Source organism: Microtus pennsylvanicus, chromosome 13, assembly GCF_037038515.1.
Source record: "Microtus pennsylvanicus isolate mMicPen1 chromosome 13, mMicPen1.hap1, whole genome shotgun sequence".
Classification (NCBI taxonomy): Eukaryota; Metazoa; Chordata; class Mammalia; order Rodentia; family Cricetidae; genus Microtus; species Microtus pennsylvanicus.
In genome coordinates this window covers 74,847,636-74,919,724 of record NC_134591.1, presented here as the reverse complement: position 1 = coordinate 74,919,724, position 72,089 = coordinate 74,847,636, and the positions used below count along the sequence as shown (strand labels likewise).

General features: G+C 42.7%; 2 protein-coding genes across 2 annotated transcripts; one reads left to right on the top strand and one right to left on the bottom strand.

The window, feature by feature from the left end:
- Nucleotides 1-12,577: 12,577 nt before the first annotated feature.
- LOC142834091 (arylacetamide deacetylase-like 4 family member 1) lies at nucleotides 12,578-22,728 on the top strand. Its single transcript, XM_075946162.1, has 4 exons — nucleotides 12,578-12,742; nucleotides 16,798-17,014; nucleotides 20,314-20,377; nucleotides 21,954-22,728. Exons 1-4 carry the CDS (start codon nucleotides 12,578-12,580, stop codon nucleotides 22,726-22,728), a joined length of 1,221 nt encoding a protein of 406 aa, XP_075802277.1.
- Nucleotides 22,729-35,812: 13,084 nt separating this feature from the next.
- On the bottom strand, nucleotides 35,813-53,429 carry LOC142834030 (arylacetamide deacetylase-like 4 family member 1). Its single transcript, XM_075945993.1, has 5 exons — nucleotides 53,333-53,429; nucleotides 48,261-48,463; nucleotides 45,709-45,925; nucleotides 40,387-40,450; nucleotides 35,813-36,587 (listed from the first exon to the last, which is right to left on the bottom strand). Exons 1-5 carry the CDS (start codon nucleotides 53,346-53,348, stop codon nucleotides 35,813-35,815), a joined length of 1,275 nt encoding a protein of 424 aa, XP_075802108.1. The 5' UTR covers nucleotides 53,349-53,429.
- Between the last annotated feature and the right edge of the window lie 18,660 nt (nucleotides 53,430-72,089).

The following is a 72,089-nucleotide window of genomic DNA, read 5'->3' as shown; positions in this document are numbered from 1 at the left end:
TCAGCTATAGAAATGGATGTCAGAAACATCTCTCTAAACCTATAATCCGTCTGGAAGGGGACGCTAGAGAGGCCCAACAATGTCTTAGCTTCTTAGTAGAAATCCTGAGTAATTGGTGGGTCGTGGATGTTGTCCTGTAGACCTGCGAGGCAAATGTGTCTTCCTTAGTGCAACCTGTTGTTTCTGGGTCAAAACCTCAAAAAATGTAGAGGAAAGTCACTCAAAAATCAAAGAAAGTACGAGACTATTCTTGGGTCTGAATGAAAATTTACTGTAGGTCTTTTGGCTGAGACAGGCCCCAGGTATCTTTTCTGAATGGATTTGGACTCTCTTTATTTTTTTATTTTATTTTTTTTATTTTTCAAGACAGGGTTTCTCCGTAGCTTTTGGTTCCTGTCCTGGAACTAGCTCTTGTAGACCAGGCTGGCCTCGAACTCACAGGGATTTGGACTCTCTTACTTCTTATAGACCTATTCTTGTTTTTAAATCGTCTCTGTGTTTTTGATCCATTCTTACTTAAGCTTCTGGAATGATTGGCATCTAGAATAATGACCTTTGAACTCCAGGTGGTATTATCAGGGATGTCAATCATTGTCATCAACATCAGTAACTATCTCTCACCACTGACGTCCTTTTGACTTCCACTCAATGCCAGTCTGTCCTTCAGCCTATTGCAATACCACTTCCTGACCTCTCCAAAAGCAGGCTAAGCCTCTTATTTCATATGACCCTAGAAGTTGTGACATGTCATCACCAACCATCAGAGCCACCCAGCTTCCCTCTCACCTCTGTCAGAAAAAGAACATCACTCCCTGTCAACGAGCTAACCTTTCTGGCCTGTAGAGACCAAAAGACCAAAATAAAGAAAGAAAGCAAAAAAATATATAATGAATTTTTTTATTTTTTTATTTTATTTATTTATTTTATTTTGGTTTTTCGAGACAGGGTTTCTCTGTGGCTTTGGAGCCTGTCTTGGAACTAGCTCTGTAGACCAGGCTGGTCTAGAACTCACAGAGATCCGCCTGCCTCTGCCTCCCAAGTGCTGGGATTAAAGGCGTGTGCCACCATCGCCCGGCCCTATAATGAATTTTTAAAAAGTGTATGCCCTGGCAAGCTGATTGTATTTCAGCAGAAGGCCACATATCCAGGAGTGTATGGACAACACAAAATGAACTTGATGGGGGCTGCAGAGATGGCTCAGCGGTTAGGAGCATTGCCTGCTCTTCCAAAGGTCCTGAGTTCAATTCCTGGCAACCACATGGTGGCTCACAACCATTTGGAATGAGGTCTGGTGCCCTCTTCTGGCGTGCAGACATACACACAGACAGAATATTGTATACATAATAAATAAATTTTAAAAAATGAACTTGATGGGTTAAAAGGAAGAGGGAGGCATGGAGTTGAGTGAGTAGGGAAGCAGAGTGCATCTCGGAGGAATTGGGGAATGGAAATAAATATGATCAAAATAAAATTCTCAAAGAGATAATAAAAAACATACAAAAATAGAAGCTTAAAAGTAATGTAGGCCTTTTTTTTGCCAGGCATGTTCGGTTCTATGCTAGGTCTCTGGTTTCTGGTCCTCCAGACAGTATAGGGGTGGGATCCCTCTGTGGTATAGACCTCAACCTTGATCAGTTATTGATTTGCCACGCCTGCAGTTCCTGTGCCCCATTTACCCCAGAACGTCGTGCTGACAGGACAAAATGTAGGTCAAAGTTTATATGGCTTGGTTGGTGTTCCTCTACTGGAAGCCTTGCCTGGTTATAGGAGGCAGCTGGTTCAGGCTCCGTCCACCTGAGAGTTATTATTATAGAATCCACGTTGTAGATTAGACAAGGACTCTTTAAATAGAAAAACACAAAGGTCGATTTTTCATTTGTAATTTGATAGACACACCGTGGCCAAAGGTTTGTTTACCACTTTGTTTGATAATTTAGTGTTACAGAGATTTTATATAAGAGAACTACCTCAAATACCACAAAATCAATATATGTGTTAAATTAGAACTATGAATTAAAAGGAATTATAAAGAGGCCTTTCAAATATTATGTTCAGTGGTATAAGATCTGGAAACTTTGCAGCTTGAAGAGTATGATACCGGAAACTTCCACAGACCACTGACTTCCTGAACATTACCATGGAGGCAGCTGGCCTGGGTCTGGAAAAGCCTGGGATAAAACCGGACTCTCTGAACATAGCGGACAATGAGGACTACTGAGAACTCAAGAACAATGGCAATGGGTTTCTGATCCTACTGCACGCACTGGCTTTGGGGGAGCCTAGGCAGTTTGGATGCTCAACTTACTAGACCTGGATGGAGGTGGGGGTTCCTTGGACTTCCCACAGGACAGGGAATCCTAATTGCTTTTCGGGCTGAGGAGGGTGGGGACTTAATTGGGGGAGGGGGAAGGAAATGGGAGGCGGTGGCGGGGAAGAGACAGAAATCTTTAATAAATAAATAAATTAAAAAAAGTGTCTCCTAGTTCTTATTATGTGTATAGCTACTGAGATATCTTCACCGCTTATATATGTATTGACTCCCACTGCCAATCTTCATTGCACAGTCCATGAAGTAGACATGGAGCTTTGGATTGCTAGCTGAGACTACTGGAGAAGCACTAGAGGGATATAGGTGTCTCTTCCCAGTACCGCTGCGCTCTGGTCAGCTCCTGAAATATGTATCTTCTGCAGTGTCTTGTTCCTGCATACAGTGGTTTCCTCCAGGCCTGCCTTACCAATGTCCTTTAGAACAGTTTATATCCCTACCGACCACCCCCAGGCCCTCCATATCTTCCCTGGCAGCTGATTTTATGGAGGACTCACTAGTACTCCAGAGTATTGTACCAACTCAGTACCTCCATGCTTCTGAAATACAGTTAACCATGGAAGCATGCCCTTCACTGAGGCTATGATCCCAGACTTAGGACTGGCAGCCATTCCTTATATCTGCCCTCCCTGTGCTCCTTAGTGGGCTCATTATTTCTTGGCCAAGGATCTTTTTCTCTTGTGCTTTTTTTTTTTTTTAAATATTTATTTATTTTTTTATGTATACAATTTTCTGTCTGTATGCCTGAAGGCCAGAAGAGGGCGCCAGACCTCTTTACAGATGGTTGTGAGCCACCATGTGGTTGCTGGGAATCGAACTCGGGTCCTTTGGAAGAGCAGGCAATGCTCTTAACCACTGAGCCATCTCTCCAGCCCCTCTCTTGTGCTTTGATTTAGTTTAAAAGTTCTTTTTTATTAAGCTGTGTCTGCTCATATTGCAGTGTGATTTCTTCCTCCTGTTTGAACATAACTGATATGGGGCTAGTATCAGCAACGGTATGACAGGTCTCCAGACCTTAGCACATCTGATGCCACGTTTAAGACACCATTCTGACCCAACAACCCAGCTCAGAGACTCCAAAACCTGTCAAAACAAGAACCAAGATCTGATCTACCATAGTCCATAGTTCTAGCAAAGTCCAGAAATGTATTAACCTTGCTTTCTTGGATTCTGTAGCTTCATTCATTGCTAATGGTTCTTGCTAATTGAAGTGTGTCAAACCAGGATGTGTTTTTGCGTATAAAATGCCAAGAATTGCAAGGGTCAGTGTAGCAAGGAGGCCACTAGTTAGTTCCTGGCCACTTAGCCCTGCAATAACCACACAGAAACTCACTAATCCAGTCCCCATGTCAGTGTTATAAGTGGCCCACTTGTTAGTCCCCAGCTGCTCAGCAGCTCAGACCCAAAATAATCACACAGAAACTGTATTAATTATACCACTGCTTGGCCCATTAGCTCTAGTTTCTTATTGGCTAACGCTTACATATTAATCTAACCCATTTCTGTTAATCTGTGTATTGCCACGTATCTGCCGCTACAGTTCCAGCATCTGTCTCTGGGGGGGCTACATGACTTCTCTCTCACTCAGCCTTCTTTCTCCCAGAACTCAGTTTAGTTTCCCCCAGCTACCTCTATTCCCTGCACAGTCCCAAGACAGTTCCTTTATTAACCAATGATATTCACGGCATACAGAAGGGAATCCCTCATCAGTCGGGGTGCGTGGTTTGGGTGAGTTCCTCATACAATTGCTGGTCAGTGAGAGTAAAGACTTTTTATACTTAAAAGCTTTGAGCATACCCATGTGTTTTCTGGAGGAGTTACCCCCAACAATGGGTAAGGGGGAGCCTCTGGATTATAGTAGAAGCTAGGTCCACTGGAGAAAAGGGCCTTGCGCTTTGGTTTAAGTATGCAATTATAATATGATATATTGTATATGCAGTTTTTATTATTTTATTTAATAGGGTGTGTGGCTGTCAGAGGACAACCTACAGCAGTTGCTTTTCTCCTACTATAGAAGTCCTAGGGATGGAACTCAGTCAGACTTGATAGCAAAAAAAGCCTTTACCCATCAAGCAGTCTTTCCAAGCCTTTTAAAAACTTTTTAAAAAATATTTATTTATTTATTTATTTATTATGTATACAATATTCTGTCTGTGTGTATGTCTGCAGACCAGAGGAGGACACCAGACCTCATTCCAGATGGTTGTGAGCCACCATGTGGTTGCCGAGAATTGAACTCAGGACCTCTGGAAGAGCAGGCAATGCTCTTAACCACTGAGCCATCTCTCCAGCCCCTTTTTAAAACTTTTGATGGAAGGGATTAGCAGCCATTTTCCAAATCAGGTAATCCCAGAAGAAAAAGAAATAATTCACCCCCCCCAAAGTTGTTAGAAGCATATTCTGAATTAACACTGGCTTCATAAACTTACAGTTTCACGCACAGATGACAGCTTTCCTCAGATGGCCACACTGGAACACAAATAAATGTGTCTTACATCTCTATGCCAGAGTGATAGACAGCACAGGTACCCTGGGGATCAGGTAGAAACCTCCCACCTGCTCGCTGACCACAGCGTAGGGGTCACTGTTGTAGTGGGTACCATGGGGGAAGTTCTAGCACCTTCCTTACTGTCAATACAATAAAAAGAGTAAGTACTGTACCCCACAGACTGCAACAAGACCTAGGCTTCTGTATTAGACCCAGAAAGGAATTTCACACCCTGCTCTCATTCCCCCATCTAAAAATACTCAGAAGCCAGGTGGACCTTGGGAAACGACTGTCAATGATCCTAAAATTACTCATTCAGCAACTGCAGCTGCTCTCGAGCTGTGGCAGGTGTCTTGAATGGAACAGGTAAACACAGCATTAGGCCACTGACAAGCAGACACTCACCTGCCTTTCTGTCCATCTCAATCAGTAAGGACAGGAATATCTGCCTCTGTGTGGGAGGGTCAATAGCACGCCTTTTCAGTATTGTCTCGGGACTATGTTTGTTCTTTGTACTCCACAATAATAGGCTGACGCTGTAATCCTAAGAGTCCTCTGAACTTCATGGTGGTCCTTTCTAGTCATGGTCTTGGGCTTATTGGATGATACAGCCAGAAGGCTGGAGAGTAGATACTACTTTAGATGCTGTAGTAGGTAGGGACTAAAAAGAAGGCAGTGAGCAAAAAGCACTCATGGATATGAGAAACATTCATACTATTTCTGCATCCAAACTTAATGTTGGAATGGATGACCATAGCTAACTTGAAAGCATGCCAAATGAATGCTAGATATACCATGGGAAGTACCTTGCTGCTGCTTTGATGCAAACCTGGCTGAGTGGTACCAAGAGAAGCAAATGACACCCGAGGATGACATCTGTTGGGTACTTCAGAAGGCAAGCACTGAAGGAACCATTGATAGTGGGGACCTCTGTGTGTCCTCTGACCCCAATTGACCATTGTGCACCAGTGGTCCCAGGATGTAGAGGATCTGGTGAGAAGAGTCTTGTCTAGGGTGTCGGTGAGTATGGCAGGTATGGATGACCAGGGAGACTCTTTTGGAGGACAGTTCATTTATTGAAATAGAGGGGCTTGTGTCAGAGGGGAGGGGAGGAAAGAGGTCAAGGGAGGAAGTGCTGCAGGAGTGTGGGGGATCTCCAAACATATCAGTTGGATTATGCCAGTCATGTGACTTCTGAGAAGCTAGTTTCCTGGAGTGGAGTTAGAACTTGACTGGCTTTATCATGGTGTGACCATTGTCTCTATGGAGTTGAGTAGGCCCAAGATTGATTTGTGTAGCGAGCGGCTCCCCTCCTGCTGTGCCGTCTGTGAGATGTCCAGCAAATGGGCAATGCTCTACCATCCCTCATCTGACTTGGGAACTCACACCTTTGAGTTGGAGAAACTGCATACTGTGAAGCCAGTGCTAGAGAATTATCAACTCAAGGTGTCTGGCAGGAAGAACACTCCAGAGTTAGAAAGAGGATTTCATCTCCAATGTTCTCCTTTTTCCCCTCCATCAAGAAACTTTGTGTTTCAGGTGACACAGGGGAACCATGTCAAGGGTTTGTCAACCACTCTGAAGTGGTTGAAAATTTTAGTCTGCTTGAAAGCTAATGAGTTAGACCATGCCATATTCACAACTACCCTTGGGGTAGAGGAGTCATGACAGCCATTTCAAGCAGGCAGAATGAACTTTGGACTGGTACTCGTCTCCTTGACTCTCAGGTCCCAGTGGGAGGATACAGGAATACTAAGATGGATGAAGCTTGTAAGATGCTTGCATCACAACTGAGAAATCCAGACCTCAGGGAACTGCAATCTTTTGCAAGCAAACACACCTGCATAACCTTTCCCCTGGTGTGTATCATACTAGGCAGTAAATATACTCTAAGAAGCACTATCTGTAGCTTCCGGTGGTGTTTACCATCCTTGCAAAGAGCCTGGCTCAAAAGATATCAGCTCTTCTGTTCCCAAGACACAAACAGAAGAGACCCAGGGAGAAGGATCTCTCTGCACATTCCACCACCTCGCTGCACCATCTTGGTTTCTGTTAAACTCACATCAGTGTGCTTTTCTTCAGCCTCTGTGATTTAACTCATGCCAGAGGTGGGGAAAATCTTCAGCTAATCATCTTTAGCATTTACTTACCAGTCCCGTCTACAAAGCTACAAGTATCCAGGTTGGGGTAACCCCTGGCAGATCTGACCAGTTGCCCAAATACCATAAAATAGAAGGGTTTAGAATAAGAATCTGAGCAGATGTTTTCCTTTTTATCACATTAATTGGCATATATATTAATTTTATAGTCTGATAGATTTACTATAATACTTTGATAGAAGGGTTTAGAATAAGACTCCAGGCAGAGTATTTTTTCCTTTTTATCACCTTTAATTAACATGTATCTTAATTTTATAGTCTGATAGATTCACTATGACACTTTGATATGTCCATATATCATGCCTTGATTACACTTACTTTCCCCTCTACCCCCTCCCACCATACTGCCTTCTCTCCCCACCCCTTCTCTTCCTCTTCTCTGCCCCTTACAGTCCTACTACTACTCTGGGTTATCTTCTCTTGAGAGAAAACAGACAATACTTTGTCTGAATTTTTTCAATATACATGACGATGTCATTTTCCACCCAGTTTCCCTTCTGGGTGTGTAAGTATCCAGTGTGTACAGACACATCGTATTTTCTCTATCTAGTCATCTATTGACAGGCTTCTGGGCTGATTCCATAGTTTAGCTACTGTGAACACTGCCTCAATTGACAAGAATATTCAGATATCTCTTGTTAGTTGCTGAATTCCTTTCCTTTGGGTGTTTACCTAGAATTGATACAAAGAGATCACAGCAGTTTTGATATTTTTGAGGACTCACCATACTGTTTTCTTCAGTGGGTATACTAACTCACTGTGCCATTTGGTCTGCTTGACTGACCTGAGAGATGCCAAGGGCTAGTGAGACATGTTTGGCATATTTGTGGAGGCTTTCTTAAAGAGTAGCCTCCCTGTCCCCTATCTTCCAGCTGTCTAAACATTTATAACATACAGCTTCTTCAAAGTCCCTGCAAATAAATAGGTATCTTGGGAGGACACATAAAATATTCTTACATTGAACAGGTATCCGAACAAAGCTTTCCAGATTAGTCGATGTGAGAGATCAGTAACTCGTACTCTGAGCTTTTGGCTAATGTTCTAAAGAGTTCAGAGTCACTTTACAATCCTTTAAGGATTCATAAGTTTTGTGTTTTCAGAGCAAGAGGACCAGACATAATTGCAAATAGACGGCCCAGATTATCTGGTCTCTCAAAATGCCTCTGTTGTAGTTTCCTCAGAGTTCTATATTTAGAACAGGTGCAAGGCTACTGGCTAAGATGATTCAGCCTCACAGACTATTCTAGCCAGGACTGCACATAAGCCTTGCACTTTACCATTGCAAAGAGACTGGACAACAAATATTATGGCTAGTATTTCCAAGTCTTGACCATTATCTCAATTTTCTCAGGTTCCCTAAAGATTTTGTTAAACATAGAAAGCAGGAAGCAGTCTAGAGAACACAACATCCACATTCCCAAGAGGTGAGGTGGGTGGGTTATGGATGTGTGTCATCATTTAAGGGAATTGGTTACAAATTTTTACTGGTCATGTTCAGGGAGAAAACTAAACATGTTAGATTCAAGGATCTCTTTCTAAAGAAAAAATAGGGGATATTTTTTTTTCTTTAGAAAGAAAAAATTATCAGATAAAAGGGTGGATTATTGAGTCTACTTTTGAACAACTACTAGTCTCAAATATTTTTACATTGGTATGAAATTTTGTATATTGATAAAAATTTATGGTTATTTTTGTTATACTATATATATGTTTCTATTGTTGTTTGAGGTATTGTAACTATGTAGCTCATTTAAAAATGTAATATAAAGTCTTAGCTCTTAAAAACTACTTAGGATAATAAAGAAATACAGGTGAATAGTCACCTATAGCAATCAAACATATAGTCATGTTAGATACGTTTTCAAGGTGATGCAGAGATATATTTTAGAGAGGTGATCTTCAAACACGTAAAGACCTGTAGGATATGGCATTTAAAATGTTTTAATAGCATAAGGTTTTTCATTACAATGAAACCTGTCTAACACTGACAGCACCAATTTATTTAAAAAATGGATGATGGACATCAAAGAAGCTCCATGCGTAGTTTGCTTTCTTTATGGCAAAAACTAGGCATATGAGCATGAAGTTGCCCTTACCTTGACTGCTAACAGTATGCTGTCCAAATTGGACAATCAGGACACAAAAGAAGACAACTGCCAAACTTGGCCAAGACAAGTAGGAGACAGAGTACAGCACTCATAGATTAAAAGGAGTAAAGAAAATCTCACCTCGAAAGATGGAAAATTCACAAAGAGTTTGGATTATGTATATTATTGTGTTATCTTTAATTTTTTGACTACAGAGAGACATTTGATTCTGGGGATTGCTAAACTAAGCCAACATATATATTTCAAAGGTATCTTGAGTCTAAAGATATGTTGTTTTGGAAAAGAAGTTCTTTTGTTTCCACAGAGGATGAGAACCTTTGGATTGCTTCCAGACTAATATGGTTTGATGGACCCCCCCCCCCAAAAAAAGGTTGCTGTGAACACTCCCAAAAAGACAATACTTCTCCCAACAAACAGCAGGAAGCAGTTTGGAGAACCTAGGCCCATATTCCCAAATACAGTTTATAAGTATTTCCTTACACTTAAAGGGGGATATGCTATAGAGATTTGCATTGGTATGGATCTTGGTTTATTGATACATTTAAGGTCAATTTTGTTATACTGTGTATATATATTTCTGCTCTTGATTAAGGTATTGCGATTTGCAGCTCATTTAATAATGTAATGTATAATTAAAATATAGGTAAATTGTCACTAAAATAGTCAAGCTTGTAGTCATGCTAGTTAGATTTTCTAGATGTACAGAGAAGTATTTCAGATGGATAGGGATTCCTCAAATCTTCCAAAGACTACAGAATATGGCATTTAAAGTGTCTTAAGAATTTAGGACTTTTCATGACAGTGAGGCACATGTGCTCCTGGAAGCACCAAGCTACTTCAAGAGGAAGATGGGCATCAAAGAGGCTTCTTATGGAGTTTGCTAGCCATTTGGTCAAGAAACTGCTCTTGCCTAAACTGCATAATTGGACATGCAGGACCACAGAGAAATGACTGCTGAACTTGCCTAAAGGTGAGCTGATCCTTCAGGGTTCCTGCTTCATGAAAGAGTCTGCTAGCATTCTGCAGGATACAGAAAAATGTGACTGACAAACTGCCAATATAGGCGAAATTGTCTTTAAAATTTCCTGCTTCATGGATAAGTCTTTTCAATACTATGGGCCTGCAGGCTGAAGATTGGATGCCCCAATGGTATAGAAGAACTTTGAGTGATTGTCCACGTAGCGAGATGTCTCTGTCAATTCTAGAGTTTTGAAAGTTGCTTCCAATGAACTTATTGTCTACTTAGATATCTGGAGTCTTTGATGGAGTTGAAGAATAGATATAGTTTTCCTTAGTCATGGTAAAAGATAAAAGATATTAAGTATTTTAGCTATAATTCTTATTTGATAAGTTGGTGTCTAGGGTCCTTCTGTCTATGTGTTGCTTTTATTGGTTAATGAATTGGCCTGTTCATAGGGCAGAACTTAGATAGGTGGGAAAAACTAAATGACATGCTGGGAGAAAGGAGGCAGAGTCAGAGAGATGCCATGGAGCCACTGTCAGATTAAGACTTGCCAAAACTTTGCTGGTAAGCCACTGCTATGTGGCAATACACAGATTAATGGAGATGGGTTAAATTAAGATGTAAGAATTAGCCAATAAGAAGCTAGAGCTAAGGGGCCAACCAGCGTTTTAATTAATATAGTTTCTGTGTGGTTGTTTTGGTTCTGGGCAGCCAGGATGAACAAGCGGCCCCTCCTTCTACAATAACTGTTTTGTTATATGTGATTTTACTATGTTAAAATTAAACCTTCCTTTTGATTTAAGCAGAAAAGGGGAGGTGATGTGGTATTCCCACTCTGTATGCTGTGAATACCATTGGTTAATAAAGAAACTGTCTTGGGCCTGTGCAGGGAATAGCAGTAGATGGGGAAAACTAAACTGAATGCTGGGAGAAAGAGGGAGGAGTTAGAAAGAAGCCATGTAGCCCTGCTGGAGACAGATGCTGGGCACTTTACCCGGTAAGCCACAGTCACATGGCACTACACAGATTACTAGAAATGGGTTAAATTAAGGAATAAGTGTTAGCTGATAAGAAGCTAGAACTAATGGGCCAAGTAGTGATTTAATTAATACAGTTTTTGTGTGCTTATTTCAAGTCTGAGCTGCTGGGCAGTAGGAAATGAGCTAGCAGCCTCCTACAACAAAACACCACCTCTCTTTCACCCAGTTTCTCCAGTAATACCTATTCATCCTCTGTTGTTCTCCAGCCCTTAACATTCACTGGGGACTCAGCTAGCAGTAATCAAGTGTTTCTCATAGGGTCATCTATTATAGGCTGATTCCCTTTGTACTGTCACAGATCATACAACCCTTGTCTCATGAAATATTGAGTAGTTATATTATCGTGTGTTTCTGCTTCTCTGGCACAGTGACTGATACCATGAGCTCCCCACTCACAAGGCAGCCTGTGAAGGGTTCTTCTGTTCCGTGTCTGACTCTTCTTCAATTCAAACAGTTTAGCTGGAGACTGTTCTCAATTGTAACACTTTCATGTACTTAGCTGTTATAAAGTCCCAGTCTTCATACTGGATGTCCATATTGTCTTTTTTCCTGTTACAATTCTTCCCTTACATGGGCAAATTCTTTCTGACTAAAATGCCCAGGCTCAGTTGCATGCCTTAGAGCTCACAACAAAGGCCATACAACAGTTGCCACGTCCTGCTTGTGACTCTGTCTCATACCTACAACTTTTGGAGATCTCACTCAATACACTCTCCAGTCTCTCAGTTATTTAGGAGACTTACCATACTTTCTTTACTTTGAGAACCCAATAAAGGAGATGGTGTTTATCTTGCATGTCTTGGTTCATCCAGGTAGATGTGCTCAAGGTGAGGTTATTTTTTTTCTCTAAATTAGCTAATCCCCTGTGACATCAGCTATACCATAGATGTCAGTGTGTGAGACATAAAAACATAAGATGTGGCTAAGACAAGGAGTAATTGTAAAGCTAATTTCTGAGAGCAAGCACATCAGGTTTTCAAGAAAAGAGAATAGTATATGGGTGACTTCCTGAAAGCCCCTCTGTTTTTCTCTCATCAAATGTCATGGGGCCATCTCTCAAATCTCTGGTTTTGCTCTTGAAAGAAGACCTGTAGGGCCCTTGATGTGACTTCTGCAAGTTTCTCCAATCTCCCACACATCTAGTAATGCATTGACACCATACTCCAGTGATGTCTTCCTCACCGGTGTCACCCCTCCCATCAGCTGGTGACTCTCCCCAAGTGGTATGATAAATGTCAACCTGCCCTAGAACAAGGTGCCAGGGCTCCACTTCTGCCAGGCAGGAACTTCTCCAGGTGGAAAGCTGACGTGATCCTTTGAGCATCACAGAAAGACATTTCCCAGAGTGTCATCGCTGCTTACAGTGGGAGGGGGCAGCCCCTGGAGTCACTCTCTGTGTTATAAGGTACCTGGATCTGTGGAGGAGAGAGTTCTATAAGATCTTTCCAAGTGACGGGTCTTCCTTAGTGCATTCTGAAGGGACAAGACCACCATGATCTTGGCAATAATCCTCTTCGTGGCTGCTTGCCTCCTGGTTCTGGGTGTCAGTATACGGGTTCTTACAGAGGAGATCTTCACTGTCCGTATTCCTGTTCCCATCACCCACCGAGTGAGATTTCACATTCTACACTACGTATTCCAGCTGACAATAACATTGGTAAGTTTTGTTTTCAACGACTGTGTTCTGCCTGGTGTAGACAAAATTCCAGCCTTGGGAAAAGATTTGGCAAAGATCCATATAATTTAAGAGCGCCTGATAATATACACTGGTCAATGATGATGACAGACATTGTGATAAGGACTTTGTAAATACTGTGGCCCTATTACAGTGTCCATTCAATTCTCTCAGTTCATATACTACTAGCATGGGGGCAGTTACTTTGGAAGAAATTCATGGAGAAGGTTTCTGATGAGGACTGTAGAGTCTGTGTGATAAAAATTGGAGGAGTAATTATGTGTAGTGGTCCTACCTTGGTAGAGTAGCATAAAGCTGTCTGTTCATCACCAGTTGGGAAAAACAGGCCTACTGTTCTTTTGGTAGAAATAGAGTCTTCAGTTAAGTGTAGAAGGGGTTGACAGGTTGTGATGCCCTGGTCCCCATGGTTCTTGATATATTTTGCATGTTTGAAACCAGAAGTCTTAAACCACAGCACAAGATTTTAGTACCTTCTTGGTATAGGTTGTTCCCATTTAATTTTTAAAATGTTTTTATTATTTGATAATTTCATATAATGTATTTAGATCATATTCACCCTTTTTACCTCTCCTGCTACTTCTACCCTCTCTACTCCCTGCCCACACAACTTTGATTTTTTTAATTAATTCATTTATTTTTATCAAGTCAAGTTTCTGTAATCTTGGGAGTTGAGCCTGCCCTGGAGTCTTGTCCACCACCAGGGGTCACATCATTTAATAAACAGGCTTTTCCTCACACAGATGCTATCGCATGTCAATAGCCCCTCAGCTAGTACTGGAGTTCTGTGTCCACCTTTCTCCCCTCTGTGCTGAAAGCTCAGTCTGGCTTGTGCTTGAGGAGGTCTTGTACAAACTGTGTGAGTTTGTATATGCTACAGTCTTGGTATGTCCAGAGGCCACTGTTTCTTTCAAGTTTTCTGCTTCCTCTAGCTTTTATAATCTTTCTGTACACCTTTCTGTGAAGACCTCTGAGCCTGGGAGAGGAGTTTGATACAGATGTCCCATATAGAACTAAGAATTCCATAGTGTTTTAATTCTCTGCATTACTACTGTTATTATTTTAAAATTTTGGGAAGGGCAAAATAGTATTGTATTTTCCTTCTTAGACTCTGTTCTCGAGCTTTGAAAATTAAAAGAGAGATTAACTGGAGATAGATGGTTTTTGGTATTTATCACTTTATTTGAATATCTAATGAGTATAAACTAAAATGTGGTTAGATCTGAGGGTTTATATTTTATTTTGACACAGAATCATAAAGTCATAGAGAAATGAGAAAGGAAAGGTGCTTACTGAATACAAGATAAATAGAGTGACTAAAAACTGGGTTGGGCATCTGTGCCGTACTAAGCTTGGTGAAAAGTATAAGTTGTGGAAGGACCTGAAGATGAGTGTCAGGAGACAGACCAGTCCTTGCCATCCCACTCTGGGAAACATCTCTTAGAACCTCCCATCCTCAGTGTATTGCAGAAAAGAAGAGACAAAACTCCCTCTTCCTTACTTCCTAGCAAACAAAGAGGCTTATGCACGGAGCCAATGCAGTGCTGTGTTTATCCCTCGTGACACTCTCAGTCTCTGTGTGTGTGCCCAATGGGACTATGCACTGTGGCACACTGGGCCTCGAATCCAGCTGCCAATCAAGGCTTCCAGGACAGAGGTGAATGCCGAAGACAAACATCACTCATAGCTTCCCTTCTAGTAGCAAATGATGCACACTCATGATGAACATGCCCAACCTGCTCTCAGAACAGTACCCTGAGTGGAAGCTGACTCTGGTGAAGAAAAGGCAGGAGGAGACCATGAATTCTGCTAGGGAGAGGCAGAAGAAACCTGCCTTACTGAGAGGTGACACCTGAGCTAGCAGCTTAAAGGTGGTGAGGGAAGAGGCACATGGGTATCTTGTTAGCTAAGATATCCAGGGGCCTGGACTTTGGATGTTCAGTCTGGAGTTCAGTGTAGTGGAACAGGAGAGGAGGGGGAGGGAAGAGGGTGGTATTAGGGGGTGTGGCTGCAGACTGTATAAACTGTTAAAGGTGCCCTAAGATCATTGGTGTTTCCCCAATAAGATGAAAGGCCACGTGGCAAGTAAACTCACAAATGTCTAATCTTCCAGGTGGAATCCACCACCAGGACATGTGTTGGTGTCTGCCAATATGTCTAGGAGTAAAAAGTTGAACTCACTAACCCAGTCCCCATGTCAGTGTTTTAAGTGGCCCACTTGTTGGTCCCCAGCTGCTCAGCAGCTCTGACCCGAAAAAATCACACAGAAACTGTATTAATTAAACCACTGCTTGGCCCACTAGCTTCTTATAGGCTAACTCCTACATATTAATTTAACCCATTTCTATTCATCTGTATATTTGCCACGTGGCTATGGCTTACCAGCTGAAGTTCCCAGTGTCTGTCTCTAGTGGGGCTACATGGCTTCTCTCTTACTCTGCTTCCTTTCTCTCAGCATTCAGTTTAGTTTTGCCTGCCTAACTCTGTTCCCCTATAGCTCTGCTATAGGCCCAAGGCGGTTCTTTTATTAACCAATGGCATTCACAGCATACAGAGGGGAATCCCACATCATGTCAGTCAGTACAGAAGTCATAGTCCAAAGTTGTCCTGTTGTGAGACATTTGTGGTTACCAGGTTCTAGTCTCACCTTTTCCTCCTCAAAAATCTAAAGTACCTGTGGTGGTTTGAAAGAAAATGACCCCCGAAGGGAATGACACTATTAGGAGGTAGGGCTTTGTTGGAGGAAGTGTGTCACTATTGGGGTAGGCTTTGAAGTCTCCTATGCTCAAGATGCTGCCCAAGTGTCTGAGTCTACTTCCTGTTGCCTGCATATCAAGATGTAGCAGCTTTCTCCAGCGCTCTCTGCCTGAACACCACCATGCCACCCCATCCTGCTGATAAGGGACTAACCCTCTAACACTGTCAACTGCCACCTCAATTAAATGTTTCCCTTGATGAGGATTGCCACGGCCATGGTGTCTCTTTATAGCAATAGAAACCCTAACTACGACAGTGGCCTTGAATTTCAGGCTTACCAGTGGATTCTATCCCTGTCATTCACACTTAAAGAACACCACAGAGTTTCTGACAAGCACATAGTTGATGCTCAGACTATCATGGATAAGGTAATCACCATAAGCAAACTTCACCATTTGGTAATTTTCATAACCCATCCACTTTATACCACCCAGAAGTCCTAGAGTACATACGCATTAATCTTGCTTTGTGGATGAGAGAATTATGGAGAATAGTTGTCACTGAGTCACCTAGTTTGGGACACATAGTTTGGAGAAGAAATTGAAGTAGGCATGGGCCTCACAGCTGCAAAGGATGCACCGAGAAACTTCAAGTCTCTGTGATAGACTTTGGGCCAGCACTCAACTTTACTGTGTACTGTGTGTGACAGAGGCTATCATGTGAGTCATAAAATGACCATGGGACTGGAAATAGTGACTCTCCTCATATTTTTGTTTGGATCTTTGTGTTTGTTTTTGATCAATCAAAACAAAACATAAACACTATACATAGCTACAGCTCTGGCTGTCCTGAGATTCACTATGTAGACCAGGCTGGCCTCCAACACATAGAGACCTGCTTGCCTCAGCCTTTTAAATGCTGTGATTAAAGGCATGCACCACCACACTCAGTCTCGTGGTGTATTTTTAAGGAATGGGAAAATCAATGTGAAGAGGCACCAATGTATTTAGGAGGTGAAGTGCCAGGTGAGAGAAATGAGCTGGGAGCTAACATAGGATCAAAACCGTGGGACCACTGTTGCAAAGGCCTCTGGGAAATCCTGACGACAAGGAGGAGGAGTTTCTCTCCTAGTTTGTGTCTCTCATTTCCTAGACCTTCACAACGAGACTCTGATTTACTTACAGGAAACAATTCCATCCAATTAGAAGCTTTGGCCAAGTCCTGAGTTGACCCATACAGTACCTTGGGCCACAGCAGTAGAGAGGAAGGAATGGATGACTGTGGAAGGCAGCCAACTGTCTTTCCCTTCTATCTCTCTGCAGGGGAATTTACTGGAAAAGATGAAAATTTGCTCCATGCCCCACTTTTTCCGCTTCATCCAAGACCTGGTGGTGCCAAAGAATAACTATGGTGTGTCGGTAAAGAACCTGCATTTTGGAACAATCCCTGTGAGGCTATTCCAGCCCAAGACTGCCTCCTCGGGCCTCCGACGAGGCATCATCTTCTACCACGGAGGAGGTTGTGTGTTTGGCGGCCTGGGTAAGAAGTGTCTCTGAGGTATAGGGAAGGAGGGGGTTTCTCACAACTGACATATCTACAACCACATTCCATTGGGAATTCTTGGGAGGGATACAAAGAAAGCAGCGGCAGAAATCCTTCTGAGGAGGCCAGACAGAGCCCAAGGGTTATGCCAGTCAATAAGGTTGTGGTTTCCATGGAAACGCCTTCTATAATAAGCCTTAGTCCAGGAGGGGACACAGTGTCACTAGCAGCCAAGTTTTTGGTGTAATTCCTCCCTTCCATTCCTTCGCAAAGCCACTGGCTCATCTGAGATCCCCAAATCACATATCCTCAGCTCTGACGAACCACTACAGTGTGACAACTCTGTACCCACTGCACCCTTTCAGCTAGGCGTCTCTTCTCCATTTCTTAACTTGTAGGCTGTTCTGTTTTAGGAACCACGGGGTCTTAAAACATGCCTCATAGAACATTTCTGCAATCTAGCCCCTTCTTTGTCCCCTGTGATATCCTCTCCCAGGCAGTGACTTTTTGTCCCCTGCTTCACTTACTCTGCTGTAGCAGCATGTTGTGCTGCTGTGCTGCTGTGCTGAGCTGTGCTGAGCTGTGCTGAGCTGTGCTGAGCTGTGCTGAGCTGTGCTGAGCTGTGCTGAGCTGTGCTGCTGTGCTGTTGTGCTGAGCTGTGCTGAGCTGAGCTGTGCTGAGCTGAGCTGAGCTGTGCTGAGCTGTGCTGAGCTGAGCTGTGCTGAACTGTGCTGAGCTGTGCTGTGCTGAGCTGTGCTGAGCTGTGCTGTGCTGTGCTGAGCTGTGCTGAGCTGTGCTGCTGTGCTGCTGTGCTGAGCTGTGCTGCTGTGCTGAGCTGAGCTGTGCTGAGCTGTGCTGAGCTGTGCTGAGCTGTGCTGAGCTGTGCTGAGCTGTGCTGCTGTGCTGAGCTGTGCTGAGCTGTGCTGAGCTGCGCTTCTGTACTGAGCTGTGCTGAGCTGTGCTGCTGTGCTGAGCTGTGCTGAGCTGTGCTGAGCTGTGCTGAGCTGTGCTGCTGTGCTGAGCTGTGCTGCTGTGCTGAGCTGTGCTGAGCTGTGCTGCTGTGCTGAGCTGTGCTGAGCTGTGCTGAGCTGTGCTGAGCTGTGCTGTGCTGTGCTGAGCTGTGCTGAGCTGTGCTGAGCTGTGCTGTGCTGAGCTGAGCTGTGCTGAGCTGTGCTGAGCTGTGCTGTGCTGAGCTCATCCCTCCTGGTCTTCTGGGCATGCTGTTTTGTTCTCAAAACATGTCCCCCATGGCTGGCTTGGAATGGGTGAATACCCTTTTGATCTTGAATCTTTTCACAAATGGCCTTTCTCAAGTGGCCTCCCCCAATATCTACCTGCAGAATTTTTCTGCCATTCTGAGGTTAAACACCTACCCTCCAGCTCCACCCATGACATCTTACTTGTTAAATGTCTTTATGGCATTTGTTACCACATCAGCTTTCTTTGGTTCCTCAATCCCTGTGTTCCTTTATTTCCTGTCTTTCTGCCCCTAGAAAGAATGGGAATGCTTAGAGAGAGAGACCTGTGTGGTCTGTGTTGCTGGATCCCTAGTGCTTGGCCTTATTGTTTGTAATTTTTTGACTGACTTATAAACATATGGATATAATTATCTATTGATGGTTGAGTGCAAGGGTAAATTTGCAAAGGAACAAATGGTTGAATGAGTGAGAAGCATGGACATAGGTAGACAAGGACAGATGGATGGCCCTCTCCGTTAGTAGAACAGGATGAGATGGGGACTACTTGCTGCCACCTAGTGGCAGAAATATCTGTGGCTCTTCTACACCTGGAAGTGTTGCATATGATGCCCCCAAATTAACTATGATTAGAACCCCGTGGGGGTCCCATCCCTGTCCAGCAGCAGTTTTCAGGCTCAGAAACCCTTGGAAGCATCTCCTAGATTGCCAGGCTCTTCGGTGGTGTAAAACACCCATAGAGATGCTCCTTATATGAGAAGCTGAAGTCCTGCCGTTCCTTTGGTTCAGTGTCCACAGGGATGTGTCCCTATCTCAACCCTGCCCTATGTACTCCAAGCAGAGTGAGTGACAGGTACAAAACTCTAAAACTGGAGCAACTAGGGGCCCTTAGTTGGAGGAAGGATGTGAGTGAGACAGAGCGTAGAGAAGCTGGACTGGTGGAAGGGTCCAGATCATGACTAAAAGGGACTCCAGGCCGGGCGATGGTGGCGCACGCCTTTAATCCCAGCACTCGGGAGGCAGAGGTAGGCGGATCTCTGTGAGTTCAAGACCAGCCTGGTCTACAGAGCTAGTTCCAGGACAGGCTCCAAAGCCACAGAGAAACCCTGTCTCGAAAAACCAAAAAAAAAAAAAAAAAAAAAAAAAAGGGACTCCAGACTGGCTGTCCATTAATGTCACACCCGCTCCCAGTCCCTTCCTACAAGTCAGTTCAGTCCCTGTCAAAGGCAGTCCCAGACATCTGTACTCAAGGGAGCCTGGGTGATGCAAATATATAGCAAGGCGGAAGCACAATTGTTCTGAGCTTTAACGCAGGAGCTGGCCTCCTGCCTCAGCTGACACTCCTTGACGCATTGGCCTCAGCACCTGGTTTCAGTTCTTACCAGATCATTGAAAGACCTTGTTTCCACCTAGCGATTGCCCATCATCACTACATTACTTGGTGAAATGTACAAAATCCTAGTTCTTGGTTCCTACTTCAGAGTTGCTGGTCCAGTGGGTCCTGAGCAGAACACGTGTACACAGGCCATCTAATACCTCTGTATGCCTGCAGCCAGGGCTGGACAGGGCTGAGTTTGGAACACCTCTCGGGTTCTAGGCCTGGAGCTGGACCTTCTGGAAGTTCAGATATACTCCCCATAACTGAACTGTTCCATCCAGCCTTTGTATATTTCCTATTCAATATGAAACATACAAAATTGTTACAAGGCCACTTTTGTCTACAGAGTGAGTTCCAGGATATCTAAGACTACACAGAGAAACCCTGTTTCACAAGAACAACAAAAAAAAATTTATTAAACTCATTCTAAACTCCACAATCTTAGCTTTGTCCATTTCAGACTCCCCAGGCGTTTTAGTCCTCAGTTTCCTCACTATAAAGCTCAATGATACAGAATATGAGCCCCAAATCCCCTTGAGCCCTGAGAATGATAACTGGCTTTCCCTGGAAGATCTGGCTACAGTCACTTCAGAGGTGACAAGAATCAGAAGACAGGAAGGATGTCATCTCCTGACTCATACCAGAAGCTTCTGTCTCAGGGCTGTGGTAGAAAGTTCTAGATCCTCCTCATGGACTACATTGGACCTGCTCTTGTCTTACAGATTGTTACCACAACACATGCAGCTACCTGGCCCGGGAGACGGATTCGGTGTTGCTGTCAGTGGGGTGAGTAACTTACAATAGACACTGACTTCAGCAGGTACCAATGAGCCCTGATAGGGTGAGTACGAGATTAGATGGTCTTGCTCTGCTCTAGACCAGTCTGTGGCCATTTAGTAAACGAGATAGAAAGGTGCACTGTGATGTGAAGGAATCTAGGTAGTGAAAAGTTAAATAAAACAAAACAACGGTTCAAAGACCACTGGTAGCTCAAGTTCCAGGGGAATCCAATGCCCTCTTCTGGTTCCTGTGGGCATTGCACCATGTGCACAAACCCACACAAAGACTCATACACATAATTACAAACTAAACGAAAAATAGTTTTAAAAAAAATTTACCACCGCAAAAGGCAACTTAAAGAAGAGAGAATTTATTTCAGTCTATTGGGAATGATTCCAGGAGGGTAAGAGTCCTTCATGACTAGGAGGCATGGCAGCGTGTGGCAGGCAAGGCCGTAGGAGTAGCAAGCTCAGAGCTCACATGCTCAACAGCAAGCACAGGAAGTGGGACAAGGCTATAAACACCCCAAAATGGCATACACAAGGAGACCATCCCTCTTCTCTTCTCTCTTGCTGCCCTTCACTCTCTTCTCTTCACTGTTATGTCCGGCTGAACCACCTTCATCTTGACTTTAACTTTAGCCTCCCCATGTTTCCAGACAGGCAATAAGACATGTCATTGCCTTGTATTTTTCATGACTTGTTTTCCCACTTTCAACTTGCATAATTCTCTGTGGGATTTGTTGGTCTATATGTATTTGAATGGAGAATCTCTGCCAATCTGTCACTGGGCAGGTTATTCAAAGTCAAATAAAAAACCATGAGGATAGCCCCCAGGCTACTTTTCTTCCCGTCACTGTGAAAATACACCCCGACCAAAGCAGGAGAAAGGTTCATTTTAGCTTGCAACTCTGGGTCACAGATTGTCATTAAGGAATGTCAGGGCAGGGACTTGAAGGCAGCCTGCTTACTAGTCCACAAAGTTCCTCTGACCAAGGAACTTACTTCACGGCCAAGTACAACAGGAAACACGGAGAATGTTTCTTGCTTGTTGGCTTGGAGGCTCATGTTTAACAGCCTAGGATTACCTGCCCAGGGAATGGTGCTGTCCACAGTGGTATTGGCCATCCAGTACCAATTAACAGTCAAGACAATCATCCCACACAGACACACCCACAACCAGATTTATTTATTTATTTATTTATTTATTTTTGTTTTGCTTTGTTTTTGAGATAGGGTTTCTCTGTGTAACAGCCCTAGCTGCTCTGGGACTTGTTTTACAAACCAAGCTGGCCTTGGACTCACAGAGATTTGCCTGCCTTTGTCTTTGAGTATGGTTCAGGCCACAGGTCAATTTGATCTAGGAAGTTCCTTAATTGAGGTTCGCCTCTCAGATAATTATAGGCTCCATCTGATGACAGTTGAAGCTAATCAGGGCATCCTCTTTATTTGTTTGGGTTACTCTTAAGGTTCAGTCAGGCTCTGTCTCCTCTGGGCATAGAGAGTGCTATTTGAATAGCCCCCACGAAACCCTGTAATTGTTAGCATTCTGTATGCTTGTTTGTTTGTTTTTTCCTCCTTAGGTACCGCAAGCTTCCTGACCACCATCACCCTTCTGCTTTCCAGGATTGCCTGAATGCCACCATCCACTTCTTGAAAGACCTGAAAACCTATGGGGTAGACCCTGCTCGGTTGGTGGTTAGTGGAGAAAGCATAGGAGCTGGGGCCGTAGCCATTATCACCCAGGTGTTATTGGGCAGGCAAGATCTCCCTCGGTTTCGGGCTCAGGTTCTGATTTATCCAATCACCCAGGTGGTCAATTTTCAGTTACCATCTTACCAGCAGAATCAAAACACCCCATTCCTACCTAGAAAATTTTTGATGACTTGTGCGTGTAAGTATTTGGCCATTGACCTCTCCTGGATGGATGCTATGTTGAAAGGTATAAATATACCCCCAGACTACTGGAAGAAGTATAAGAAATGGCTCGGCTCTGACAACATCCCCCAAAGATTCAAGAGCCAAGACCTACAACCCAAGTTTCCTGGACCTTTTAATGAGACTGCCTATTTGGAAACCACACGCATTTTTGATTTGGAAGCTTCACCTCTCCTAGCAGATGACAAGACCATTGCTCAGCTTCCCGAAGCATTCCTGGTGAGCTGCGAGTATGATGTTCTCCGCGATGACTGCTTGCTCTACAAGAAACGCTTGGAGGACCAGGGGGTCCCTGTGACCTGGTGCCATGTAGAAGATGGCTTTCACGGATGCATACTTTTATTTGATAAGGGCATTTTCTCTTTTCCTTGTTCACATGAGGTTATGAATTCTACAGTCAGTTACATAAAGGGCATATGAGGTCTTGGGGGTGAAGTCAGTAGTTAAACAATTACTTAGCATGCACAATTAAAACTTTAGCACTGCAAACAAACAACCCTAAAGAAACAAGTAAACAAGCAGAATGAAAAACAAAAACAAAACCCATAAAGGAAAATAGAGAAAAAGAAGTATATGACAGCACACATAAGTAGGATAAGTCAAGGATGACCTCTGACATCAGCAAAGGATTCGATGATTCGCTGCTGGTCAGATCCCCTTGAGTTGGTTCATCTCATTGTCTCCTCAACTGGTTTCAAAGCCAGATTAGTAATTCAAAGACAATTATATCACAAGGACTCTGTCTTATAGAACAGTTTAGTCTCTGATAGATACAAAAGTTGAGGGTGGTTGAACTGTAGAAAAGGAAAGGATGCTGAAGAGGAGAAGTGAGCACTTCTTTATGGTTATAACTCAATTGGCTTCTACCTTTGACAATGAATACCTGGTCACTTTTGCTGCCGTGGCCAAATATCTGACAGGAAGCAACTTAAGGAAAGAAAAGTTTATTTTGTTCATGTTTTTATAGAGGAGTCCACCATGAAAGCCATGGCAACAGAAGCATGAGGTGGTTGGTCATATTGCATTAGACGCCAGAAAGCAGAGAAAAGATAGGGAAGGAGCTGGGCCACAAGACTTCAAGTCCCGACCCAATGGCTTGCTTCCTTCAGTAAGACTCCAGCCCCTAAAAGTTCCCCAACCATCTAAGGCAGTACCACCAGCTAGGAATTAAATATCCAAATGAGCTGAAGGAGGGCATTTCACATTCATGACTTCTGTGTGTTCTTGGGGAATCTTGTAATATAAAACTAATTGATTTCACCTTTGAAAGTTCCCATTAGTCTTTTGTTCAAAAGCCAAAAGTCTCTTTTGATATCAAGACAATTACATAATTTTGAACCTCTGTAAAGAAAAGGAAAAAGAGAAAAAAAACCAAAACAACCAACAACAAAGCAACCTATGCTTCCACTAAACAACAGAACAAACATTTCTATTCTAAAAGTATAAACAAGAAGAAAACAAGTTAAGTAAAGACCAAAATTCAGCAGAGAAAATACCCAATCCTATATCTCGATGCCTGTCATTTTGGCTTTGTGTAACCTTACCTTTCTATGCTGGTAAACTTTAATTTGTAATGTGACACAATCTAGAATCACCTGGGAAGAGTCTCAGGAAGGGATTGTCTACATTGGGTTGGACTATGGTCATGTCTGGGGAGGGGAACATCTCAAGTTTATTGATGTGGGTAAACCTAAACCACCATAGGAGCCACCATTCCCTAGACAAGGGCTCACTCTGTATGAAGGTGGAGAACTCAGTCTGAGCACAAGCAAGCAAGTGAGCACACTTGTATTCGTTTCTGTTCTTTACTGTGGCTGTGATGCGACCAACTGTTTGAAGTTCCTGCCTTGGCTTTCCCAGAATGATAAACTGTAACTTGGAATTGTAAGCTGAAATAAACCTCTCCTCCCCTAAATTGTTTTTTTTTTTGTCAGGATATTTTTATATAGCAAAAGAAATGAAACTAGGGCAGAAATTGATACTTCAAAGTGGGATCATTGATGTAATAAACCTGACCATGTGATTTTGGGCACCTGAAACTATTTTGTCAAAAATAAACCAGGTGAAAATGTTAGGGATGTTGCTGGAAATTCCATTGACTGACAGAAGTAGAGTTTCTAGTGGACCTTTCTAGTGGGGACTTAGAAGAAAATGTTCAGAGTAGCAGAGATAGTGAAGACCCAGATCATGAATGAGGACTTCATTGGAATGAAGATAAGGGCTGTTACTGTGGCATTTTGACCAAGAATATGGGACTCTGGCTTCTTCTTTCTTATGAGAGCCTGAGAACCCAATTCAAGCTGAATTACGAGATGATGAACTAGTCTGTTTGACAGAAGAAATTGCAGACCAGGAGAACATTCAGGCTGATGCTGAGAGAGGAACTGTAACTGATGCAGAGGTACCCACCCTTGAAATGCTGAACTGGGACAATAAAAGGCACATCCTAAGGGCAAGACTTCACCCATCAGAGGCACCATCTTGTGGTGCTCCTAGTTAATTCCAATAGGGAAAGACTAAAGGTAGCAGGTCGCCTGTCTTTGAAAGCAAATGCCCAGGAAAATGTGTTCTTGGGGTTCATACACAGAAGTAGTGATACAAGGGGGCTGGGCTACATCTCAAACTGCCATAAATGTCATCCCTAGGTAGCTGGATTTGAAGGCATGAAAGATACAATATTGGAGAGCATTGTGGAGATCAGCTGAGGCTTAGTATAGTGTGACAGGATCAGAACCCCTGTCAAGAGGCTCTGAGGGGCCACTGGATTAAGCTGTAAAGATGAAGCCTCAATTGCAATCGAGGCCCCATGATACTGGAGATGCCAGGACTGTGAGATGCCCACCAACCATAGCTGCAATTGTGGACTGGAACTGCACTAAGCCTAAGGGAGAAGCAGTATATGGTATAGGAGGCAGAGTAAAAAAAGTGGAGCTCCTGAAGCCCTTTGGAATCAAAATTACATTATGAGCCCCAAAAGCTGGATATTAGAGCTATATGATTTTATATTATTTCTGCTGGAGTTTAGTTTTGCTGTTTTTGCTATAACCTGTTCTGCCTTTTTGGAGTAGAAATGTTACTGAGCTATTGCATGATATAAGAATATAAATTGTTTTTTTTTGGATTCTAATTTTATAGGAACTCACAATTAAGATACTTTGAACTATATTATATATAATGAAAAAAGGCCTTGAGGACAGTGAGTAGATGCCACAGGGTAAAAGTAATGTGTTTGTGTATCGCGTTGTCAAGGAGTGGTAAAGTATGGTAGTTAGCTATAGTTATCAACTTGACCTAATCTAGAATCACCCAGGAGGTCAGAGATTGCCTACATTGGGCTAACCTGTGAGAATGTCTATGGGTGATTATCCTAAATTAACTGTGGGAAGTCTCAGCCTACTGTGGACAACAACATTCCTTAGGTAGGGAGTCTTGAAATTGAGCTGTATACATGTAAACAAGCAAGTACATACTTATTAAACTTCTCCCTGGTCTTTACTATGGATGTGATGTTACTGTTTGAAGTTCATGACTTCCCAAAATCATGAACGGCAATCTTGAATTCTAGCTGAAATAAATGAAATTTTACCTTAAGTTTTTTTTTCCCCGTTGGGATATTTCATCCCAGCAACCGAAATGAAAGTAGAACAGTTTACCTCTGTTGCCTACAACTCTTGGGCTAGCATCACTCCACATCTGCATCTTTTCTCGGCAGATACCTCATGAACTGGCACCACCAACATCCTGAAGTCTTCTTCAATAGACTAAGAGTCAATGGAGTATTATTGTCATCACAGTTCACTTCATTTTGAGATGGTTGTCTAATTAACCTCAGATTCCATTATTCTTTTTTCCTTGAAGTTTCTAACCATCCAGTCAGACCATTAGAAACTCTACTATAGACCGGTGCCACCTCATTCTGACCATTGTCTGCTACACATGAAATGGAAAATTTAATGTCCCACTGAGATTCTGACCATCAACAATTCTTCAGGGTCCAGATCTGGGTTGTAAGAATCTTCCCAGGGATGAAGTGGGGAGAAGGGATCAGTGCTGTGCACCGTCACCTTTCTTTCTTCTCCAACAGTCACTTCATGATGGGAAACTTGGGCTCTGCAAAATTCTGGGGTTCATAGTTCAGGGTGTTAGCCATACAGTCCTCATGGGCTCCTACAGATACTGCTATCTTGCTCTTCGGCTTGCTAGGCTCCAAAACATACAGAAAGGCATTCATAAATGCACTTTCTTTATAAAGTATATATTTTAGTCTATATGGCAAGACAAAAAAGGAAGGGAGGAAGAAAGAAGGGAAGGAAGAAGAAAAGAAAGATGAGAAAACCCTCACACGTGCTGAGGTGCTCAGTTTCGGCCAAAATCAGTGGCTATTTCCAAGTCATTTTTTAAAGGGAGAGTATTTACTCTGTGGAGTCTCCAGGTCATTTACTCTTAAACTCTGGGGTCTGCCTTGTAATTCTTTGGGTGTCTCTGTATCTGCTAGATCATAAGTGGGACAGGAGCTTCCACGATAGCTCAGATGACCCTCAGCGCTTTCTCTTGCTTTAACATGGTAGCTTTTTATCCAACCCTGGAGTTGGGTTCAAATACCTGGAATGTAAGGATTCATCCTCAAGATCTGTGAAATCCATGTTCGAAAATTCTCCTCCTCATGAAAATTTAATTGAAATCTCAAAATTAACACTTGCGAGGCCAGGGAGATGAGTCAGACACAAGCCTAGTGGATCTGTATAAAAAGCCAGATGTGGTGCACATCTATAATCTCAGGACACTTAAAGCAAGATAGGAGGCAGAGACGGGAGAACTGGTTGGAATTCTTTGAGTAAGCTAGTCTAGAGCATTCAGCACAGTGACAAAGGTGGCAAGAGAGACCCACCTCTAAAACAACATGGAAGGAAGCTGGGCATGGTGGTGTATGCCTTTAATCCCAGTGTTGGAGCCCACAAGAGTCTACGTGAATGCACAGCTGACAGACCAATAGGCAGACCCACAGGAAGTGTATACGTACACATCCACATGGACTAATCTGTTTTGCAGAGCTGTGGAAACACTTGCCTTTTGGGAAAGTCATGCTCATATCTGTAAAAATCTTGTGAGGCCATGATTCACCCTTCGAAGTAGAATTCATTCCCCAAAGACCTCAGCAGTGTAATTTGTCCTGCATGGGCAACAGAATCCATTCCCCCACACCATGAGGCTTTAGAGTGACAACATTTATTCTTCGTTCTAACAGCCAAATTTACATAGAGTCAACCTCACAAAATTACCTGCTAATAGACCACATAGAAATTTATGTAGAAGACAAACATTGAGCAAAAAAAAAAAAAAAGCAGTGTGCCCCACTTTTACTAACAAACAAATCTTGGTGTTACCAAAGCTGGTTACTACAAAAGAAATTGGATGAGGAGAATGAGTGAATCCAGGGTTCAGGGCTGTTTAGTAACTTATCTCATGGTTTGGAAGGTCAGGTATTTCCCCTTGGATGCTGGCTCTTTCCTGGGTCATGTCACCAGTCTGGAGTGATGCTTTGTCAGGTTTTACCTGCTCTTTTTGTGATTTTGATATGCATATTATCGTTCTCCCTGCTTATGGAATTTTCCAGCTATGTCTTTAAAAAGTAGAAACCTCATGGAGATCACCCCTTCTTTTCCTTCTTCTCTGCGCCCCTTCACTTCACTTTGTCCTTTCTCCTGAAAAATAAAGGACGTGCAGAGGTAATGTCCTGAGTCAATCTTTTTACCCTCAGATCTTCACCTACCATAGCATCCTATTCTGAGTCCTGAGGGGTACTGAGGCGGCTACTCAAAGCCCTCGATATCCCAGAATCCAAGAGGCAGAGGCAAACAGATCTCTGTAAGTTTGATGTCAGTTTGGTCTACAAAGTGAGTCCCAGAACAGCCAGGACTGTTTTACAGAGAAACCTGTCTTGACTCTCCCCCCCAAAAAACCCTACAATGTGAAATAAAAAAGAAACCTTAAAAATGTGTCCTCTTAAACACCTGAGTGCACACACACACACACACTTTTAATGGTTGTGATGTTTCAGAAATAAGTCCAGATGTGAATATGCTAAGCAGAATACATTTGGAAGAATTACTTTACAAAGTTCTAGAGATTCATATGGAAGGAACATGAACCATGAATCCTAAATATTGAGGTTTTCATAAGCCAAATGCAAATGGAAATTGAAACTATTCTCCTGACAAACTTGATTCATTTATTCCCAGGAGACAGGAGTCTTGTAATGTTGCAGAACCCAGCAGAATTGTTGCTTGTGGGAAGTGGTGACCAGAACAGTCTGTCGACTCTAGTAACAGCAAGAGATGTAAAATAGCAAATTTGAAAAAAATATGGAAGGACTTAGAATTATATAATATTAATCAAGGATCGTTTTGCTGACCTTCCCTGTCACCTGGATACCCTGTCCCTTTAAGAGACAAGATCCACCCATTCCCAATCTCCCCTCCCAACCTCCCACCAAGACAAGCTGATCTCTGCGCCTTCTCTCCACTCTCTCTGTGTCCTTCCCTCTTCCGAAGAGGTAACTACTGCCTCTCTCCCTTCTCCTCTTCCGCCTTTTCTTTCTTCTCTCTTTCCTGTCTCGTTCCTCTTTCTCTGTCTCCCCTTTTTTCGCTTCCCTTCTCCTCTCCCCTCCATAACTACTTACTTTTATACCAGTCCCAATACTCACTAAATAAACTCTATACCCAAGCTCTCTCTGCATGGCGTATTTGTCTGTCTCCTATCCAATGCAGTCTCCCATCCACCAGGGGACCTGCCAGGGTCCCGGTGCAGAATATCTTTCACATGCAACCCCATATTCTTTCTCATATGTAGACTCTAGCTTATCATACGTGTGTGATATATATACATATATGTGTATATATACATATATGTGCATATATTTAGACCAATGAACATGGTAAATATTGGGTGATGAGGAAGAACTGCAGTCCTTAAGGACATGTGAGTTGTTAAAAAGAATATAAAGCTAATTGCTTTATTCAATTCAACTCCGTCATGAACTTCTGGGGGGTCGATAGTAGGTAAATACATAAAAATATATTTGATGGTGAAAGTGTAAAATCGAATGTGAAGCCCCACAACTTCAAAATGACTGTTTTAGTTGTCTAGAAGTTGGTTGAAATGTATAGACTTCTGATCTGGTTAATTTTGTTGTATGATTTTGCAAATTCTAGTAGTTTTACTTTTTTTTTTTTTAAAAAAAAGAGGCCTTGGACAGTTTGTTACCTTGAAAGATATAATAAAAGCCATGCTCTTTCATAAAGGACTCAAGATAAAGCAAGGGCAGAAATCATGGGATCCCAGGTGATAGCCTATTTGGTAAGTTGCCCCAGAGATTAGAGATAAATCGCTATTTTTTTTTTATCATACCTGATAGTAAAGTTAAGACATGGAAGTCATCCAGTTGCAAAACCAAAGGATAAGTGGGTCATTGTTGAAAGGATATTCTATAATCTGTGATGTTTCTTGCCCCAGCCAGTGTTTGGAAAATTCTGAATTATGAGATTCTCTTCCCATGCCAGCCTGAGGGTGGATGTCTCAGTTACTTTTCTATTGCTGTTATAAGACAGCATTCTATAAGGCAACTTATAGAAGAAAGACTTTGTTTAGAATTTAGAGTTTCAGAGGGTGGGTCCATGAGCATCACGTCAAGGAACATGGCAGCAGGCAACATGGTGCCAGAGCAGTATCTGAGAATTACATCTTGAAATATCATGTATTATTACAGGAATTTGGAGAAATCCTTTTGTGGTCATCAGATAATACAAGAGAAGTTGGGTCCCCTTCTTGGGGTCCCTAGTCTTATTAATAAAAATTTAAAGCTGGGTGTAGTAGTGCACACCTTTAATCTCAGCACTTGGGAGGCAGAGGCAGGTGGAACTCTGTGAGTTTGAGGCCAGTCTGGTCTACAGAGTGAGTTCTAGGACAGTCAGAGCTACATAGTGAGACCCTGTCTTGGAAAAAAAAAGCTAAATAACTAAATAAATTTAGTAATGGACTTACACAAATGCTCAAAGACAATTTTTCTCTTTGGGCCATATTATTTTTATTAATAATTTTGGGATTTCATATCATGCATACCATCACACTCACTTCACAGTCCTCCCAGGTTTTCCATCACCCTTGTGACCCTCCTGACCACCACCAAAAAAGGAGAAGAAAGAAAGAAAATCCCACAAGTCCAATTTGTGTTACCCATATACTTTCTAGGGCATGGTCAAACTCTCAGTAGATAGCCCCTTAAAGAAAACTGAGTCCTTCCCTGCTTGCGTCCCCTGCCAGAAGCCCTCCATTGTAGAGAATTATACATCTGCATCCTTATCACAGTGTTTTTCCAAGACAGATTTACTTTCTGTGTAGCCCCGTTTCTCCTGGAACTAGTTCTGTAGACCATGCTGGCCTTGAAGTGACGTAGATCTGCTTACCTCTGCCTCCTGAGTGTGAAACTAATGTGTGAGCCACCATACCTGGCCACGTTTTTCTTTTGTGCAACGAGATGTTTAATGTTTTGATGTTTTTCTTTCCCCCTTCCTACCATTCTTGTTCTTTCTTATATTTCTTTGTCTTTCCTGCATTTTGCTTCTTTGTACTTTTTCTTCTAACCTTGTCCTGTTTCCTCTTTCTCTGCCCCTTTCCTTTATTCCATTCATTTATTATTTTTGTCACAATTAAATTTTTTTTGTCCCTCAGTTGACAGTATCCTATTTGCACATCTTTAGTCATAGGTGTTATAGTAGTTCACTTTAGTCAATTTTAAGTCTATTTCTTCACCTCATTTGGTGGTGGAGTTATTACACTGAGTTCTTTTCTGTACTCTGACTGGTTGATTGGGAGCAGAGCTCTCAAGAGAATGTGGCTGATCAGGTCAAACCAGAAGATGCAGCCACTCCAACATTGGGGAAAAAATGCAAAAGTATCAAGATGATTGCTCAAATCACCCAATGAGCAATTTCAAAGGTACATAAGTGGTTGAAGTGCCAGAGAAGTAATCAAAAACCCAACTGCAAGAAATGTTGATGGCAGTACAGAGGTAGCACAACCCTTAAATTCAGCACTTTGGAGGCAGAGACAGGCGGATCTCTGTAAATTCAAGCCCAGCCTACTCTACAAGGGAGTTCCAGGACAGCCAGGGCTACACAGAGAAACTCTATCGAAGAAAAAAAGAAAGAAAGAAAGAAAGAAAGAAAGAAAGAAAGAAAGAAAGAAAGAAAGAAGAAGAAAGGAAGGTTAACATCAATGATGAAATAAACAAGCAAATAGAATGAGGAAGCGAATTGAATTGAAGATAAAGAAGTCAACACTATCTCTGAGAATTTCAGCCTTGTATCTGAGAACTTCAGCACGGAATTTGAGATTTTGGGGAAAATGTATGTTGGGAATGAAAAACTCAGTAAATAAAACTACAGTGATAAGTGTTATCAAGATACCAGATCAAGCAGAGAGGAGAAAAGCAAGTATGGAAGGAAAGGCCAATATGACATCTATCTAGAATTATTTTTTAAAAAAAGAACAACCACAAGCTTCAAGAACCCTGGGAAATGATCTAGAGATCAAACCTAACAATTTATGGGTAGAAGGAGCTGAGGTAAAAATTAAAGACATGCGGGTGGTAGTGGCACAAGCCTTTAGTTTCATCACTTGGGAGGTAGAGGCAGATGGTTCTCTAAGTTACAGGCCAGTTTGGTCTTCAGAATGAGTTCCAGGACAGCCAGGACTACCCAGGGCTATACCACCCACCCTGTCTCAAAAACAAAAGAAAACACAAAGCAAAAATTAAAGCATAAAAATCTATCTAATGAAAATAAAACAGAAACAATGACAAATCTCGGGAAAAAAATCATAGTTATCCAAGTACCAGAGGCATTTAAAATCCCAAGGAGACATGATCTAGACATAAAATATCCATTACAGAAACTGCATTGTGGCTGAGAGAAAAATCACCACCTCAATTATTAAAGGAGAACCATCAGGACAACAGAGGATTTCTCAACAGAAGCCCTAAAAGCCAGCAAATCCTGGCATGATACATTTCAAATTCAAGTGAAAACAAACCCCAACAGTCAACCACAAAGCACTGTCTCCAGAAAAGTTACATTAGCACCAGTTGAAGCAGCAAGGAAGACAGATACAAGTCAAGCACACCTCAGTACTAAAACACCTAAAGGAATATCACACACAAAGAAATGGAAAGGGGGTTCTTAATCAGAAGAGCACAAGAGAGAACACATTTCATAAAAGAAAGAAAGGGTCTTAGAAAAATAAGAATGATCCAAACCCCAAAACAGCTAGATGGAAAGAAGAAATAAAAATAAAATCCTGGTAGATAATAATGAGTTGTCCTCATCAACCTAAACCATGAAACCCAATATAGACAAGTTCAACAGAACTGCCATATACGGGCAGCCCATGTATGTTTCAGCATTGCCAGGGCATAAATAAATAATAATAATAAAGGTAATAATGAGCTGAAGATAAAGAACATGACAAAGAATCAATGAAAGAAACTTTTTTCCCCCAAAACAAGATCAACAAAAACTTAGTCTAACTAATAAATATAAATAATTCAAGAAAACCAAACATGGAAAAAGAGGCGTTAAACAGATGACAGTGAAATCCAGAGGGTTATTAGGAAGGTCTTTGAAATCTTGGAAAATCTAGAAGCAGTGGGCAACTTTCTAAGACACATATCAACTACCAAAATTCAATCAAGATGGTATGAACAATTTCCACAGATCTGTAAATGAACAATGAGATTGAAATGTCGCAATGAACAACTGATGCAGCAATCAATTAGTAAAAGAGATGTGATGTGTGTGTGGGGGTCTTCTATCTATCTGTTGCTTTCATTGGTTAATTAATAAAGAAAACTGCTTGGCCTGATAGGTCAGAACATAGGTAGGCAGGGAAGACAGAACAGAATGCTGGGAGGAAGAAGGCAGTGAGGCAGACACCATGAAGCCAGACATGCTGAATCTTCACTGGTAAGCCACCAACTCGTGGTGCTACACAGATTATTAGAAATGGGTTAATCAAGATGTGAGAGTTAGCCAATAAGAGGCTAGAAATAATAGGCCAGGCAGTGTTTAAATGAATACAGTTTGTGTGTTGTTATTTCAGGTGTAAAGCTAGCCATGCGGGAGCTGGGCAGGACGAAAAGCAGGCCTGCTTGCCTCCTCACTACAGAGATGTTTTCAAGAAGACCTGAGACCAATGTTCCACAAAGTGCTTCATAAACTAGAAAAGGAAGGAACAGTGTCCATCAATTCTACAAATTATTATCCTCATGCCTACATCAGATAAGCATGCAACAAAAACAAAATACCATAAAAAATTTCCCCAATAAACATGTCTGCCAAACTTCTCAAAATATTTGCTAATTGAGTTAACAAATCAAAAAGTACTATGATGATCAAATTTGTTTCATCCCAGGAGCACAAAGATGGTTAAATACATGTCAATTAATAAAAGCAACACAGCACATAAACAGATAAGGGATCCTAGCACATTATGAAAAAATATTTCAGAAATACATTATAAAATAGAGTTAGGACAGAAATCACAGTCTACCGTTGATTCATGATGAAATCCCTAAAGAAATTATAAATACAAAGAATATACTTCAATATAACAATATCCATACGACAGAACTACAGCCAGAATTACACTGCAGGGGGAAAGATGGAATGCTTTTCTTTTTAAATCAGGAATGATAGGAGTGAGCCCACCTCCTCCTCCATTCTGTTCAGTGTGCTGCTTGAAGTCTTAGAGAGAGCACTAAGCAAGAGGGAAAAAAAGATAAGCTGGAAAGATATTAAATCATCCCTACTTAAAAAACCAAGCTGAGTGTAGAGTTGCAGGCCTGTAATTTCAGTGCTGGAGAGCTGAGGCAGGAGAGCTGCTGTGAGTTTGAGGTCAATCTTGACTACATTGTAAGTAACAGTCTGGCAAGGGCTACATAGCAAGGCCTTGTCTGAAGAAATCAAGCAAGCAAACAAAGAAAAACCACAAGAGAGAACCCCAAAATCAACTTACCTGACTTTCCACACAGCCACCTCAGTGAATGGAAGTGCAGAAATTGGGTAGTCACATGTATAAGAAGGAAATTGCGTCCCCACGACGCCCAAACAATTACCACTTCAGTTTGGGTCAAAGACTTAAAGATCTGCAACATGAAAACTGCTTGAGCAAACATAGAGATAACACAAGATACAGACACAGTGAAAGCCTTTGAGGACTCCAGTACCCTGGGGGAACAACAGAAACATTGTCAAACGGGATTGCACAAAGTTGCCAAGTTTCACACAGCACAAGAAGAAATCAACAGTCATGAGGCAGTGTGCATAATTAGAGACAATCTTTATCCACTATCTATTCATCAGGGGATTAAAATAAAGAATGCAAGACCAAGCCCCTACCCCCTTACATTAAGGCTGAGCATGGTATCCCACCATAGGGAATGGGTGCCAATAAGCTAGCCAGATAGATCCTGGTCCTACTGCCAGGTTCCTCACAGATAGCCCAAGTTTCACCACTGTCTCCCATATATGGAGGGCCTAGTTCGGTTTCATGCAGGCTCCACAGCTGTAGGTCTAGAGTTCCTGAGTTCCTTCCAGCTTGGTTCAGCTGTCTCTGCCCCAATTGAATGTAACAGACTTTGTTGACTTCCCATGAGAGCCCTGCTGGGAGGAGTGGATGGTGGGTGGGTTGGCAGAGGGGGGTAGGGGGCAGGAGGAGGTGGGTGGAGAACTGTAGATAGAATGTAAAATAAAAATTTAAAAAATCAAAGGGAAAAAAGAAACAAATAAAGCATACATACAAAATTCAAAAGATTAATTGCCAAAATTCAAATCATTCAATCAATAAATGGGAAGGTGAATTGGACAATTTTTTTTTTTTTTAGAAAAAGTAGTGTCCAATAAGTATTTCAAAACAAATCAACATTTTTGGTCACCAGGAAAGTACAAATCAAAACTACATTGAGATTGTGTCCCACCCTAGTCAGAACCATTAGGACATGAATGACGTGCTGGGCATCGTGGTACACACCCGAAGGCAGAGACAGGCAGAACTCTGCAAGTTTGAGGTCAGCCCAGTCTATACAACAAATTCCAGGTCAGTCAGGGCTCCATAGTAAGAAAACATACACACACACACACACACACACACACACACACACACACACACACACCAAAAAGAAGGCAAAGTTTTGAATGCGCATGTGTGAGATGTAAAAACGTTCTCTATTTTATTCATTAAAAGAATAAAAGAAAGTGTTACCAAACTCAAGACTCAGCCCTAGCATCAGCTGTGGCAGAATCCTCTTTGGCCATTCTCATCCAAGGTACAAGGGATGATGTCTCATTTCTTTTATTCCTTTATTTGATTTTCCCGCCTTTCTTCCCTGTTGTGGGTTAGAGTGGGATCTTGCGCATGCTAGGCAACTGTTCTCTCACCACGCTGCAGTCATTCATAAGCCTTTTATATAACTGGCTACAGCATTTAAAAGGTTCAAGGAACAGGGGAAAAAGAAAAACTTCCTTTCAAAAAAAGGAGCACAACCATGAAAACCATCTGCTATATGGTACCAGGTCACAGGTACCCCCTGGTCTTCCAAGCGCTTCTTGTAGAGCAAGCCATCGTCCCGGACAATGTCCCACTGAAGGGTCACCACAAATGCCTCAGGAACCTGAGCAATAATTTTGTCATCTGCTATGAGGGGACAAAGATCTTCCCTCATAATATGTTTGATTTCTAGATAGGCAGCCTCATTAAAAGGTGCAGGTGACTCTGGTTGCTGGTATTTGCTCCGGAACATTTTAGGGATGTTCTCAGGGCCTAGCCATTTCTCATACTTCTTCCAGACACATGGGGGCATCCAGGCACCTGTCAACATGGCATCTTTCCAGGAGGCATCAATGGCCAGATATCTAGTAACACAGGTCATCATGAAATCTTTGGTGAGAAATGGAACATTTGCGTTCTGCAGATGTGATGGAGACTGGAGGAAGAGTGTCTGGAGGATTGGATATATCAGGACCTGAGCCCGGATCTTGGGAAGATCTTCTCTGCCCACCAAGGCCTGTGTGACAAATGCTACAGCCCCAGCTCCAATGCTGTCTCCACAGAACACAACCCGGGAGGGGTCCACCCCATAGGCATGCAGAGACTTCAGGAAGTGAATGGAGGCATTCAGGCAATCATATGCAGAAGAAGGATGATGGTAGTAAGGAAGCTTTCGGTACCTACAGAAGGAAGACGGGGGACAGCACATCAGTGTGTGCAGGAAACTCTGAAGACTCTTTGAATTACATCCTCTACTCACCCAAGAGTCTAATTGATTTAATCTTCTACATGACCCCAGCAATGGAAGAGTGTCGTCCCTATTTTCCCCTGTGTGAGTTTGAAGAAGCTGCCAAAAGTCAGTTACTTGAATTCTCTATTCAAACCCATGTCTTGATTAGATATAGTTGACACATCATGCAAGTTGGAACCTGTTGGCTTTGAAGATAGAATGAGGGCTAGAGAGATGGCCTAATATTTAAATGCTAGGTTCACAGCTAAAACTGTGACAAAGACAGAAAAGAGGTAACTGAAGATTTAGTTGGTCCTGCTGTGCCTGTAAGCCTAGGTAGAAAGAAGAAAGATGGAATCAAGGTATGGCTGTGGCTGTTTTCAACTATGGAAGTGAATGAAAGGAGGAGAAGGGACAGGAAGGAATGAGAGGGGAAGGGGATCAAGAAAAAGAGAGGGGAGGAAAGGAGAAGAGAGTGAAGAGGAAGAGAAAAGGAATAGAGAGTAGAAGAGAGGAGGGGAGAGGAAAGAATGGAGGGTGAGAGGGAGGGGAGGAGAGAAAGCTCTTCACAAGTCTGGCTCAGGCAACCCTATCAGGCACTGTCCACTGAAGGTCCTTGACAGTGCAAAGTCTCTGGTAGTGGCTGGTAATATAAATCTAGCTAAGGATGAGCGGTGAGCAAGCCAAAAGCTTCTATATGGCTTCTACCTCAAGTTTTTGCTGGAGTTCCTGCCTTGCTTCTTTCGGTGATGGATGGTGACCCGAAGGTGAAAGCCACATAAATCCTTTCTCCTCTAAGTTGCTTTTGGTCAGAGCATTCCATCACAGAGACAGAAAGCAAACCAGGACAGCAGTTACTTAACGATGCAGCAGGCGCCTGCAGACGATCATCCAGCAATGACAGGGGCCTTCAATGGGATTTCCAACCACACTTACCCCTCTCCCATCATCTTCCAGGCCTTCCCTGGGAGAAGGCTCTCATGGGTGTGTCACAGTGTGTCCTCTTTATTTTACGTCATTGAGTCTGTTTATTCCAAAGACATTTGTTTGCTTTTACTTCATTTTTAATTGTGTGCACATGTGCATGCATATGTACATAAGTGACTCCAGGGCCTGAGGGAATGAGGTGAGGGCATTGGATCCTCTAGAGCTGGAGTACAGGGGAGTACTAGACACTTAACTGGGGTCTTCTGCAAGAGGAGTACATGTTCTTAACCACGGAGTCATCTCTTCAGCCCCTAGAATACATTCTCTTGATTTTAATTATTTTGACTCCGCAGGAAAGTTACTAAACTGTTAGCTTTTGAATATATTTTCCTTAATTTTATCCTGCTAGGATTCCTTTATCTTGGCATACCCTCGTGGTTCTAAATAGTTATGTGACGTTCTCTAATATCACATGGTTCAGACGCTTACTTAAAAGACTTCTTTGTTGAATAGCAGCGCCATCTCTGCGGGCAGCCTACATCTACATTAAGAAAGAAATTTGTCCCTGAAGCATTTTGTAAAGCAGAACTGTGGGCAGCCCTTTTCCCTCGTCCATCCTGGGACAGCTTATAGGAGCTTGCAGCTGACTAAAATTGGGAATATTGTACTCAGTAGGGTAAAAAACAAATCAAGAATATAATAAAACCGCATATTGTCAAACTAAAAAAAAAAAGACTTCTTTGTTCATATCTTAGTGCCCAGGTGGTTGATTCTATCATTGAGACATTATCATACCATGAAACTTCTAGCATTATTAAAGGCTCAATTACTGGTGGATTTGTAATTTTCATAATTTGGTTTCATCTTTCAGTAGTTACCATAACTGGTACTATTTTGGAAGTACTGTCACCTACTGGGGCATCTTACTAGCCCACTTAGCCTATGAGAACTAAGAGCACAAAACAGAACAGAAAGAAAATGTATAGTGTGGTAGAAAAGTTGTTGACACAGAGGATGAGGCTGCAAAAGAGTTTAACATATTTAAAAACAAATTGAGGGGATATAGAGCTATCTTAGTGGGTAAGAGTGCTTGCTGTTCGATCACAATGAGCAGAGTTCAGATCCCAGCACCAACAGTTGGGTGTCCTGCAAATACCTATAACCTCAAGGGATCTGATGGTCTCTCCTGGCCTCTTTATACACCCACAACAACATATATACACACATACTAAAACCTTAAAATAAATAAATAAAACAACCAAATCAAATACTTTGTACTGGGGCAGAGGGAAAGAGTCCTCCAGAGCTTCTTAGATATTAAACTGATTTCACTCATGACAAACTCCAGGATAAAATTATAAACTCATTTGAAAGACTTTTGCCTGAGATATAAGTACTGCCACGGTGCCCAGCTTGCACTGGTCCACCTAGAAAATTGTCCTCCCGGAACACATTTCCTACTGACAGTTGCCTAGGCATTCAAAGTTCATTGTGGCTATGTTCTAAGGGAGCCCAGCGAATGCTGCAACTAGTGGCGACCTGGGCATCATCTACACAATGCTGTATGTGCAAGCAGGTGAAATATAGTCACTGGGTTGTGGAGACAGAGACCAAGTAAAGTATGAGACAGCTGGTTTCCCTGCACCATACCTATGAGAAGGAATATGCAGGCTAAGCTCCAATGAAGACCTGAGGAAATAGGAGATCCAGGAAATTGAATAATCTGCTGAAGAACACCACAAAGAGCGGACAGAGGTCACATAGACTTCTGCCAACAGGACTATAGAAGTACGAGTGCCCGAAATTCTGGGTATGAAACCATATCACCATGTATCAGATAAGAGCATAGAGCTCTAAGACTTCATGTTTGCTCTGCTGTCTATTAGCTTTTCTTGGCCCTGGCTTTTGCCACTATGACACCATTTCTTCCTTTTGTGAATGAGAATGTGTGTCCCGTGCCACTGTATGTTGGAAGAATGTAATTTGCTGTTTGAATTGTATGACCAATTCACAGCTAAGAATGGGACCAAAGTTCAAAAGACTTTAGACTTGAACCTTGTAACAGGGCTGAAACTATTAAACTTTGGGGACTCTAATACTAGATGCATTTTACATGATGAGTTGACCATGACCCCTGGATGTTCAGGGGTGGGATATTATTGTGTGTGTGTATATATATATATATATATATATATATATATATATATATATATATAGTATCCCTCAAAAAGTTTATGTTGTCATCTTATTCCCTAGATATGGATCAAATCATTGATATATAACTAGATTATGGAACACTGGCATCATTGATGGTATATTAATTCATGGATTTATAATTTGATGGAATTATTAGACTGTGAATCTAATTGTAAGCTATAGCTTAGGTTCCGTCTTTGAATGTTACCTTGTCTCTGGCCCCTTCTCTCTTTGCTTTCTGGTTACCACAATAAGAACACATTTGATGTATTATGCTCTCTTGCTTTGATAATATTCTGCCTTACGGAACAGCAGTGGAACAAGCTGGCTATAGACTGAATTAAGGTTATAGAACTTAGGGTCAAAATAAATTCTTCCCCCTTTAAGTTATTTCTTTGGTATTTGCAATAGCATGGGGAAAAAAGTGCACTATAAGAGTAATTAATTTTCACCACGGCTATCTCACTCAGTTCCTAATGATGAATGGCTTTCCAGGGTTTTTCTCATTTGTATGATTCTATGCTCATATGTGAGAGGGTCTGTTGGGACAAAGACATGTAGGAATGCCCCTCCTTGTATTTTCCCCTGCTTTGTGAAGAAGCCGCCCACCATCTGAGACTACTCACCCCACTGACAGCAACACTGAGTCTGTCTCTCGGGCCAGGAACGTACACAGGTTGTGGTAAAAGTCTGCAAGAGAATACCAGGCATGGTGCACTGTATGAAGAGAACCCCAAAACTCCCCGCCACAGCCCCATGGAACCAACTGATATGGGGACCATGGGATGGTCCCTCTATTCCTAGTATTGTTCTTCTGAAGTGACTCAAGTCACCATGCCAGGGCAAAGTAGGACATCTGCCATAATTTCTTTTTCTTTTTCTTTTTCTTTTTTTTGATTTTTCGAGACAGGGTTTCTCTGTAGCTTTGGAGCCTGTCCTGGAACTAGCTCTTGTAGACCAGGCTGGCCTTGAACTCACAGAAATCTGCCTGCCTCTGCCTCCCGAGTGCTGGGATTAAAGGCGTGCGCCACCACCGCCCGGCTGCCATAATTTCTTGAGTGTTGGGGGCATAAGTGAACTTTGGAACACATCTTCTGCACGGTTTAATTTTAAAGTGGGGGAAACTGAAGACCAGGAAGTTTTGAGGTTCTAACTGAACAAAGCCAATGTTTGGAGGATTAGCCTGTGGATATTAAGAAATTCAGATATTGAACTGAATGTGGCAGCACATGCTTGTGACCCCAGCTCTTGGGATATAACATCAAGGTGATCAGGAGTTCAAGTCATTCTCAACTACATAACAAATTGGAAACCAGCCTGGGCTACAAGAGAAGATTCACATATTTATTTGATTAGGAAACAAATGATGAGTAGGTGGACAATTTGGATTAGTATGGTGGTATATTTGAAACTCTAGGAGGCAGGTCCACTGGCATTAGTGGGTAGAAAGTCTTTGCCCGGGTTCAGGAACAGAAAGAACTCTCTTTGATTTAGCCCATTCCCTTGATATACAAGGACCATTATCAGTCTTGTGTTCATCTTATGTCCAGGCTGCTGCAACTCATTGGATAACGACCTTTGAACTGTGCCAAGCAGGCAGTATGAATCTCTAAATGACAACAGATAATTCTAGTATTTATGGAGGCTTACTCTGTGGGTGCACACCAGTTACATTGGTAGGCAGAGGATGCAAGTCGACTTGGAGGGAAACATGACTGGGGAGGTTCTGATCTGCGCTGTCCAGTCAGCGTCTGTCAATGACCCTACCCCCATAGGTTCTGAACACTGCGCAGTAACTTTATTTAAAGACTTTTCAAGTAGGGTGGATCTACCTAGGGGAGGAACTGAATCAAGGTATAGAGAGTGTCTGTGATGTGTGTACCCTTAAAAGTCTCAAGAGAGCCGGGCGGTGGTGGCGCACGCCTTTAATCCCAGCACTCGGGAGGCAGAGGCAGGTGGATCTCTGTGAGTTCAAGACCAGCCTGGTCTACAAGAGCTAGTTCCAGGACAGGCTCCAAAGCTACAGAGAAACCCTGTCTCGAAAAAAAAGCAAAAAGTCTCAAGAGGAGTTTGCATAGACAATATGGTATCTCTAATAACTGTCCTGAACCCTAGGACCTGCGTAGACATTGTTGTCTTCCAGTCTTTCAAGTAATTCCTGTTTCAGAGTTTTGAACGTGTTACTTGCCCCCTTTTTCAACTTATTAGGACAAGAGTGAGACAAATGGGAGACCACAATGGGTGCTAAATCATGGGGCCAGGTAAACAACATTTGATGCAGTATCTTCCAAAATCAAAATTAGTGCCAATGTATGTCATGAAGCGCACACTTCCAGGACTGCGTTTTGTTGCACCAGGTGGTTCTAGTGAGAGAAGTGGAAAGGGCTTACATCTTCCCCTCCTCCGCTTGCTCATGCCTCATTTACCGCACATAGAGAAAAAATAGAGAAACTCTTTAAAATACCTGCACAAACAAGGACTTTTGGAGAAGGGCCTGAGTTCTCAGGAAATAATGCACAGGGACACAGACAAGTATAGAGATGGTCTACAGAATAGGAGGCCATCTTTCCTAACTGTGCATCTACTGGAGAATTACTATTTAGAATATACAAAGAATTCAAAAAACTGAGCAAGAAATCAAACAATCCAGTCAACACAAGGGCTAAGGAAACAGACAGTTCATAAGATGAAATAGAAATGGCCAATAAACATGAAAAAAGAACTCCAACCTCACTAGACATCAGAGAAGAGCAAAGTTAGACTTCATTGAAATTCCTTCCTGCCTCAGTTAGAATGTCCATCATTAAAATAATAAGCCTTCAGAGAAATGCAAATCCAAACAATGCTGAGATTCCATCTTACACTTGTAAGAATAGCCAAAATCAAAAACACTGATGACAACTTATGCTGGAGAGGATGTGGGGTCAAGGGAACATTCTTCCATTGCTGGTGGGAGTGTAAACTGGTACAACCCCTTTGGATATCAGTATGGAAATTTCTCAGAAAATTAGGAAACAACCTACCTCAAGATCCAGCAATACCACTTTTGGGTATATATCCAAAGAATGCTCAATTGTACCGCAAGGACATGTGCTCAACTGTGTTCATAGCAGCATTATTTGTCATAGTCAGAACCTAGAAACAACCTAAATGCCCCTTGACTAAAGAATAGACAGGAAAATGTGGTACATTTACACAATGGAGTACTACACAGGAGAAAAAAATGACATCTTGAAATTTGCGGACAAATGGATGGATCTAGAAAACATCATAGTGAGTGAGGTAACCCAGACCCAGAAAGGCAAATATAATATGTTCTCATTCACAAGTGACTTTTAGACATAAAGCAAAGAAAAACCAGCCTACAATTCACAATCCCAGAGAACCTAGACAACGAAGAGGACCCTAGGAGAGACATACATGGATCTAAGCTACATGGAAAGCAGTAAAAGACCAGATCTGCTGAGTAAATTGGGAGCATCGGGAGCATGAGAGAGGGCAGAAAGGGAGGGGAGGAGAGGAGAGGAGAGTGGAAAAATATATAACTCAATAAAAACAATTCAAAAATAATAATAAAATAGAAATTAAAGAAAACATCAAATAGGTATGGTGGTGCATGCCTTTAAACCCAGTACTCAGCTGAGGCAGAGGCAGTTGGACCTCTATGAGTTCAAAGCCAGCTTGGTCTACAGAATAAGGTCCAGGAAAGGCAGGACTACATAGTGAGACCCTGTCTCAAAAAATTAAGAAGAAAGGAGCGCAGGCAGGAAGGAAGAGCAGGGGACAATGACAACAAATGCCAGAGAGGGGTGCATGCAGAGAAGGGACACTCACACTGTTGGTGGGAATGTAAACTAATCTGGCTACTACGGAAATGCCTCAAAAATTAAAAGTAGATCTTCTCTATGGGCCACCCGTACCACTCCTGGATATTTAGCAGAGATACTTGCACACCAGTGTTGACTGTAGCATTGTGTACAATACCTAAGCTATGAGACCAACCTGGGTGTCCTACAACAGAGGAATGAAAAAGAAAAATGAACTACGGATACACGGTGGGATTTGAAGTTACGTTGATTGCAGGAAAATGGGTACAACTGGAGATAATTGTATTAAGTGAATGAAGTCTGTCTCAGAAAAGCAGATGTCGCCCCTTTTCTTTCATTTGTGAGTGCCAGGTTTTAGGTGTGTATATATATGAAATTAGAAATTAAATTAGAATTAAGATTGTCTAGGGAGCAAATGAGATTAATAAGGGGGGAGAAGGCAGAAGATAGTGGTTTATGGAGAGGGTATACTCAAGGAATATTATATAGGTATATGAAAATAGCCTTATGCAATCCAGTATAATTAAATATAAACTAAAAATATTTAGAGTAAGCTCCTACTCTGTGTTCGTATAAGGAACTCAGCCCTGTTAATTCCCGTTTTCATATGAATTCTTTGTTCTTCATGGCAATTTTCCCCTGAGTCTTTTCTAATGGGCTTGCTTTTGAATTATGTGTGTGTGTGAACATGAGGAGTGTGGAGGTCAGAAGAAGGCGTTACAGGAGCTGGAGTTCCAGGTCCTTGTGAGCAGCCCTGTGCACTCACAGGGAACTGAACCTGGGTCCCCTGCAAGATCCCTCCTCACCTCTGAGCATCTTTCTCTTAATGCTGTTTTGAAATGTGATATCGTTTGTCTTAGTGTCTGACTTTCTAGAGTCCTTTGTTTTGTAGTCTAGAGCCCTGGCCTCACTCAGCTGATCCAGATCTCCAGTTATGTAGCACTGGCTCCTCCCATTCCTTGATCCTGGCCTCCAATCTCACTTTATTGGAGAGACTGCTTACTCAGAAGCAATGAGGTGCTGGGACTCCGAGTCAGTTCCTATTCTGGGCCTCCACGGTCCAATCTAAAGCCCCTCACCCTCTCATTTGTGTTCTGCAAGGTCCAGCCTCTTACTTTGACTGACAGGCCAATGAGAGCAGGGACTGAGCCTTGTTCTCTAGTCTCTGAGAATCCAGTGATAGCTACAACACAAGTTTCCACTCCCAGGGTTTCCATTCCAGGTGAGAGGAGACAGAAACTAAGCAAGGAAACCTACTGGGGTCCAAAATAAACATGGACAAAGTAAGCTCTGTGACAAGTAACAGGGAGACCCTCTAGATAAAATGTTCCCTTTTCTCCTCTCAACATTCCCCAAGCAACTCCTTCTTGCTCTTTAAAATATGTGACCTCTTTTCCCATGAACTGTTGTTATGCACATCATGTATATACATATATATTCCTAAATATTCATACAGCCTTCTCAGTCTGTATAATGCTACTTGCATGTATGCTTTCAGGGCTGCCTGTTTGTTCTTGGATGACAACAAGAGACATGTTAACCTAGACCGAGGAGAGCCCACAAGGCCTCAACCCTACACAAAACACAGCAGGCAACTAAAGAATACTGAGACAAGAGAAATAGCCTTCTCTAGGGAAGAAAATAACAATTGGTTATCCAATGCCAAATGGTCAGCCCTGAATTGTACTTTTAAAGATTCTTTTTGTGTGGAGAAAGAACCAGCCAGACCATTAACAATGGAGCATCGGGGTCACTATTTGAAGCAGGGCTTAAGGGGGTGAGTCATTGAAGGTGGATTTGGACCAAGGCGACCCAGAAGATTTGAGAGCAATGAGTGGATTTGTAGAACAAAGGGGATTGGAAGTTGACCTCACACCTAATTTTCTGAAAGTCCTACTAGGCAATCACTGCCTCCACCTCAACAGAGATATCAAATTATAGAAAACATTGTCATGGAGGCAACAATCCCATTTACTAACATGGTCTTCAGTCTTAATCTACCTGTCCCAAAAGGAGCTCCTATGACTACTTGCTTTGACTCCCGCCAAAGAGATAGAGCCTCATGGGAAAGTGGGTGGGGTTGTGGAAGTTATACTTTCTTACTACAGGGATCTTCCTTACCTAGGCTGCCCAGAAAGATACCTCCTCCATGTATGAAGAGGATTCCTCGCCGGGGCTTGGAGGAGGCTGCCTTGGGTTGAAAGAGCCTCACAGGGATTGTGCCAAAACGCAGGTCCTTCACAAACACACCAAGGTTCTTCTTCCACACAGAGCTGTCTTGTACAAAGCGGAAAAAGTGGGGTGTGGAGCAAATGTTCATCTTCTCAAGTATATTCCCCTGTAAAAAAGAGAGAGCAGTTGGATGTTTTCATAGCTCCCCTGTCCTTTCCATCCTGTGGGCTGCCCAAGCTGCTGTCTGTCTCAGTCATGGACTTTCCCAAAAGCTCCCACTTGAATGTGGTTAAACTAGTTTCTCCCAGGATGCATGAATCTCCAAAGTTGTTCATGAAGATCTAGAACATGGGGGATGTGAGCAGTAAGGAAAGAAAAGCCATGCCTCCTTGCAGACAGAATTGCCTGGTGGTCTTTCTAGAAAAGACCCGTGGCCCAATAGCTTGGTTCTATGTCAGTCTCAGCTCAATCCCACCATGTTGTATCTGATTTCCATGGAACAGCGAGCCTTTGTTTATAGTTTTGCCCATTCCTTCACAGAGTATGAGGAAAGCCACTCTTCCTGGTCCTTGTTGCACTTGACTCTTATTAGTCCCGTCTTCAGAGTCCACAGCAAAGCCCAGGCTTGCTCTAGAGTCTGTCACAGTCTTTGTAGAGATAGGGCCTGTCTTCAGCCCTCACTGCTTCCCAAAACTTTGCACTTCAGGGAAATTCACTATACCCTTCTTTATAGTTCCCTCACTTACAAAGCAGAAAGCAATTATCATCTGCTTCAGACTTGTATAAATGGAATAAAGGGAGGAAGTATTAGAAATCAGCACAGAATTGAATTGGCAAAAGCTGGCTGCCATTTGGCTGATTTCTTGAGCATCAATAATGCCCTTGGCAGTGACAATACGATATTCTCCAAATGTGAAGAAGGCTGTCGAATGGGGATGAGACCACCAATAAGCCTGAGGTCATGACCTCTGTAATTCCCAAGAGGACAAAAAGTGGGACTGGAACCTAAAAGCTATGTATGTCTGTCCATAATAAGTAGATCAGCTCTGTGGCCACTGTAGGGCTGAGGTTGTGACTGAATTAGTGAGCTAGCTGTCACTTCTTACCACATTCATGGACATCAAAACAAGGCATAACAGTAGACTTTCTTTGTCATAATTTGATCCACATTGTACTCTCATGTTCTCTCTTTCTCCATAGGAGAAACACTGAGAACTTTAGAAGATGGTTGGGGCCTTAGATAGTCCCTACACAAAGCCTCCAAGATCTCTTCTGGAAAGAGGGCATTTGTTATATTTTCCTGGATGTTCTGAGGGTAGCCGAGTTCCTGAGCCTTGTCCTCTGGGAAGTTATTACAACCTATGCCTCTACCAAGAGCACAATGACCTAGATTTACATCAGTCCACACTGGCAGGGAGCTGCATGAACAAACCCTTCTAGGGTTCCCCCTAATAAACTATTGGAGTTTCTGCCACACCCAAATCCTAAACTCCTTTGCCTTTTTAATTCAACTCTCTTTGTTTACATGTCCTTTTAGGTAACAAAAAAATATTTTATGTGAATAAGTGTTTTACCTACATGTATGTATATGTACCATGTGCATGCTTGGTTCCCTCAGAGACCAGAAGAGGGAATCAGGTTCCCTGGAACTGAAATTAAAGATGGTTGTGAGCCACTATGTGGGTGCTGGACACTGAATCCTGGTCCTCTTCAAGAGCAGCATGTGCTTCTAACCATTGAGCCTCCTCTCCAGTCTGGTTTAAAGGTTTTCTAAGCCCTCGGGTTAATTAGTTCTTAATAGTTTGTGAAGTAGAAAGACCTCGCTCCTTGCTTCAGGTCACATAATGCTATTAATATATCAAATTATTTTTAAGTTACACTTTCTTTTGATGATTTCATTTCCTGTAACCCATGACTGAACTTAAGACATGATAAGACTTTACTTCTGCCCTCCACAAATCTATAATAAACTAATTTTTACTAGCAGCAACCATTGCCTGGGAGATATTAAAAACCCAGGACTCTAGCTTCTGAGAGCTGTCTCTACTTATTCCAAGCTGAACAACAGCCATAGACTCTTACACATCTCATGAGGCTAGGCTCACATATCCCTCACTGAAGGGTCTTGTTTTACTGATGAGGAATCAGAAGTATTTTAACCAACCAGATAAGGACTTACTGACACACGCTATTCAATCCCGACAGAGTCACCAAGGGCTCCAACTTCCCAATCCAGTATCTGACATTTGTAAGGGCTTCAGACTTTCTATCAGCTTCCCACTTTCCCCCTTGCTGATCATTCTTCGTGGAAGTAAAGGAAAAGCGAGCACACATCCAGTCCACTCAATAGCCTTCCTTAACAGGCCCTCAGCACTACACCTTGCAAATCACTGACTAATACACACTGGCTGTTAGACTATGTGATTCTTGGTAAAACGCTTTCCCCAGGCTGCAGTTCTGCCTACGCTGGCAAGAAATGATTATTAAGAAACAAATCTTACCCATGTCATCGTGAGATGAAAGCAGTAGTGCAGAATCCGAAACTTCAGGGGGTGCGTGAGGGCAGGAGGCACATCAATAGTGAGGAGGTGATCTATGAGAACCCACACATTGACTCCCATGACCAGGAGGAACATGGTAGCAAGGAGAAGTTCCACCAAAGAAAGCATGATGCTCTTGTTCCTTCGGAGTGAGCTGAGGAAACCTGTGCCCTAGAAAGACTTTATAAATCTTACCCACAAACTCAGACACCTTATAACCTTCAGAGAGGCACCATGGCCTAAAGTCACCTCTTTTCAAACCCTCCAGCTATTGGAAGCATGCCCGTGTGAACTGATTGCAACAGGTCGTAACCCAGAGAGGTTCCCTGCTCAGCATCAGTGGAGCCCTTATACCCTGTACGCAGGTCAGAGTCATCTTTCATCACGCCACCCAGGAAGACACCAATCTGCTTAGGAGATGGCTACTGCTGGAGAAGTGGTAGAAAGGGATGCCAAGTGGCAATCAAGTCCCTCAGAGGTTGAGGATACTTGCTGAAGTCATATAAAGTACTCTGTGGCTCTCTTCTCGGGCGTGAAATCAGAGATTAGAGAGGTGGTGTGTACCAAAGTAAACCACAATGAGGAAGGACAGAACGAGGTCCCAACCCACCATGTCCTATCCTCACCTCTCCTCTCTACTCCCTAGCCTCATTTTCTTAAAACCATAAATGCGTTTCACAATTGCTCCTTGTATAAGCCCTGACCTTATGTCCTGCAGTCACGCATTTTGAGGTCTAAGGTCATGCTGTTCTAAACATGTCACTCTAATCTGGAAATATTAAATTCTGAGAGATATTAAACAACTTTCCTCTGAGCACATTTTTGTGTGTCTACACATGCACACATGTGTATGCATTCTCTCATGTGTGTGTGTGTGTGTGTGTAGCAGTGGAAATCAGGTGTTTTCCTCAGTTGATCTCCACTTTATTTATTAAGGCATGGTCTCTTCCTGAATCCAGAGCTCACCAATTATAGTCAGCTTGACCAGGGGATCCACCATGTCTACTTTCTTACCATCATATCTGCCCAGACATTAAGTGGCCCAAGCTCCCAATTCTCACATTATGTCTTATGAACTGAGACATCTTTCCAGCACTGAGCACACTTTTTAAAAGATAAAATGAGAAGTCCAGTCCCTGAATCTGCAGCCACTGCCTTTAATGGATTTTCCATGACCACCTTCCACCTGCCATGCCCTGGCATGGGTTTTCTACTCTCTTTGTGGCTTTTTTTTTCACTGCAGAAATTTTCTAGTCTATGTGGGCTCATGTAGGTTAAAATATTCATTAATATGCTACATTTAAAAGTACTCAAGAGATAAGTGTCTTCGTAAGGTATATAATAACATGCCAGAGACCATGATTTATCTTCATTATCAAAATCCCCCAGTGGGTGCTCATCAGCAATTGAAGGTGTAAGTCACAAAACAATCTCACACCAGTGGAATTATGGAATTCTATAATTCCATAATCATGGAATTATGATTAATAAAAGGGTTATCTATTTAATGGGGAAAACTTAGAGATCACTGTCCTAGACAACAGCCCTCAGTGCAACCAGGAACAGAGTCTAGCAGCTGGAAGCAGAGCCAGAAGCAAGAGAGCAAGAGCAGGGCTACCACTACTTTTGAAAGCAAAAGAGACCATGCCCAAGTGGGCTGGTATCTTAAGGGCTATTGGCTGAAGGAGCGGAAGGAACTCCCACAGCACCTCCCCTCTTTGTTTAAGTAAGAGAGTTCCAAATCCAATACAAAACAATATACACTAAGAACAGATATAAAGTATAAGATTAGAATTACAATCAGCATAAACAATATTATTCAAGGAACATATGCTAAATGTTTTAATAAACAATCTATCCTGAGAAGTCTAAATCTTATATTGGAAATGGCTTGGCTAGATCATAAGAGGATGGTAACTATGACTATCTAATCTTCAACCCTATCGAAGGCCTGAGAAGGGAGATAATATTACTTGAGCAGGCAGGGAATGCAATCAAGTAGTTTCCAAAGCAAGCAATATATGATGGAGACAACTAGCTATCTGAACAATCACTCAAAGTCTCATTTTGCAGCGCTGAAGCAACCAACTTTGGCTATGGCCTAACATAATTTACAGACCATTTTCAGAGGCAGGAAATTTTTCAAAATCGTCTTATCCTATCTTGGCAAGATTTGACAGTCCTGCTTATCCATTTCTGGATATCATGTAACTTGTCAGTGGTTGAGGCATTGTCAGTTCCTTGTCCAAAGACCAGTTTTGCCAAGAAGAAAACAAGCTCCAAGTGGAGTGTCTTTGGTGTTCAACATTCTCTCGGGAACAGATTGGTGCTGTCAGAAGCAATCATGTCTCTTGTCAACAAAACCCTAAGTTATTTAAATGTCATGTTCTACAGATCCTTGAAGTAGTTGAAGATTCCTTATCTAGACAGAATACAGTCTCTATATATCTAAAGAACCTAATTGATCTGACTGTATATACAACAAACACGCACAACTATTGACCTATAATAATTAATACCTTATTATATAACTTAAAGAGTAAAACTTCATGTCAGAATATTAAACATTCTATAAATAAATGTGCAACAAATGAGGACAGTGACCTCAAAATATAAACAATCTATAAGTATTTTGATCAGAGGTAGGAGTAATATATAATGTAATATGAAAATATATCCTAAAAGTTGTATCAATATACAAAATGTCCTAAACCGAGGTAGAAACATGAATATATACAATCTGAAAAAATAACTTTGCATTGGTGTACAAATGTAAACAAAAGTAACAGATATAATTTGAACTTGTATCAATATACAAAAGCTATACCAATGTAAATTATTCATTTATAATAACTAACAAGTATTTACTCTACCCAACCCTCTATCTAGTACAAGCAATAATCATCAACCCCTAAACAGTGTTCCCAACCCTATGGACAAACTTTTTTGGGATAGGGGACACCATCTTCTAGAATTGCTTCCTGCTTTCATGGGGGCAATGTTCTCTTAATGGGATCCTGCAAAAATTAAGTGGTGGTTAAGTTCCAAAATTACTGTCTAGCAATTTCTGGGCAGTCAATAGGATTTTTTGTTTTGTTTTGTTTTTCAAAGTTCTCATTTGGAGTTCTGGCCAGAACATGAGAAGGTGCACCATTTCAGCAGCTGGTACCCAAAACAAGCAGTCTTATAGTAGTTCTGTCTGCATCATGATGTCATCTCAGCTAGGTGGAGTTATTGTTGTAGGTTCCTATCTTCCTGGAAACTTCAGAGATTACTGCAGGAAAAGGATCTGTAGGAAAATCTATGTTCATCATGAAAAACTTAAACATCATTCATATAAACATACATTCAATGAAGAATATGATATAGACAAAAAAGGCATGAAGAAAGTAAAATTTTTTTCCTAAAGTCTTTATTCTGTCCCATACCAGATGGCTCCTGATATGAGACAGAAACTCTGAATGTTCCTTTTAACAACAAGCTTGGATTTAGAGAGGTACAGAGCCATTGTCCAACTCCAAAACCAGCTATGTTTGTGTGTGTGTGTGTGTGTGTGTGTGTGTGTGTGTGTGTGTGTGTGTAAATGTAAGTACCTGGATTTATAAACCATATTCTGTTTTCTAGATGCTCCTTAGAGGATAGTTATTTTTTCTTCTGTCAGCATTCAAACATCCAAGGTCTCTTGATTTTTTTTTTTTTTTTTTTTTTTTTTTGGTTTTTCGAGACAGGGTTTCTCTGTGGCTTTGGAGCCTGTCCTGGAACTAGCTCTTGTAGACCAGGCTGGTCTCGAACTCACAGAGATCCGCCAGCCTCCGCCTCCCGAGTGCTGGGATTAAAGGCGTGATTTTTTTTAATGATGTGTATTTTCCTGCAAAGATAAGAGCAGAACCCTGCCCTAACCCTTATGAGCTTTATTTACCACCTGTATGATTGTCACTGTTGTGGATGTGGTATCATTTCCCTTTTTCAAGAGGTTTCTCCTTTTCAAAACGAATCTTTATTAATTTTGATGGTATCCATAATTTTTCTTCTCCTGTGGAAATAAGAGCAAAACCCTTTCCCCAACATAGAACATCTCCTGGTTTCCATTGTGTGGTCAACACATCCTTGAAATATACCGGTTGATTCAATTCAGAAGTTTTTTTTTGTTATCCAATGTCCCTCTGCTGCTGTTGTTTCTTTCTCATTAGCATTAAGAAAATTCAAGGTTAATAAAGCATTATACAATCTATTTCTTGGGGTATTTTCCATCCCTTTCTGTTTGTTCAGCATATCCTTTACAGTACAATTTGGCCTTTATATAACTGCCTGACCTGTAAAATTATTTGGTATACCTGTAATGTGCTTTATATTATAATAAGCAAAAAATCATTTCATTTCTTAGATACATATGCTGGACCATTGTCTGTCTTTAGTAAAATGATAGTTGAGATGGTTGGAGTCTCTCCCAAACCACAGGTGTGTCTGCAACACAGGGCAGTGGAGGGAATTTAATAAAGTAGCCTCAGGGTGAGACAAGGTCACCAGTTCAGAGATGTCACTGAGGGGCCTAGAAGAGGCTGAAGATCAGCAAGGACAGGTTTCACGCTATATCTTTAAAGAGCCCTCTGATTCAGCACAAAGTGGGGTGATGAGACCATTATTCGGATGCAGAATGGAAGGGTCAGGCATTGTGGCCCCAGCAGAATTAAATAAAATCCATGGGACTGGGATCCTGGTGGGACAGACTGGATAAGATGGTAGCTGTAAGGATGGAGGGATGGGAAGGGAGGGGGTAGGGAGGAGAGACGAGGGAGGGCAATATAGGGAAATGAATTATTCATACTCATTATCCTGGAAGCTTTGATATCGCTGCTCACTGTTAAACTGAGACTACAGCATAGATGTGACTCTCAACTTCAACCTACTCACTACGGAAGGATCCTCAATGATTGTATGCTTTGACTCCATCCCGAAAGGACCTTGCAGGAGTGTATTGAAGTTATGCAGGTCTTGAGGTACCTCTTTCCCCACGCCCCAGGGTTGCTTCTTACCCAGGCTGCCAAACATGGCACCCTCTCCGTGGTAGAAGATGATGCCTCTCCTGGGACTGGAGGAAGTTGCCTTGGGCTGGAACAGCCTCGAGGGACATCCTCAAAACACAGATCCATCAGAGCCACTTTATGGTTCCTCTTCATAGCCACTGCATCTTGCAGAAACTGAAAAAATGTGGGCACGGAGCAAATTCTCAGCTTCTCCAATATAGTCCCCTGGTGAGGAGGAGGAAAGACATAGAAAATTAAGGAGGCATGAAAAAGGAAAAGATTTTGAGAAGGGAGGAGACCTCTTTACCCCAAGTCTGATTGATGGCTGCTTTCACCTCTTTATGTAACAGGCAAGATGAGAACTATTGACTTTTTTTATAAGATTTATTTATTTTTGCTTTATGTGTACGGATGTTTTGTCTTCATGAATGTCTATGCATCACATGCATGCCTAGTACCCATGGACCAGAGGAGGGGGTCAGATCTCCAAGAACTGGAGTTGCAGGATGGTTGTGAATCAAGATGTGGGTGCTCAGAACTGAACCTCAATGCTCTGCAAGAGCAACAGGTACTCCAGGCCCCTGCTTTTCAGCCAATAGCTTTTGGGGTGCCAGCCCTATGGGCATGGTCTGAGGTGCTACGTGTGTGCTGATAAGCAGAGAGGAGAAGCGTGCTCGCTCTCTTGGGAGCTCGGAGCAGAAGCAAGCTCGTGGGCTTGTTCACATCTCCTCCAGGCATAGTGGTGGGAGTCTGCAGTTTCTACCTTGTGCCGTGTTCGGTAAGTCTATGTTTTCCTTTGTATTCCCATAATAAACATAGTTTGAGACTCTTTCAGTACCTCTCACATTAGCCTCCAAATGTTTGCTTGTTTGTTTGTTTTGGAAACACATGGCCAGAAATTCACTATGTAGATCAGGCTGGCCTCAAACTAACAGAGAGTCTCCTGCCTCTGCCTTCCCGAGTGCTGGGATTACACATGTGTACTGCCATGCCTTGCCTTGCTTAATGTTTGTTGGTTTTTAACTTATCAGTACTATGCTCACAAGTAAACCGCACAATTCACCCCAACAATCAGCTTACAGTCATCAAAGATAAAACTCCCTCTCCTCCACCTCGCCAGCTTTGCGCTCCCACCTTCCCACCCCTACCCTTACCTCTCTACCTCCCCATCCCCATCCCCACGTAGGTATGTGAACTTCGTTTTCTTTTTTACTTTTTATCGATTCTTTGTGGGTTTCACATCATGCACGGCTGGCCCATTCATCTCCCCGTCCCTTCAGATTTCCCCTCTTTCCTTGTCATCTCCGCCCACAAGATAAAATAAACCTTAAAAGAAAAGGAAAAAAAGAAATCTAAAGAAAAATCTCCTCGTGGAAGCTGCAGTGTGAGCCAGTGAGTCACACAGGGCACCCTTTAGTCCACACATCTTTACTTGCAAGTGCTCATTGCAATGAGTCGTTGGCCTGGTTGGAAACTTCTGATTTCTGTTGTTGTCGTCGTTTTTATTCTTTACTCTTTGGGGGCTCGCCACCCAGCTCCCAAATAAATCATACATGGAGTCTTATTCTTTCTTATAAATGCCCCCAGCATTTGCTTGACTTATCTCTAGCCAGCTTTTCTTAAATTGTCTCATCTATCTTTTGCCTTTGGGCTTTTGCCTTTCTCTTCTTTCTATCTTGCTCGGTGTCTGGCTGTGTGGCTAGGTGGCTGACCCCTAGCATCCTCCTCTGCTTGTTTTCTCTTGTTCCTCTTCCCTCAGATTTCTTCTCCTATTTATTCTGGCTGCCTGCCAGCCCCGCCTATCCTTGCTTCTACCTCCTATTGGCCATTCAGGTCTTTATTAGACCATCAGGTGTTTTAGACAGGCAAAGAATCACAGCCTCACAGAGTAAAACAAATGTAGTATAAACAAAAGCAGCACATCTTTACATTAAGAAATGTAAAAAAAATGCAAAACGTTAAACAAATGTTCCACAGCATAAACAAAAGTAACACACCTTAAAATAATATTCTATAACAGGTTTCTGCTATATTATGGATACTAGGCCTTCAGTGGGTTTCCTCTTTGGTATCCTGTTGCTATCCTGTGTCATGGAGATTCTTTACTTTTGGATCTGCAGGATCAGCCCCTTTGTATGCTCCAGCAGACATAGGTGGGATGGATATTGGGATGGGCCAACTCACAGTCCTGGTTGTGGGCCTGGGTGGTTGTTGGGTTGGTCAGCCCATCAATTCTCCCTCATCCTCACCACCAGGGTGAGCTCTCCAGCACTGTCTCAGCTAGTCAGCCCTCTGCAGCAAGGAGCAAGTGGCTGGCAGGTTCTCCCGCTCTCACGCCCTCAGGGTTAGCTCACACACTCCACCACCAGGGCCAGTTTTACTGTACTGCCCAGGCAGGGTCCTGCAGCTGGTGAGGGGCAAGATCAGCTTTCCTTCCAATCATAGGCGGCGAGGGGTGAGGGAGATGGGCATCTTTCTCCTGCCCTTGCCACCGCATGATGGACGAAGGCTTAGGACCATCTCTCCCACTCTCACAACCCCAGGCCAGGCTCACCTGAGCCCCCACCACAGGGTCAACTCTGCTGTGCTGCCTAGGCAAGATGCAGGGCCTGTTCTCCTGAGTGTTGAAGCTGGTGAGGTGCGGAGCCAGCTCTCCTGTTCTCATGATCTCTCCCACCTGCCACAGGCAGTGAGGGGGCAGAAGTTGGGGGGAAGGGATTTAACTTGGTTCTTGCCACTTTCAAAAGAATCCAGCATGTATTATTCCTGTGAAGCACTGATTATGAATGTTTTGCCTGTTTTCTTTTGTAATTACTCTGGGAGTTAGTGCAGTCGGGACTAGAAATGACTAATAGAGTGACTGAATATGTTGGTTGAATCTACCCATTAGGGGGGAAATTATTTTAAAAATGTGTTGCAGGGGGCGATTCTGTAATTTGAAAATTTTCTTTTTCTTCTGTTTAGAACCATAGGAATGGCTAAAGAGACGTCTCGGTGTCTAAAGGATTAACCTACTACTTGTGTAGAGGACCCAGATTTGGTTCCCAGCAACCACATCAGGCAACTCCAACTTCAGTTCCAGGGGCTTAAATTTGTAAAAAGAAAAGGAGAGAGGAAAAAAAATCCACACCAGATCCCTCTATTATGTTGTCGGTATGTAATCACATTGCTGTACATAAAATAAAATATGATTTTATAAATAATAAAATAAAAAAGGAAGCATAACAGCATAGTTTACTAATCCTTAGGTATAGACCACGCCTTTGAACACTCACAGCTACATTAGGATACTGAAGTGTGTCTCTTTTTCTTAATGCCCACACTCAATTCCAACTGTATACCTGTTGTTTAATAAACTCCATGTTCCAAACTGACTTGTCCTGGAGTTTGTTTCTATAATGCGAGTTAAGAGCACACGTCAGTGGAATCTCTGACAAGAACTCCTTAGGCTGCATAGATGCCAACCGCCAGCTTTATTTTACACTACCCTTGACATTCTTCTGGGGGGAGGGCTTCACCTGAGATCGTCTAAACACTGCATCCCCCCCTCCGACCACCACTGTCCCTAAAGCATTGTCTACACTGCATTCTTAGGTCAAATGGAACCATCATGGCTCTTGGAGGAAACATCACTGTAAGCAATGATGTACCAATGCTGTAAGTCCCTCTGCTGCTAGCAGGCGAGCTACCCAAGAGCTTGTAGAGGTGATGAGTCAATCACGGATTGAACGGCTCAGAGAAGTTAACGCCTTTGAGTCACACATGCTGGATTCTGAGCACATTTAGAGGGCCGGAGGTTTCGTTCATCTAAAAGTTGCCGAAGTCCATGTCTTCTCCTTATGGTAGCTAGGTATTCACTACCCTTCCTCCCCATCCTCACACACTAACTGCCTCTTCAAATCTCAGAGTCCCTGCAAAAAGGAGTCTTCCCAGCGCTGTGTCTCGAAACCACATGGTAGAGTTACACTTGCGGCCCCAGCGTTTCTCTTAACCTCTGACTTTTACTATCATTTTGCATTCATATTCAAATGACTGTTCGGTTAACTCCCTTCCATTTTCATTCCTTTCTTTAATACCTGTTATAACTATATCCCAGGAAGAAAATTCCCTATGTGATTAGAGTAACTTTCGTTTTAAAAAACAGTGTTAAGCTGTGTGTGGTGGTGCACACCTTTAATGCCAGCATTTGGGCGGCAGAAGCAGGTAAATCTCTGTATTTTTGAGACCAGCTTGGTCTACATAGTGAGTTCCAGGCCACTCAAGTCTATGTAGTAAGATCCTGTCTCAAAAAAAAAAGTTTTAGATAAGGGGGTTGGAGAGATGGCTCAGCAAGTAAGAGCATTTGCTGCTCTTACAGAGGATCTAAGTGGGGTTTCCAGCACCTACACGGTAGTTCACAACCATCTATAACTCTAGTACAAGCCTAAATGAAATTGCACCATACGGGGTGATAATGTTTTACCCAAGAGTCATGCATTATCTAACACAAACCCCAGAACCAGGCATGAGAAATCTCCCTTTAAGTTGTAGGTCAGGGGAATCCAAAGGACTTTCCAAACAATATAAGCTATTGCCAATATAACTATACACAATAGACCAGTATTGCCCATGTCTTTGGTTGTCTGCCAGAATTGACGGTAAGACCCTATTGTTGAGGACACCACAGATTTTGGAAGAATCGATTTGGAAGTGACAGAGGAGCTTCCTCCCTGAGAATTAGCTCTCACAGTATCAGAGCATGTTATGTAAACTGACGAAGGGAAAAAGCAATCAGTACTCTACACAACTGCAAAGCCCGTAAGTCACGGCCATGACTGGCCTGCCAAAATACCTCCAATGGCGCAGTAGTGGTTCTTCTACCTTGTGGATAACCAACAGCTGTCCAATTGGACTTAAGGCCTACTCAGTACGAAGAACTTCATGTGTGGTGTCAACCTAGCTAACTCTCCATGGTTGGAGAGGTCATAGACCCTAGAGGAGAACCTATTGCTGCTGTTTTCCTAAAACAATGTAATTTCTCACTGGGTTCTGAATACTTATCCTTAGACCTACTGTTAAGTGCAGCTCTCATCCCTCATTAAAGAAACTTCTTGCAACACACAGAGACCATCACAGGAAGCCACAACTGGTCAAAATGCAGAGAATTGGTGGCCGTTGAGTGTCCAGCCCAGGTGGATACATCTACAACACAACCCCTAAACCTAAGGTGCAGCAGAAATGCGGAAGGGGTGGTAGTGGGAAGACTGTAAGAGACAGAGGACCAGGATGTGTGCTGCTAGATACGGTCTTCTCGACTGACAGGGAAGCCGTTCCCATGGACTCTCAACAAAACGATTGCCTCGATAAGATCTGCATAGTGACAACAGCAATTGACATGCCAATGTGGATAGGGTGGATCTCACAGGGCCCCGCCTAGATGAAGAGGTACAGGCAACCAATGACTGCTGAGAGAGAGAATCAGTTTTCCCCAGGGATGAGACCCTTGAGAGTTATCCAATCCCAAGCGATCAGCTTTAAACACATGTGAGCAACTCCAAACGAACTCACACACGCTTGCACACACACGCGCACACATGCACGCTGCGAATTTTTGAGGGTGTGAGGGTCATGAGAGGAGCTAGAGCCAGGGAGGCATAGGGATAGAAATGATGTAAACACACCACCAGGATTCATGTGTGAAACTCTCAAAAACAAAACTAAAATAATAAATCTCTAGAAATTGCATAGTATATATTAATTATAAACAAAATTACTTTCATTATGACATTTAGTGGACATATAAATGTTCTTATTCTGTTCTATTCCCATTGCCTCCTCCCACTGGCCACCTTCTTCCAACTTCTAGTTTCTGTCTTTTTCATTTTTTTGTGACCAATGAATTTCATTAGATATACTTACAGAGATGTGGGTGAGTAGTTACTTGCAGGTATGTCACTAAAAATGTGCCCTTCCCCATCCCATCAACAATAACAACCTCAGTAAGGGCTGGGGGCTTGTGAGACCCTCTCCCATCCATACTGATGGATCCCATCTTGTCGACCTTCTCACAGCTGCTGTGTGTTTAAGAGCTTTTCCTCCACTTCTGGCTCTTACATTCTTCCCAACCTTTCTTCCACAACAGTCTCTAAATTTTGGATAGGGTGATAAAGATACCTCATTTATGGCTAACATTCAATAGCCATCTATTCTCAGTATTCTGACCAGTTATGACTCTCTATAGGCATCGTTGGCCACTGCTTCTCTGATCAAAGATATGCTCATGGGTGAACACAAACAGAGTTCTAGAAGTAATTTGATGGACATACATATGTACTTATGAAAACAAGATGATAGTTTACTCAGTAGGGTTTCTGACCTCCTCAGTCACTGGCATTTGGCCAGGTTTTATAGTACCAGATATGAACTATCTCCTGTGGAATGTGCATCTAATGCAATCAGGAAGTGATTGGTTGCTTCCCATTATTGCCATGCCACTATAGCTCTTGTGGGTACATCTTGCCTGGCAGGTTGATAAAGAGACACACAGGATCCATAGTTGAGAAATGCCATTAACAATTCTCCCTCCTCAACCTTCAAAGAATCTTCCAGCATTCCAAATTACTGGCAGTATTTACGACGTGAGAAAATTTATCCTCTTTCTGACTGGTTCCATCTTTTTAAAGGTACGTTATTCTCTGTGCATTCCAAGAGTAAAAAGGCAGGGGCTCCTCTTTCTTTGTCATGGCACCAAAAATGAAGGCCTCAAGAAAAGATACACTCTCTAACATCCCTGCTTATGATACAAGCAGGATATACCCACAATAGTTTCTGTGACAGTCTCCTCAAAAGTCCTACAAACAGTAGGATCTCAGTCAGACTGAGATACGAAATAGACTCCACAGGTCTTCATTTCACAAAAGATTCAAATGCAGCCACTGTGTGGCGCTAACCCTCACTTTAAGACTATTCTCAAGCGACTCCCTGAGGCTCAAGTGCTCACTAGAACTCCAGGGACACCTGAGGGAAAATAAGCACCTCAGACAAATGTCCAGTAGATGGCAGTATTGGGGTGGGCAATCACATTTAGTCCCGGAAATCATTGAATTCTTTAGGAATATTTCCTTTAACGTCTCTCTTTTAAACACACAAGCAAACACAGGGGCAACATTAAGGTAACTGTGGGTCTTCTACTCATGAGAACTCATCTTTAGTCTTCATTTTATGTAACTGGGTATCTTTAAAGCCTCGAGAAAGAATAATGCTGTTCTACAGTGTAAGTCAATGAGGTAAAGAAGAAAGTAGGGAAAAGTAGCTTCAAAATGGGACTGTAAATTGCAGCACAATTTTTCTCTTAGATTTGTTCTGTAAAATGGAAGGTAAACGGTCTGACTTTTTTTTTTAATAGAAATAAACTCCTGAGCATAGTTTATGTCTAAACCCCACCTAGGTAACTCTCCTATGATGTTCCCTCAATTTTGATTGTATAATGCTGCATAAAGAAAGATATTTTCAACTGACCTCTGTGGGCCTTCAGTAGCCAAGATTTACATCTCAGATCAAGCTGATGTCAGACTATGCATCATAATCATTTTAATTATTTTTCAGGAACATGCTTCTCAGACACCTAACAGTGGTAGTTAATCTTTCTATTTTTGCTTTAAGCCAGGATTAGTTATGACTAAAACTGATCTGCTGTGTACTTTACTGATGATGTGACATGATGTCTCGAGTGATAATATCAGCTGCTCTTGCTCTTCCTGTCTGTCTTAGCAGATGATTTTACATGAAGCTCCCGTTTGGACGTGATGAAGAAGGGTCACTTACTAGGAAGCTAAGCACTTTCTAATTGTAGTAAAAGAAACAATTTATGGTGATGAACACATAATGAGATTTGCAATGACTGGTTGCTTTTTTTTTGTGGTTTCTTGAGCATCTACCACGTGTTTGGGAGGGATGGTACGAAATTCTACAAGTACCATAAATGCGCTTCACAGGAGTCAAGGCTGTCAGTGTTACCGAGGTCATGGCAACTTGATTTCTAAGAGGTAAAACATGTGGCTGGAACACAGTAGGCTCTAAAATCTCATAATAATAATAATTGTGTGAACTCTATAGCCACCCTACCAGCTGGGGATGGGGTTACAGAAGTGAGTAGAGCTAGCTGTCACTCAACAGGTCCACGCACATGTAGGTAAGAAAAGGGAGAAGACACTACCAGACAAATCAGAGAGGTGTAACCTGCTCCCTGGAAATTTCATCTCATTGGGTCTAACACTGATAATCTTAGATTATCCCCAGGGCCTTACGTGGTCCCTGTTCACAGCCACCACCCCCCACCAAAGTTAAGTCCATTTTGTCCTCTACTTACTCTTACAAACATATTGGACTTTCTCTTCCCAAACACTTAAGCCCCTAAACCACAGTTAACTGTACTCCAATTTTGACCCCCCCTTATTTCTATACAAATTTATTAGTCTTTGATAAATGACATATAAACCCTCTTGTCTAACCCTTGCTTTAAGGTTCTCATTATTCATAAGTTTCATAAAGCTATTAATAGAACCAAAATTGCTCTCCGGTTATTCCGTCCTTTGTCTGAGAGTTTCAGAAAAGGCAAACAGCAGAAGACATTTTTTCATCTTCTTCAGACTCTATAATAGACCAAATTTTTATTGGCTACTTCCAACTCTCCCCTGGGAAATAATAAAACCGAGTTTTGTGGTTTGCGATTGCTGGTTCCAACCATCCAAAGAACTAAAAAAACATCGACTCTTAGACTGGTCAGTTTGTTGGACCCCAGAACACCAACAGAAGGCTCTTTTCTTACTAAAGAGCAAAAGGATGTATTTAACCAACTCAGTAGGGACTGAAAGATTCATGCTACCCTAAGAAAGGTCATTATGAACTACCCATTTGTCAATTCAAAGTATATAAGACTCCCAGATTATTTCTTATAAGAAAAATCCTCTTTTGCACTGGGGGCCTTGTGCCTTTAATCCCAGCTCTCAGGAGGCAGGGGTAGGTGGATCTCTGTGAGTTCAATGCCAGTCTGATCTACAGAGCTAGTTCCAGGACAACTAGGACTAGTACACAGAGACACTCTGTCTCTAAAAACCAAAAAGAAAAAAAAATCTCCCTTGCTAACACAACTCCTGCATGGCAAGTGGAAAGGTGCGACACTCAGCTCACTGACTAGGCAGAATGCTGGCCATTGTCTAGAACACACAGTGTCTGGCATCACACACTGCTCAATGCTGGTAGACTATGTTGATTTTTGCAGCACACTCTCCCAAGGCCTGAGCTCTGTCTACTCTCATAGGACACAGTTATTAAGAAATAAAATTTACCCATGTCACCGCCAGATGAAAAACATAGCGGAGAATCCTAAACTTCATGGGATGTGAGCTGGAAGGAGGCACATAGTTCTGAGGAGGTGGTCTAAGGGAACTCATGGGGTGACCCCCCCCCAGGACCAGGAGACACATGGCAGCAAGGAAGAGTTCATTGGGATCCAAGGGAAGCATGTTACTCTTGCTTGTTCAGAGTAAGATGAAGAAAACCTGTTCCTTAAGAAGACTTCATTGAAGTTCTCATCTACAAACTCAGGCCCTTATAACCCGCAGAGAAGCACCATGGCCTGACTCCAGCTCCTTTAAGCTTGTTCCCGATACTGAAAGCACCCTCTTGTGAACTGACTGCATCAGATTGCAGCGTAGCCATGCTCCTACCCAGTGGAACTCTGGCATTTTGTCCACTTTGCCCCAAGGCGGGTCAGGCTTTCATCGTACCACCCCGGCATGAACTATCCTTGGTAGCAAATGGACTTCCAGTGGAGAAAAGACTGTCTGCAAGGTGAAACCAAACCACACCCAGATCTTGGGAAGGCTGGGAAAACTCACTGAAGTTGTGTAAGGTGCTCTGTGACTCTCCTCTCGGGTGTGAAATTGGAGATTAGAGCAGCGGGGTGTGTGCCCAAGTCAACCAGAAAGAGGAAGAGCACAGTCGAGGGAGAGAACAACCCTACTACACGCTCCTTCCTTACCTATCTGTTCCCTACGCCCTAGCCTCATCTGCTCAATGTCAAAATGCATATTTTCTTCACTGACCTCATTCTGTCTTTTCTCCATGTGGATACAACCCTGTAGTATCCAGGAATAACTTGTTTCATTCCCTACTGCAACTCCAATATCAAGGTAGACTCCAGGATCAAAGCATTGAGTCCTTTGAAGTTGCACACTGTTGTACCTTCCTCTGCTGAAGTGAGCGCTGGAGACCTCAGAGATGACCAGTAAATTCTGGGGGCTTCCAAAGTTGCTCCTCTCTTAGATCAGCCTTGAAATAACAAGAGTTCTGGCTGGTTCTTGATTGGGGTTGAGAAGACCCTGAGTCAAAGGCAACAGTGAGGCTCTGTCCTCTCAAGAGAACCAGAACGACACTGATTTTTTTGTTGTTTGCAGCTGCAAGCACTGAAGGTAATATTGTGGAGAAGAAAGAAGTAGAGCGCATCGTGAATTCCCAGAGAGGAATGCTGCCATCACAAGAATCTAGAGGTGCGCTTGGCAGACTTGACCTTATATTCAGTTAGCAGCCTCTGTCCCATGAAGCTGACACACGAAAATGACCTCAGCAGAATTTCTGAAGGTGCACTGATGGAGGAAGGTCATTGGTTAATTATAATAAAGAAACTGCTTGGCCTCATACGTTAAAACATAGGTGGGTGGAGTAAACAGAACAGAATGCTGGGAGGAAGAGGAAGTGAGCTCAGACTCCACAGCTCTGCTCTCTGGAGAGACGCCATGCTCCCCTCTCCCAGGCAGACGCGATAGCTCTGCTCTCTGAGGCAGATGCAATGAACTCCAACCCAGCATGGACGTAGGCTAGAATTTTCCCGGTAAGACTGATGCTACACAGATTATTAGAGATGGGTTGATTGGGATATGAGAAATAGCCTGTAAGGGCTAGAGTTAATGGGCCAAGCAGTGTTTAAAAGAATACAGTTTCCGTGTAATTATTTCGGGTAAAGCTAGCCGTGTGGGCAGCCGGGTGTCAGGGATGCAGCCCACCACTCCTATTACTACAGTGCACAAAACGATTAGACTGCACTTCAGACTTCCAGTCTCTAAGACCAGCCATATGATTACATACATCAGAATGTTCCCTTTAAACAAAGGGAGATTCATTATATTATAGAGGTGGGAGGACATTTATGGCTTTAAAACATGTTCCTCTATTTCTTCTACTTACAAGGTGCATGAATATACATGGAGGCAAAACACCCATACACAGAAAGTCAAATAAAAAGAGAAAACTGATGTGAAATTTAGTGACGTTATGTAAATGCACAAAATGAAGCAGTGGTCTCTCACAGAGTCCCCAAATCTAAGTTAATTTGCAGATATGAGTCTTTGAATCGAAGTGGGGGTCAGCTTTCCTTGAGAATGAACTGTGACTCTTTGAACCAACTAAGTAATTAGTTTATGTGTACTTTATTCCTTAAGCCGTGGTCCTCTTCTTTTGCCCTGGATAGCAACAAACTGCCCATTTTCCTGCTTCAGTCTTACCTGCTTTAAATCTTCTACCATATGGTTCCCAGCCCACCAGGGATCTATGACCATTTGTCAGGTGGACCTACACAGTAAAGAGAAAATGCCATCCTACAAGGGACCACTGGACATCTGGTCTAAGTGGGTCCTATAACATTAGTCAAGCCCGTATACTCATTGGATGCTTTTCCAACCTTCTTCCTTTCCTTTCCCTGTGCATTCCTAGGTTTGGATGTGGTGACTCCGTAATCTGACAATATCTCTTACAATCCACCAGACTGGAACCTTTACTGGACATCACAGTAGGAGGTAATAACACATTTTGTAGTTGCTGTTTAGCTTGCCTTCAACGGAACAATGTAACAGCCAACCTCACTTGCCTTGGATTTCCCATGTGGCCATCTTTTATAACCTAAGCATAACTATAATCTCAAGTTATATACTCTTCCATGCCCCTGAGTCAGGTAATGTGTGTGTATTGTTTGCTAAAAGCGGAAAATACAGAAGTTGAAAGCAACTTCCCAAAATCTACCCATAAAGGTTGAAGCAACAGTTTATGGATACTGGTTGATAAGCAATAATGTTTGTTATCTGAGTCAGTTTGGGATCAGTTGGATCCAGTGACTTAATCCCTAATAAAATACTAAAGGTTTCTGTAAAGAGTCCCATTTCTTCCTTGTGTAATTCGTTCTGTGTTGCTCAATAAATCCATAATGAAGACTTTTGTGAAGGACAGGCAGTCACGCTGCCCACATACAGACACCATACACACACATTCACATAGGCAGTCCATACAACAGCCAGCCATAGGGATAGATACACAGATGTGCCACCATGACCATCTAGGTAAGTTTTTATACATACCAAGTATTTAAAGTTGACCAGTGTGTGCAACGGCTAACAACCGTGGCTTCCTCCTCCTGATGTTTACAGCCCGAGACTTCCCACCCTCAGACACCTCCTATGGAGACTAACTCACCCGTTCCCCTTGCTGCACCTAATAAACACGCTGAGATTTCAGTTCCCTAAGTATCAGTGGTGTTAGCAGAATCCCATCGGATCCCAGCTTTGCTGTACACAGTCTGTATGTCTGTCTTTTCTTCACTCCCTCTCTGGCCCTTGCCTGGGTTCTGTGACCCAAGCCATTCAGGTCTTATCAGTTCTGCTACAAGTTAAAAAAAAAATGCTTTGAATATGATCCTGGTGCCTATGTATTCTCAATGAATCTCTGAAACAATTTGTATTCTAATTTGGTAGCTTGTAAATCAGATAAAAACTTCAAACTCATTTGGAGGTTCTATGTCATTGCCTTGAAATGGTTCTCCCTTGACACCGAGAACATTGTTGAGTTTCTTCAGGGGAGGAAGCTAAAGGGATAATGGGAAGGATGGGACAGTCTTTCCGATGCTGGTGTGCTGAACCCCAAGGCATCTGTAACATTTGCTTCTCTAGCATTGGGCCCCTGCCACATTTAGCCTCTCCACATGTGCATCCTACAGAATTAGCTCGACCTACTGTCTAGCTTTTGAAGCTTGCAGCAGACAAGGCAACAAGGGTGAACAGCCTCCCTTGTGTGACAGTGAGTGCTAATTGTCAACTTGGCAGGCTCCAGAAGCACCTAGAAGATGGGCTTCTGGACATGCCCATCAGGGGGATTATTTTAATTATATGAATTGATGTGGGAAGATTGTCTTAACTGTCATGACCATTCCCCAGGGAGGGGATCCTGGACCATGTGAAGTAGAGGAAAGTTGAGTTCTGGCATTCTTGCCTCTTTTGATTCACTGTGACCAGTTGCCTCAAGGTCCCATTGCTCTTATTTCCCCCACCATGATGGGTTGGACCTTGAACTGTAAAATAAAGCAAACTCTTTCTCCTTTGGCTTGCTTCTATTAGAGTATTTTTATCACAATAGGGAGGGAAAGTGAAATGCTTGAGAGCCACTCAGCCAGGCTTCCTGCAAAGCTAAGCTACTTCCCCAAGACACACCTAACACCTGATGCCATGATGCTGACTTATTTTAATGGTCATGATCCAAGATAAGCTCGATTTCTTTCCCAAGAGCAGTCTCTGGGCCTTGTATCTAAGAATCATTGTCTCCACGTGTCTTCTGACTGGGGCCTAATTACTCCACTCTCTAAAATACTCCCTACTTTCTGTTTGTACGGTGGGACCTACAGGTCTTCAGTGCAGCGAGTGGTATGGGGTTTGGAAAATGGTTTCTACGCAGAGTGTCAGGGCTCAAAGCCGAACAGACTGTGTCTACCTTGGTGATGCAAGACTGCAAAGGTGTGCTTCTGGCCCAGCCACAGAAAGGCAGATAGTTTTGCTCTTACTAACCGCTATGGAGAAAAAGGCACAGGACAGGTGACCTGGTACTTTTCCAAGTGCCTGGCACTTTGTTTACCTAATTTAGTGGAGACATGACAGCTGGGGGGACAGCTATAGCTGCAGTCACCACGTGAGTAACAGGAGCATCATCCACACTCATTCCCCAACGTCTGTCTGACTCATGAGCATTTCAGTTAGAGCAAGGGGTGATGGGTACTTTTGTGAAGTCTTTTGTGGTGATCCTGAGGTCTGCAGTGCTTTGTGCAATACAGCGCGGGCTTCCTTTATTTTTTTTTTTTTTTTTTCTTTTTTTCTTCCTTTATTATTTTTGCAGAGAGGGTGAGCTTCCCACGACTTCCCACAGTGACTCCCAGTCTGTGGCTGGAAAGTTAGCGTGCCGTTCTTTGAGTTTCCCAGTATGCCTATTGCATGAGCCATACAGCCAGCAGGCAGGCACAACAACAACAAAAAGTATGTCTGTGTGTCGAGGAGCACAGCTGAGGCTAGAGGCTGTTTACCAATCCCAGTGAGCCTTGGGAGCCTCGGCAGCCCTGTTAATCCGCTGGTGAGTATTCATTCAGAACAGACGCCTAGTGATTCCTGGAAAGTGTACTGTTTTCTTTTCTCCTGCATAGAGTCAGCCTCTCAATTTTGCAGCGTGTTCAGTATGGAATTTGGGGGAAGACATCAAGCAGAGGTAGAGCCGGCTGGTCAAGGCAGTCCCTGTGTATAATATTGGCTCCTCAGGAAGCAAAATCAAGAGATTCCCCAAGTTCAAGTCTGGGCTTACCACCATAGTTAAGACCTTTCTAATTAAGCATATGGCTATTACAAAGATTCAGGGCCCTTCTTTGTGAGTACAGAGTCAGTCTGTACTCAACTGTGTGGGGTTGAACTGCTCATGGTACTAGATTTGAATCATCTTTCTCTTACATACAATGATCCTCTAAAACTTTGGTAATAGAATTTATTTGTGGGGCACTATGGTCCTCCACTCACTGCCAAAATCCCTGTGGCCAGATCATGGGGATAGCCAGTGCAGCCTTCCTGCTTCTACTTGGCCCTAGTGAAGCCACTCCCCATTTTTACTCTAAGATCTCATCTCTTCAGACCCCTGTCATCAGTAAGGGGAAAGGGAACTGGAAGCTGCACACAACTCAACACCTATTGCACTGAGAACAGAGGCTGAGTTAAAAATGGTATTAAAGTGGGGTCTGGGGGCACATGCTTTTAGTCCTAGCACCCAGGAGGCAGGGGCAGATGGGCCAGCATCTCCATCCTACTAAGGAGTCCATCTTGATGTGGTTTTTTTTTTTAAAAAGCCATGATTGCCCCTGACTTACAAGAAGGAACACCCAAAGGATAATTTTACCAAGGATGTAGGTGTCCCCACCATTCTGATACAAGCAGATCTCTATGAGTTTGAGGCTAGCCTGGTCTTACACAGAGAGCTCCAGGGCAGCCAGTGCTACATAGTGAGACCTTGTCTCAAAACCAAACCAAAATAACAAAGACACCAGCAAAGAGCCTTGTCCTTGTCAGGCTGGGGAGGTGGATCAGTGGTGAAGAGCATACGCTGCTCTGAGAGAGGACCAGAGTTCGGTTCCCAGCACCTATGTCAGGTGACTTACAACTCTGTATAATTCCAGCCCTCTTCTGGTTTCCATGGGTGCGGCACTCGTGAGCACTTGTGAGCACTCATTTGCGGTCCTGTGCTTGTGTGTTCATGTATACACACATAATCAAAAAATAAAAATGTAGCCGGGCGGTGGTGGCACACGCCTTTAATCCCAGCACTTGGGAGGCAGAGTCAGGTGGATCTCTGTGAGTTTGAGACCAGCCTGGTCTACAAGAGCTAGTTCCAGGACAGGCTCCAAAACCACAGAGAAACCCTGTCTCGAAAAACCAAAAAATAAAAAAAATTAAAAAAAATAAAAATAAAAATGTGTTTTAAGAAGAATCGCGTTATCAGCCTCTTTTCTCTCTTCAGGAGTGAGAATAAGCAGGTCTAAGGAATTGCCATTAACTGAGGACAATGTACCCAAAAATATCACCTTTAGTTTTTAAGGGGCGCTTGGAAAGTTGACCTTGCAACCTCGAATGAAAAGTAACAACACCAAAAGGGCAAAAGTGGATAAAGCACACATTTGGAAAATAAGATAGCACATCAAAAAAGAAAGTTTTTAACCACCCAAGGAAGGGGCAAAATTTGATGGAAAGAATGCCAGTGTGGTCTACAAGGGTCACAAGGGGCTGGTGCAAAGTGTTGAAGGTAAATTTCTTTTGGAAGAGGCTGCTCATTCGTTCTCTGCTGCCCAGATCTGAAATAACCACTCAGAAACTGTATTATTTGCAATGCTGTTTGGCCAATAGCTTAAGCATATTTCTAGCTAGTTCTTACATCTTAAATTAGCCCATTTCTACTATTTTATATTTTACCATGAGGCTCGTGGCCTACTGGCAAGGTTCTGCTAGCAGCTACATGGCTTCTCCCTGACTCTACCTACTCTTTCAGCATTGCTTAGTTTTCCTGCCTCGATCTATTCTGCCCCACTGTAGATCAAAGCAGCCAATTAGAGCAACACATATACAGAAGGACTTCTCACACCAAGTTTGTAGTCTACAGTTTTGTTTAAAACCAGCTGTGATATGAAATTTTATGCTTCTTTTCAAAATGTTTAGTATTTTTAAGAAGTTAGGATGCGGATGTGGAGGGAAGGTTATATGCACATAAGTACAGGTGCCCAAAGAAGCCAGAAGTGCTGAGGAATTATAGGCAGCTGAAAGCCTACCAGTACAGGTGCTGGCAACCAAACTCAGGTCCTCTGCAATATCAGTCTGCGCCCTAAACTCCTGAGCCATCTCTCTATCCCTGCAGGAAACTATCCTAATGCAACAGTAGTCCCAACTATTATCAGTCATGAAATTCTACTTGTCACTGGAGAAGATGATCACAGAGCAGCTTCAGACAGCACAGTCCAGTCACAGTATCCATGTACAGAGATAAGCAAGGGGCAGGAGATAAGAAAGTTATCTTCTGTAGCATAGGGTGCTGATACATCCACACTGTCATAGTCACAAATGTTCATAGGCCCTCTACCTCTGCCTTTCTTTCTTTTTTGTTTTTTTTTTTGGGGGGGGAAGGAGGAGGTGAGACAGGGTTTCTCTGTGTAGCTTTGAAGTCTGTCCTGGAACTCTGGCCTCGAACTCACAGAGACCCACCTGCCTCTGCCTCCCAAATGCTGGGATTAAAGGTGTGCGCCACCCCCTCCCAGACCTTTCTTTAGATGGGTGCGTATAAGATGGCCGACCAGTGGTGAGGCTGAATGAGGCAGTCTGACAGACGGAGACACCGAGAGGCAACCTGGTGAGTCGCTGTGAGTTTCATCTGCATCCTTGGAAATGATGGACAGGGACATAATGATCCCTACTGGATGTTACCTAATGGGCCACCAATCAGCTGTGTCACGCTCATGACTCAGGACGTAATCACTCAGTATCTTTTTTTTTACATGTTTTTTTTCATACATCTTATTTGTTTTTATATTTATCTTCACGCTAACATCTCTTTTAAATTATTGCATTTTTTCTCTTAGAGATTACAACACAATTACATTAACCCCTTCTCTTTCCTCCTTCCAAATCTCCCGTATGCTTCTTGTTCTCTTTCAAATTCATATATATCTATCATTAATTATCATCACACCCACATATGCTTCTGTAGCACAATAATATCTTTAAATAGTCAGTGGCTGCTACCTCACTTACTGTCCATCTTGAAAATGTCACATGACTTTTTGTGTCATCAAGGTACATTTTAATTTATTACCTAAATGTGTCGCTCCCTAGACATTTTGTTTTTCAAGCTACCAGCTCATTCTGTTTTGTTTCTTTCTTCCTTCCTTCCTTCCTTCCTTCCTTCCTTCTTTCCTTCCTTCCTTTCTTCTTCCTTTTCTTTCTTTCTTTTTTTTTTTAGATGAGGTTTCATTGTCTAACAGGCCTGGCTATCCTGGAACTTATTCTGTAGACCGGGCTGGCCTCAAACTCACAGAGATTCACCTGCGTCGGCCTCCTGAGCGCTTATTCTTATGTCTGTACTTTTCCCTTCTATTTCACCCATCCTCTTTCTTCTCTTCAAGACCAGAATCAAATACTCTTTAAAACTTTTATTTTTGCGTATGGGTGTTTTTGCCTCTGCATATGTCTGTCCACTACGTCCGTGGCTGGTGTCTGCAGAGGCCGGAAGAAGAGGGTATGTGATGCCCTGTAGCTGGAGTTACAGACAGCTGTGAGCCACAGTGTGTGGTCTGGGAATGGAGCCTGAGTTGTCTGTCCGTACAGTCAGCGGCTCTCAACTGCTGAGTCGTCTCTCCTGCAACCAGGATGGAACATTCTGAAGCAATAAGACAAATGCCCGTTATTTCAGCTTTCTGTTTTCTCATCTTCCCATAGAGCAAAAAATTTTTTTTTGTTTACTTGCTGCTTGTTTTTTGAGACAGAGTGTCTCTGGGTAGCCCTGGCTGTCCTGGAACTTGCTCTGTAGACCAGGCTGGTCTGGAACTGACAGAGAACTCTTGTCTACTGAGTGCTGGGATGAAAGGCATGCGCCTCCAGTGAGAACAAACATTCTTGTTCAATCTATCTCACAAGAGTGTACCTCCAGATCCTTCTAAGAGCTGTGCAACAGTAAAATCATTAAAACACGAGTGGGCTGGAGACGTGAAAGAACAGGTGTTCTGTGGCTGACAAAGATTTACCGTGGGCAACTGTGATCATTTGCTGCAAGATGACGAGCTTGGCCCCAGAGTCAGATTTGAACAGAATTGGATTTAAATCAAACTGACTTTGAATTGGATGGGATTCCAACCCCAGTGCTGCAGACCTCTTGCAAGCTTCTTAGCTGGAGGTAGCCA

Coding starts and splice junctions, on each gene's coding strand:
- LOC142834091 (XM_075946162.1), top strand. CDS start 12,578: ATGATCTTGGCAATAATCCTCTTCGTGGCTGCTTGCCTCCTGGTTCTG. Junction 17,015..20,313: donor TTGTGTGTTTGGCGGCCTGG/GTAAGAAGTGTC, acceptor CTTGTCTTACAG/ATTGTTACCACAACACATGC. Junction 20,378..21,953: donor TCGGTGTTGCTGTCAGTGGG/GTGAGTAACTTA, acceptor TTTCCTCCTTAG/GTACCGCAAGCTTCCTGACC.
- LOC142834030 (XM_075945993.1), bottom strand. Junction 45,926..48,260: donor TTCATCTCACGATGACATGG/GTAAGATTTGTT, acceptor TCTTTTTTACAG/GGGAATATACTTGAGAAGAT. Junction 36,588..40,386: donor TCAGTGTTGCTGTCAGTGGG/GTGAGTAGTCTC, acceptor TTCCTTCTGTAG/GTACCGAAAGCTTCCTTACT.